A 72,089-nucleotide genomic window follows, 5' to 3' on the forward strand; every position below is an offset into this window, starting at 1 on the left:
TTTGTGATACACTGTATGTGGATGTGGGCATTTCATGATCAGAAAACATAAGTCAGCAGACACTGTGTAAACTTCATGGACACGCTCTTCCTTTGTAAATTTTGCATATTTTCATAAATAAAGATCACATGCAAAACGAAAGGCAAGTACTTTGTTTGCTTTATCTGTTATGATTGCATACAGTTATTATGCAGCGTGTTGCATCAACATCTGTGACTGTCAAGGCAAGTGACCTTAGTTGCCACTTTGTGTTATTTCTATTTATGTACACGAGCATTTTATGCATTTTACGTGTGCTTGCATAAATCAAGTTATGTGTCAGCGCTGTTTCTTCAGTATGTCATTGTACACCTTGGCTTTCCTTTGAGAGCTTTGCAGTTTATCTTGTATTGCTTGTGAGGATCATAACACAAGTAATGCGTTTGTTTTCTCCACGGAGCAGTGATGAGTCATTACTGCTGTTTTATTCTGTGTTTTTTTTGCTTTTAGTTGTAAATGGCAAAGAGGTGGGTATACAACTTTATTATGGTGACGTTAGAACCCCTTGCCCTTTGGCCGCTTGCATCACAGGTTTATTGGTTCCAGAACAGCAAGATTATGGAGCCAGAACGACACCAATTTTTCTGGCCATATCTTACAATTGAAAATGTAATTCATGTGTAGTTCTGTGCAGATATAAGGATCATCTCAGGAATATATGTTGTTTAAATGTTGACATAATGATAGCCATATATATGATAATTGCTATGTAGTGATGCATTCAACTGCCTGGATAATAAATCTGCAGCTATACACACTCCTCATCCAAGCATGGAAGTGCATTTAAAGGCAAACAAGTGTGAATATTGTAGTCATGCAGAACAATAGTGTTGCAGTATTTGGACAGCTACACAGAAAAAACACTTTCTGCTAACCCCTCTCTCTCACACACACACGCTTTTTTACTCTGCATACAAACCCAAGCCCAGGGAAAGGATAGAGTATGCAAATAGAAAACTGTTTTAGCATGAGAACCAAGCCCAGAGACAAAATCAAGGCCAAGGGAGAGGGTTTGGGAGCGAGTGAGGGGGTGAGAGAAGTTGATAGACAGTGATGGGGTCCCATTTTTAAAACAACAAAAAGAAGCATCTGAATTAAAGCAGCATTGAGTGTGAAAACAAGATCTCTCTTCCTTTTTAACTCAGGAATGTTGGTGTCAGTAAAAGCCACATAATTTAAACAGCACTTAACCAACATTTAACTATAGCACTGTGTGTACTCGTTAGCAGCCAATGGAAAGAGAAAAGAATGTGAAATATGCACTACCGTACTCACACAGCATTTGGCAGCGATCTGTTTGGGAAATCATGAGAAAACCTCACTATATGGTCACAGACATTTAGCATGGGAAAGTCACCCTGAGGTCATTTTGGGGTTTGTGCCCCCAACTCAAGCTGCTTCCCATATTGTCTGGTGTACTTTACACTGTATTACAACCAGCTGTTTCACTGTGATATCTTGATGGTGCCATGGTGTTATTTGCTTTTCATTTGACCCCCAGGTCTTTACTTTAAAGCTTATGTGCCACAGTGGCTAGCAGTTTTATGGAGTAGTGAAGCTAGAAGTATAGAAGCTATGTAAATAGTACCTTGTATTTTCTTATATTAAAAAGCAATTGTGATTTAGTGTGTGACATAATAAATTATAATAAATGCTCTTTTGGTTAAATGAATGTGCAAAAAATCTAAAATACACTCCAAAAGCTTGTGAAAATAGCTATTTTAGCTTCACTATCTAACAGGTTCATGTTCAAGTGTCCACATGTTTACACCATATAGAGAGTATTTACCAGAAGTTCTGAGAAAGGAATGGAGTGGTGTCAACTTCATGTTATTGCCCACTGTATATAACCTAGCCATTGGGTTGCATGTATCAGTGCACTTTTATTGTCGGTCCCAGGCTTGGGTAAATGGGGAGGGTTGTGTCAGAAAGGGCATCTGGCAAAAAAAACTATACCAATCAAATATGTGGATCAAATGTCCGATTTATATACAGTATTGGTCAAGCCCTGGGTTAACAAGGTCTGCCTCCAGTACTGTTGGTCAAATCAGCCCCAACCCCAAATCAAAAAAAGTTGGGACAGTATGGAAAATGCAAATAAAATATAAATGCAGTGTTCCTTACATTTACTTTGACTTTTATTTGACTGCAGACAGTTTGACCCAAGATATTTCATGTTTTGTCTGCTCAACTTCATTTCATTTGTTAATAAACATCCATCCCTGCATTTCAGGTCTGCAACACATTCCAAAAAAAGGGACGGGGGCAATTTAGGGCTAGTAATGAGGTGAAAAAACTAAATAATGATGTGATTCTAAACAAGTGATGTCAACAGGTGATTGTAATCATGGTTTGGTACAAAAGCAGCATCCAGGAAAGGTTGAGTCTTTGATGAGCAAAGATGATCAGTGGATCTCCAGTTTGTCAACAAATGCGTGAGAAAATTATTGAAATGTTTAAAAACAATGTGCCTCAAAGAAAGATTGGAAGGGATTCGCATATTTCTTCCTCTACAGTGCATAATATCATTAAACCATTCAAGACATCAGGAGGAATTTCAGTGCGTAAAGGCCAAGAGCGCAAGCTAAAGCTGAATGCCTGTGATCTTCGATCCCTCAGACGGCACTGCATCAAGAACCGCCACTCAACAATAGCTGATATGACCACATGGTCAAGGGATTACTTTGGCAAACCTTTGTCAAGCACTACAATACAGAGTTACATGCACAAATGCCACTTAAAACTTTACTGTGCAAAAAAGAAGCCTTATGTTAACCATGTCCAGAGCTGGTGTCGACTTCTCTGGGCTCGGGGGCATCTAGGATGGACCATCACCCAGTGAAAATGTGTATTGTGGTCAGATGAATCAGCATTCCAGGTCTTTTTTGGAAAAAATTTACGCCGTGTGCTCCAGACCAAAGACGAAAATACCGTCCAGACAAGCAGCAAGTCCAAAAGCCAGGGTCTGTCATGGTATAGGGCTGTGTCAGTGCCCTTGGCAAAGGTCATTTACACTTCTGTGATGGCAGCATTAATGCAGAAAAGTACACTGAGAATGAAATATCTCAGGTTAATCCTGTCTGCAATGAAATAAAAGTCAAAGTAAATGTAAGAAACTCTGTGTTTTTTATAATGTGCATTTGAATGGCATCAGTGTATGTACCACACAGTGGGTTGTGAGATGGAAAAGAAGGAAGATTCTGGAGTGAGTTAGATGTGATGGAGAGGGTACCCAAAGAAGAGATAGTTGTGATTGGAGCTGACTTGATTAGGCATGTTGGTAAAGAAAATAGAGGGGATGAGGAAGTGTGCACACAGGTGAGCTATATCCTATGCAGGAAACACAATCTGAAAGAGGTTAGAGACTGTAAAGTGGTGTCACTGGATCACTATCTCTGTCACCCAACCTTTTCTCTCTTTCATTTTCTTACCTTCTCAGTACACTCTCTTTATTTGTCAGCACATTCCCATCTACATCCCTATCATTCTAATCTGTTGTATATCCTTCCCAGCTCTGTTCCTCTGTCTGGCAAATTGGTAGAAGTCCTTTCCACCTACCTTAGTGTCCAACTTCTTATACATCTTGCCATCCATTCTTTAGCCTTTGCCACTTCTCTCTTTGTCTTACAGTGCATCTTCTTGCACTGACTTCTGGAGTGCAATCCTGTTTTTTTTTCCACCAACCTTTCTTATTACACATTCCACCTTTCAATTATTCCAATTACTTTCCAATTATTCCTTTCAATAATTTCCTTCGGGATAAATAAAGTATCTATCTATCTATCTATCTATCTATCTATCTATCTATCTATCTATCTATCTATCTATCTATCTATCTATCTATCTATCTATCTATCTATCTATCTATCTATCTATCTATCTATCTATCTATCTATCTATCTATCTATCTATCTATCTATTTATTGTCCAGATGTCCTAGCTGATTCCTTTACATTTGTGGTTGTTGCCCAGTTGTCTAGCTTTCCTTCACCACCACCCAGCACCTTTTCTCTGAATTTCATCTGATGCTTGGTTCTGCTCTCACACTTTCCCTTTTCTTTAGATCCCAACTCCCAAGACATCATAAAGACCACCGTCTGATGCTCTATAACTACAGTCTCCCTTGCCACCACCTTACAGTCTCTAATGTCTTTTAGATTGCATCTCCTGCACAGGATATCGTCCACCTGTGTGCACCTTCCCCCACTCTTAGATATCACCCTGTGTTCTTTTCCTGTCTTCTTCTCAAAATGTGTCTTCATTACAGCAATTTCCATCATTTTGGCAAAATACACCGTCTCTGCTAACACCTCCTCCTCCCCTCTAATCCCTTCACCATCATGCCCATTAAAGTCCAAGCTTCAATCAATCACAACCCTCTCTTGTTTGGGTACAAAGACATTCATCAACACTCAATACATTTCCAGCTTCACACTGATCACTCTATAGACACTATTTTCACCTCAGCTACATGTTTGATGTACTCTTCTTTTAAGATTACCCCTAACCAATTTCTCCTCCCATCTGCATCATGGTTTAAACCCACCTTCAATTATCCTAGCCTTGCCACTTTCCACTCTCTCTCTTCACCAGTCATAATGCCCACGTTCAACATTCCTACTCTCACCTCAATGTTCTTACTTTTCTGCGTCTTTCAGACCTTGTTAACCCAGGCCTCGACCAATCCAGTATATAAATATGTCTTTTGATTTGGCATAATTTTTACGCCGGCTGCCTTTCCTGACACAACCCTCCTTATTTACCCAGGCTTTCGACCAGCACTAAGAGTCCGCTGATACGTGCATCCCCAATACCTAGGTTGCTGAGCTGCAGCAACTACAGATGCATAAAGCTGATCAGCCACAGCATGAAGATCTGGGAAAGAGTAGTGGAAGCTAGGTGAGGATTTGTGAGCAGCAGTAAGGTTTCATGCCAGCAAAGTGCATCACAGATAAGATGTTTGCTTTGAGAATGTTGACAGAGAAGTATAGGGGAAGTCAGAAGGAGGTGCATTGTGTGTTTGTACATCTAGAGGAAACTTATTATAGAGTGCCATGAGAGGAGCTGTGGTATTGTATGATGAAGTTGGGGGGTGGCAGAGAAGTATGTGACAGTGTGACAGTGGTAAGATTGTGTGAATTACAGATGTGTTTAAAGTGGAAGTGGGACTGCATTAAGGGTCAGCTTTGAGTCTTCTTTGCAATGGTCATGAACAGAATCACTTGGAAAAAAAATCCTAACAAGCTGAATTATGAGGATTTTAGGGAAATATTAATAGTTTTCTAATAAATTAATAGCTTAACATAATATTAGTTCTATTGCACTACTTTTTATGTTGTTACTGCATGTGTAAGTGTTTGGAAATGTATTGAAGTAGTTTTTAATGCTTTTTTAAATTAATGGCATGATTAATTATTATTAATTGGCCGATGCAAATTACTCACAAGTGCTGGATGGAAAGCAGTGTGGGTCCTGGTGATGTGGATTGCTTCCTTTCACCTGTCTGTAGAGGGTTTAGTATATGTTCTCTTTGTCCACACAGGCTTCCTTCATTCTTTCCTTCAATTTCCTGCCAAACAAAACATGAATTGGTCTACATTGCCTCAAACTGACAAGTTAGTAAAAAAGAGAATATGTAAGTGTAATGAATTGACTATCTGTCCAGGGTGTATTTCTGCTCTGTGCCCACTGTTTTTGGGTGGCACCAAACCTACTGTAACCCTGATCAGGAAAAACAGAAATAGAATAGACAAAAAAAGGTAACAACAGGTTGCTATTATACAGCAAACACACTCTATTAGTTTAGCTGTTATGAATAGCTTAATGATTAGATTCTCAGCTCTTGTATGCCCTTATGAAACATGACACAAAGATTTTAATTTTGTACCTCCTGCCAGTCTTTGTGCTGTAAATTACACAGTCATAATGCGGGTAATCTGCTGCAGGACACGCCAGATGTGTAAAATGAGACCGGGGTCAGTGCATCCGCCGTCATCCATAAATTATACTTGCCTTGAAGTGGCAGGTTTAATCACAGCTAGCCTAACGCTACAGAGTAACCTCACTGTGTGACCTTTGCATGATTAAAATGCACACAAATCCTGTTGCCGTTCTTATGCATTGATCCAGTCTGGCACTTTTCCCCTATGTACCCACCTTGCACTCCACCTCACATATGAAGTCGGTCGGAGCGCTGAGGAGAGTGGATCACGATGACAGGTTCAGTGCTACTTTTTATTAGTTTGTATTTCTTTGACCCAGATTGGCACAGAATGTGATAGCAGTGTTGGTGAGTCTTCACGACCTCAGTTCATCACCACACTTGTCAACAAAGTGACAAAGTGTTTTTGTTTACAGACTGCCTGTTCACAGCTGGGTGAAAAAAATAGCACTGGACACACGTCTGTGTGATAGAAGGTGTGCTTGGACAAAAGTTAAACAGTATATTGGATTGTAGCTTGTAGACACCTATTTTAACTAGGATTTGGCTATTACACCTTCTGATTGCCTGTTGTTGCTTTTTTGTCTCCCTGGACTTTAGATAATTAAATATAAGATAATATTTCCCAAGAAGAACAAAATTATTAACAAAATTATCAATTACACTTGAAATAATATTTAAAAAAATTGCCCCTTAATATAATAACTGGTTGAGCCACCTTCAGCAGCAACAACAACTAAAATTAAAACTAAATTAATATTAGGCCTTTAAAAACAGTTAACAGAAAATATTTATACCTAATTATAGATACATTGTTATCTATAAAAATGTAGAGATTTCTAGTTTTTTTCTAGGTTTTTTGTTCCTTCCTTGGGTTCACTTCTCTCTCTTCATAGACTGCACATTATTTACTTAGTGTAAATTCTATTACTTTAGTGTTATGTTCTAGACATTTCAAAAGTGTGGATATTTTTGAGGAGACAAGACTCTGAGTTTGTGTGCTTTTGTATGCCTATATGGTCCTTGACATTTACAACCCCAATGTTATCTCATATAAATAACTGGAACACTTGGCTTTTGGTGAAAATCTCCTTTTAAAGTACAAAGTGAAAAATATCCAGATACCTTTTACAACTGTTTGTATGTGATTATGTTAGACTGAATGTATTTGTTTATTATATTGACTTGGATAAAAATTAGAGCATATTTAATAGGTAATTAATTTAATACTACTACTAATAATAATAATACAGTGGTACCTTGAAACTCAACGTTATTTGGTTCTGGGAGTGGCGTTGAGTTTAAAAGGCGTTGAGTTTTAAGGTATTTTTTCCCATAAAGATGTATGGGAAACCTGTTAATGCGTTCCATGGTCCCATGGACTTGCATATATTTTAGCGTAAAATTATGGGGTTGTTTTTGACACTTATACATGGAAAATAACACTGTTAAAATACAATGTTAATTTTTTTTAAAAACAAACTGAACATGTTGAGTTTAAAGGTACACATTTCTCAATGAAGGGCGTTGAGTTTCAAAGATTTTCAGTTTAGGGGACGTTGAGTTACAAGGTACCACTATAATACAATAATACAAATTGTAACATTTATTATATTTGTAAAGCTGATCTTTTTAATATTATTTTAATAAAAGCTGTAAACATTGTACAAACACTCCTAAAACTACAGCTGACAAATTTCGTAATAATATTCCCAAAGCATTACTCTCGAATAGCTCTTCTCTCAAAAGTCTCTAAAATTGAAGCTGCGCTATTAGCCTCAATATCAATCCTAGCTTTGGCAACTTAAAAATTGCTAAGTGCTGTTTATGAAACATTAAACATAAAAATGCTGGAGAAGACCTCATGTCATCTTTTGTGTTTTATGAGCCAATCCTTTGACCCTAGGACCAACAGTGGGAGGAAACAAAAACTAAAGTTAATACACCATCATTCACTGGCACTTTTGGGTAATCTAGGCTAGAGATAGCAGGGCAGATGAGAATGTGTTGGTAAGTCCTGTTTCTTTTCAGACATTCTTCATGACATGTTTATTTCAAACTGGCTTTAGAGTGACCCCGTTTTCAAGAGGTAATGTGATAAATCAGCTTTTTTGTACTGAACCATTATTTGTGACTCTCCAATAGTACAATTAGTGCCCTTTAACATACCATAAGGTTTTAGTCTTAATAGTATTAGTAGTAGTAGTGTATTTGCTGAATGTTCTAAAGTGAGTGCTTAAATGTGAGTTGTTGATACATTTAAGACAAAAACTAATCTCTTTTTTTTACTTCTTTTTTTTTATTTAAAAATTTACTTAGGCCAACTTAGGCCAACAAGCTAGGCTTTAGCTGATAAATATTCTCGGCTGGGGGTTTTGAATAATATTCAGGCTTGACCTAGCTGTCAAGTTGGGACAGACAAGACAAAATTCTAAATCTTCTGAAATGGTCTGTTAAAAATGCATTTTAATTATTTTTGGTTTGTAAATGTCTACTTTCCCTTTTTTTAAAGTCTCTGTGCACACAGTGATATAGCCTGCTTTATTATCTGCTTTATATCTATCCTCTAATCCTTATTCCTAAACCAAACACTAACATCTACAGCTGCCATTTAACTCTAGTCTTAGCCCCAATATCCTAGCTTAGGCTTCAGTTTGTAACCATAGTGCTGAATAATGATAATAATAAATAAATAATAATATTATTATTACTATTATTAGTATTGTTATTATTATATAGCAGCAGTAGTTCTAAAGGATTGACACATAGGCTTGACACATATGGAAACTGCATGCAGTAGTCTGTACTCCTCAGGTTGGAACCCTGGCCCACCAAATTTAGAGCAGCAAGCAAGACTTTACGCTGTTCCTCTTCTTGTACTTGAGTTATTATGGGAGCTTTAATTCCATCCCCAAAATACCTTTATGAGACCCTATTATGGATAACCCGTATTTCATTTATGATAAGGGTTCAACCCCATCCCCAAAATACCTTCATGAGACCCTATATTCTTATGGATAACCCGTATGTAAATTATAATAAAGATTCAACCCCATCCCCAAAATACCTTCATGAGACCCTATATTCTTATGGATAACCCGTATGTAAATTATAATAAAGATTCAACCCCATCCCCAAAATACCTTCATGAGACCCTATATTCTTATGGATAACCCGTATGTAAATTATAATAAAGATTCAACCCCATCCCCAAAATACCTTCATGAGACCCTATATTCTCATGAATAAATCCGTATTTAAATTATGATAAGGGTTTAACCCCATCCCCAAAATACCTTTGTGAGACCCTATATTCCCAAAGTTTACCTTTAAGTTTAACTCTAACCTCTACTTGTAGCCCATATACCAAACATTAGTTAGCCCTTATGGTGCTCTTAAACCACTTCCCTTTCTTAAATTCCCTATCTCAAGTTTTCAAGTCTTAGCCCTAAACAACAACAGCTACAACAGCAAAACCCTCACCTCAACCAAAACTTAACATCTAAATCAAATCCTCACCACTTACAATGATGCCTGACTTAAGCCTTAGAGCTCAATCTAAAACCTTACCCATTACCATAGCTCTCCACCTGTTTTATGTAACAATTCAGTTTTAAACCTCAGCCCCCACTAATTTGTACCTTTCTCCAAACACACACTCTTGTTATAAAGCCCCTCATCCTTTTGTCATGCCATTTACTTTTAGCACAAATTATTATGAATTTTGTAGGAACGGATTCTGGAATGTAATGGTTCGAAAAGGCTGTTAGCAGGTAGACAGTTCATTCAAGTATATTGGAAGGTTGGAGATGCGGTAATAACTTGTATTCAATGGATATAGACCTGCTTTTTTGAATATGGGCAAAGAAGTGATACATTGACAAGAATTGGCAGCAATACAAGCTTTAGTTAAGATTGTTGGATGGGGATTAAGAGAATAGGATGCATTTTTAGAAGTAGTTATGATGTCTGCAATGATTGAAGGATCAACAGCATTGAAAGATATTTGAAAGAGGATAAAAGGGAGACAGACTGGAGCTTGTAGAATGAATAGACAGAGAGGAAAGGGAGGAGATTCTGGAAGAATTACAAAAATTGTGTATTCTTGCAATTTGCGATTCAAAGAAATGCAAAATTGAATTGCAGTGAACGAGAGATAGCCACAGCAGTTTCAGGATGTTTAAATAATTTGGTGAATGTTGAACAAAGATAATTCAGGCACTGTTTATGATGCCAGAGAGGTAGGCTGACATAGCTGTATGCAAGGCATCTCTGTAAGCTGGTGTTGTTTATAAGCCTTCTCGTGATCTGAGACCTTCGATTTCCCAACCAGCTACCTGGTGCGGAGTTCACTGGCATACCATGCCTTTCTCTCAGTATACCACTGAACTTAACACCATGAAGCAAACCGGCATAGTGGCCTGGTCTTCAGGAGAAGAGGAAGCGGAACCAACAGAAAAAGGAGTAGAAATGAACTGGCCAAGAACAAGAGGCTCAACAGACTTATCTTACAAAAGAAAATGGATCTTTTAGAGGAGTGGTGAGGCGGCGCCATAGGAGCTGTGAACAGGATAAGCTTGTGATAGAATAAAGGGAGCAGTAATGAATGAAGATTAAAGACAGATATGGAGGAAGAGCAGACTAAATCAAGGGTGTGATTTTGGTCACTGGTAAAAAAATCTACAGGTTCTATGAGATGAAACAGTCCAGAGCAAGGTAAAATCATTTGCAAACTTGCAGTCTTGAGGATATACATGAGTATTGAAGGCACCAACTAGCAACAAGTGAGGAGAGATTGAACAAACAAGTGTACATACTTTCGATAGGTCAAAAGGGCCAGTGGGCCAGTGATAGCTCAGTGGTTAAGGTACTGGACTAGTAAACAGAAGGTTGCCGGTTCAAGCACCGCCACCACCAAGTTGCCACTGTTGGGTCCCTGAGCAAGGCCCTTAACCCTCAATTGCTCATCGTGTTTTGCTCATTGTGTAAGTTGCTTTGGATAAAAGCATCTGCTAAATGCTGAAAATGTAAATGTAAAAGGGAATGCAGTGACATGTTTTAGCGAACAATAGAGTATTACTTCAGTTACGGAGTTGAGCATTTTCAAAGCAAGATATTTTAAAGAGGAAGCAGCCATAAGATTAAAATTATTAAAAATCACAGCCAGACCTCCTGCTCAGCCTGAAAAACAGGGCTTGCAAATGTATTTGAAGTTAGTGTAATTTGCTTGGTTTAAAACAAACAAAAAAAAGTCACCAGCTTGTTGCTGGGTTTCGGTTAAGAAAAGCATGTCAGTCGTGTTATCCAGTATAAACTCCTGCAGCACAGGTGATTTATTAGAAAGAGAGTGGACATTCAATAGTGCAAAATAGGTGCCAGGAGAAAAAGGAGACAGTGAGTGCAGGTTGAATGAGCATATGTTAGTGCTCATTAGAGTCCAGAATGAGCATATATTAGTGCCCTTTTGAGTTGTGGAGAGATTGGTTACAGTGTTGTCTCAAGCCCCAGTGGACATAATGACATTGGGACGATATACCTAATTTACTGACAGTTATTGCAACTGCTTTAGGAAGCCAATTACAGTTATCAAATTTATGTAGCTTACTAGGAGTATAACACAAAAATCATGGACTACCCACGGACCAGTACGGAGAATGTTAAAGACAGGAAGAAAGACAGCTTACAGCAATGCCAAGGTGGTTAACAACTACATTATTAAGTAGGAGAGGGTCATACACAGGATTAACCAACAGAAGTATTAAAAAGTCATCATCATGCAGAGCCGTGAACACAGCCGCACACAGCCATTATGCAGAGAAGAGTTGCAATGGTAAATGCAGCCACACACCGCCGGAGACTAAAACAGTGTTACAGCAAAGGAAGTAGCTTTAAAATGCAGAGCAGAGTAGTACACAGCCACACACAGCCAAAATGCAGAGCAGAGTAGTAGCGGTGAACACAGTCACACACAGCTATCATGCAGAGCAGAGTTGTAGCTGTGAACACAGCCACATACAGCCAAGATGCAGAGCAGAGTAGTAGTGGTGAACACAGCCACATACAGCCAAGATGCAGAGCAAAGTAGTAGTGGTAAACACAGCCACATACAGCTAAGAGGCAGAGTAGTAGCGGCAAACACAGCCACACACAGCTATCATGCAGAGCAGAGTTGTAGCTGTGAACACAGCCACATACAGCCAAGATGCAGAGCAGAGTAGTAGCAGTGAACACAGCCAAGATGCAGAGCGGAGTAGTAGTAGTAGTAGTGGTGAACGTTTGAGTTAGTGGTGAACACAGTCAAGATTTAGCTACATTTGGGTTAGTGATGAACACAGCCAAGTTGCAGAGCAGAGTATGAGTGGTGAACACAGCCACATACAGCTAAGATGCAGAGCAGAGTAGTACTGGTGAACACAGCCACACACAGCTAAGATGCAGAGCAGAGTAGTAGCGGTGAACACAGCAACACACAACCAAGATCCAGAGCAGAGTAGTAGCAGTGAATACAGCCACACACAGCCAAGATGCAGAGCAGAGTAAAAGTGCTGAACACAGCCAAACACAGCCAAGATCCAGAGCAGAGTAGTAGCGGTGAACACAGCCACACAACCAAGATGCAGAGCAGAGTAGTAGCAGTGAACACAGCCAAACACAGACAAGATGCAGAGCAGAATAGAAGCAGTGAACATAGCCACACACAGCCAAGATGCAGAGCAGAATAGAAGCGGTAAACATAGCTGAAGATGAAAACATGACAACAATATAACAGCAGAGAATACAACCACATACAGCCAAAATGCAAAAAGTAGCATGGGTGAACGCCACTCAATAAAATAGTATAAAGTGGTGAAAGTAGCACCAAAAAATCCCACTGCTACTCTTTCCCCATAACTGACATCAGACAAACAGTTACAACATTCATGACCCATCGTGTGTTGATATTAATAAATCTTTGTTGGTGTACACTGTGCTATAGTTATCTAAGAAAAAAAATTATATTTTTGTGATATTCCAAGCTCCATTTGCTCCGGGGCATCACAAATCAGGGATTAATTGAAAAACTGCCCAAGCAAATGGTGTTAAGTGCAAGTGTGAAGACAAGTCTGAAATATCAACCTTTTTTTCCTCCGAAAACTGAAATAAATCAATGTCTGCTGTTAAAGGTATTAAAGCAGGTTTCTAAATCACTGCCTGTGTTGGTAAAACATTGATTTGACAGATATAGAGAATACCAGAGGGAAGGTTAATGGAATGACTGCAGAGAAAGTCAAAAATTATTACGTGTCATCCAAACAGATTTAAAAGAGTAAAAAAAAGGTATAAAATATTTCAAAATCTGAATACAAATGATTAAGATTCTCCCTCATTCTCTGCTGGTCAATATGGGCTAAGATACAGGCTCGAGTTGTCATGGTGATTAATGCAGCTGCGTTTGCAGTGAGGATTTCAGAAAGCATTTCAATTCTGTGCACAAACTAATAGAAGCTCATTCTCTCGGCAGGTGCTGATGGTACACTTTCAGGAGATCGGAGGTCCTGCTGTCTTTGAAGAGACCCATATCTGCATAAATGTATGAATGAAACCCTTTTAGTCATAGTGATAAACCGAGATTTGCATCAGATACAGGATGATCTAAATTCTCCAGATGTTTAATCTCATATAATTTAATAAAATAAAGAAAATCCAGAAATGCATAAATTCTCCTTTCTGGAACTATACTACATCAACATCAATTCTCAAAAAGATTATCTTATTAATAGGTGCATTAATGATTTTGGTGAAGAGTGCTGTCTAACATTGTCAGTCCATAATCTTCCATTAGTGTTCGACTGGACTGAGATCTGGTGCAGTGACCATGGATGTGGTGGTGGAGGAAGGGTTAACATGCTGTGTAGACATACAGAACTTTAAGTTCTTACTCATTCAATTTTAAATGATCTGAGATGTCAAGCTGCTGTCATCCTCCCTCTCACATTTGATCACTTAGGTTTGTTGTCATTGTCGGTAGGTGCACAATGATTTGTCATCACAACTCTCTGGCTTGTGGTATATTATGGATATTTTGGTTCTCCTCCAGCTAAGCGGTTATAGGTAGTATGCTTAAAGTTTAAAGCTATACTACCCACAACTGCCTTTGGTTTATAGATTACTGTGTACTTAACAGATCTTATTGCATCTTCTGGTCAAGATCGTTCTGCTGGTGCCTGCTTCAACTTTCATACCTGTACTACAGTAATGATCAGACCACAACCATAGTTGCTGCCATAGTCATGTGTCTTAACCCTGTTGACTTAAGAAAGCAGGACAGCTGCAAGTATGGACTTAACTATTTTATAATGGTGAACCCTTGGATTTACACATATGATGTTGTTAATTTGATGTAATTGCCATCTGCATTTACATTTATGACATTTGAACAATTTACAATTATGGCACTTAGCAGATGCTTTGATCCAAAGCGACTTACAACTGTGACATTATATAATCTAAGCAATTTAATGTCTTGTTTAAGGGCCAAAAGTGGCAACCAGGTAGTGGTGGAGCTTGAACCAATTACTAGTCCAATACCTTAGGCACTAGGCTACTACTGCCCATCTTGGCACCCCAAATTACTGCTCATCTTGGCACCGCAAATCATTTCATAATTATGATCAGACAACTGGTTGAAGTATCTCTGAAACATGCTCACAGGCTGTTGTGGCATGTACCCTACACTGTCCAAGGAGGAAAGCCATGAACACATTTTTGGGTGATGCTAGAGAACATAAAGGCTATGTAGCCAGTAACAGAATGGCTATTGTAGTTTAAATTGTAAATACATTAAATATTAGTGATGGAAGGCTGGTCACAACACACAGTGCATTGAACCCTTCTGTATATGGGGCTGCATAGTTGCAATCCAAGTGTCCACGCTTAATTCTGTCCACCATCAAAAACACCTACAATAAGCACACTGGCATCAGAACTGGACATCAGAACAATAGAAGAAGATTAGCTGTATTGCTGTGTACATGTGTATCGTTTACCCACAGAAGACATGGCACCAGAATGTTGAAGTTAAAGGACCTGCTGGTAATTTACCACAGGACTCCTGCAGATGTCTCTGTCTCCAGAGCTGATAGCATATTAGGTGAGCATATATTGGTTCTAATGTTTTGGCTCATCAGTGTACTCTACATTTATCTGCAAGCATGTGCACTAATGTTATGTTTCTTTACTTTGTAGTACTTTAAATTTGTATTTGTCTTTATTTGTACATCAATAATTAAATAAATAAAAGCATGACTCACTTAGCCAGCCTCATATCTGTGCAGGTTTGGCAGGACAATAATTGGTGTATAAAGCTTGGTGTTAGCCAATTACACAATGGTAAAATTGTTGTGTAACTAACAATCACTATTGCTGACCCACGCTCAATGTGGCGATTGATGTGTCTCGATGGATAACATTCATTTACACTAATTCATGGCATTAGGCAAATACTTGTATCCAAAGCAACTTACAATTGTGATGAATACAAACCAAGCAATTGAGTTTTAAGCACCTTGTTTTGGGGCATAACACTGGTAACTTAGTGGTGGTGGGGCTTGAACAAGGACCCTAACCACTAAGGTACCACTGGCCTAAATATTGTTTGGTTAATGATTAATTATCTACTAATGGTGATCATTCATTTCTTTTATTCAGATAAACTTTAAAGGCTGTCGGATTTTGTAATGAGTCTGAACAAGCGGAATGTACACTAAACAGCAAAACTCAGTGAGTCACGGTAACGATCTTAAGATTTGCTTTAATCACAGTTTACATTGTGCCACTGTCTGTCTACAGATGACTCATACAGCATTAATGGAATGAGCTCATGTACCTTTCTGTTAACATTAGGGGACAATAGCATGTTTTATTGCGCACTAAATCCTTCCCGAACACATGAAACAGTCACACACCCACTGGCATTTTAAGCTGGGCTAATTCATTTTATCAGTCATCATGATTTACTATGTGGAATATTGTTTCACTATGATTTCCTTAATGAATGTGGGTCCAGGGATTCCACAGAAATCATTTGTGCAAGTAAGGAACACACCCTGACCTAGGGTGCCAGTGCATTGCAAAGAATTATACACAAATGAACCAAAACATTAGGACCCTCGCCCAAAATGTGCACAGCAATGCACATTTCATCACGATCAGAGATATATTAAATGTTGGGTAGTTAGTTGTAGTTCATGTGTTGAATGCAGCAAATATGATCAGCATAAAGACCTATAACACTTTGATAAGGACCAAATCACTATGGCCAAATGACTCTGTAAATAAGTAAAAGGACCTGCTGGTAATGTCCTCGTACCAGACACCACAAGACTTCAGCTGTCTTGTGGAGTCCATGTCTATGCTTTGTTTGTTTGTTTATTAGGATTTTAACGTCATGTTTTACAATTTGGTTACATTCATGACAGGAAACGGTAGTTACTCATTACACAAGATTCATCGGTTCACAAGGTTATATCAAACACTGCATGTCTTTGGACTGTGGAAGGAAACTGGAGTACCCGGCATAAACCCACGCAGACATGGGGAGAACATGAAAACTCCACACAGAAAGGACTCGGACCACCCCACCTGGGGACCAAACCCAGGACCTTCTTGCCCATGTCTGTGCAGATCAAAGCTGTTTCGATGACACATTAGGTGGGTGGTTCTAAAAATTTGGCATATTGGTGCATACATATTTTACCCCCTTACACCAATCCACTCCTATTTAAATGAATAGAATCCACCTAATAAACCTTAAGCTGTGCAAAGAACCAAGAGATAAGCCGCAAACACCTAGGTACAACCTGCTTACCCATCACTTCTTTACCCATCCACTTATTAAACTTTCCAGCCCCTAAAGCCCCTGCTGTGAACCATAACATTCAGATGTTCTGCTGACCTGAACCTGAGAGCTATGCCAGATTATTTGTTGGCTCTCAACCATAGCTCGGGGATGTAAACCCATTTTTATTAGAACATTACTTTGAAAAACTTGCCACCCTGCAGCCCTGCAGGGTCATCAGTCAGCTAAACCAACAAAAGATGTCACCGTGCAATTATAATCGAGGAATTTAAGTCAGCCCTGAGGTCACTATGGCTTGATCTCTGGTCTCCAGCAATCACGTGATTAGGTCGACCTAAACAATGTGCCAAAAGCGAGGCCAGAAGGACACAGTGGCCATCAAAGTGTGCTTTTTTTAATGAAAGACTACCAAGTCATCTCTTTAATTCTGGTGTTTGCTGCAGCTCGAGGCAAAGTGGCTCTCTGCGGGCTCTGTCTCCATGTTCAAACGAGCCATTAAAGCCTTTTTGGTTTGTTGTGATGGAAATTAATCTGTGTTGAAAGGAAGAGGGCAGTGCTTCTGCTTGCATTTTTCAGCCCAGAAGTGTCTAATCACCCAAGACTCTTTCTGCCAAATGCTCTGAGCTTTTTTTCCCTGTGCTTTTATTATTTTTCTTTTTTCAGCATTCATTAGCACTAATTGCAGCCTGCTAATTGGGTAAAGCATCCACTCTGAAAACTATATAGCCCTTTTAAAAATATTTGTTTTACATAAATGGAAAAGATACAGTGGAAAACATTCAGGATCATGATTAATAAGATAACGATGTGGGATTGGTGTCACTCAGAAACAAAAGGTACAAAGCAGGATTACAAACTGGTCATTGTTGTGTATCACCCAGAACCTGTTTAATTTCCTGGCCAGGTGGCCAGGGTTCCTTCTGTATGGAGTTTGCATGTTCCCCTGTGTCCACATTGGCTTTCTCCGGGTGCTTCTGTTTCCTCCCACAAGTCATTTTTGGGGTGTTTTATGCCGTTCTCAAACCACTGACAAGAATAAAGCGGTGGTAAAACAGAATCTGAATGAGTGAATGAATACACGCCCAAATCTTCATCTACTGACACCAGGAGAAAATTTTAAACGGCCAATCCACCTTCTGTGTGAGTTTCTTCTGTGTGTGTTTGTGCATGCGCGTGCGTGGGGGGGAGGATTTGCAAGGATTGAACCCTGTTTCTAAGTATGCATATCACTCTGCCAGTGTGTCTTTCCAATTGTGCATCAGAAACTAACCTTTCCTTTGACAGAATTATGACTCTTGTTGATACGCCATATGGCCGAAAGTATATGTACATCTGTACACTCTTATTGTACATCCTATTGCAAAAGCATGATCATTAACATGTGTTCCATCCTCTTGTGACAGCCTCTATTATTCCAGCATTTTGAAGTGTGTCTCTGTGAATTTAGGCCTAATCAGTCAAAAGAGCATTGTGAGTTCAGACAATGCAGTATGTGACCAGAACTCCTGCCTTGCAATCAATGTTCCAATCTGTGTTTCAAGTGGGGTTGAGGTGAGGTGCATACCTGACCTCTGACCTTTACACCAAGTCTTTCAATCCATGTCTTTCACATTGTCGTATATATACGTATATACACTGATCAACCATAACAGTGTAATGACATGGTGGTGGTGTGTTAGTTTGTGTTGTGCTGGTGTAAGTGGATCAGATACAGCAGTGCTGCTGGAGTATTTAAATACCTTGTCCACTCACTGTCCACTCACACTCCTTTAGACACTAGACATTAGACACATTAGACACTCCTACCTAGTTGGTCCACCTTGTAGATGTAAAGTCAGAGTGACAGTGAGGTGTTTAAAAACTACAGCAGCGCTGCTGTGTCTTATCTACTCATAACAGCACAACACACACTAACACACCACCACCATGTCATTGTCACTGCAGTGCTGAGAATGACCCACCACCCAAATAATACCTACTCTGTGGTGGTCCTGGGAGAGTCCTGACCAGTCCTGTGAAGAACAGCATGAAATGGGGCTAACAAAGAATGTAGAGAAACAGATGGACTACAAAGTGCATCTATATGGTAAGTGGAGCTGATAAAATGGACAGTGAGTGTAGAAACAAAGATTTTGTGGTTTTAACATTATGGTTGATCGGTGTATGTATAAACACATTTAGAATGTGCCTCAAAAACTCTTCAAAAAAAGGACAGTGGAGTGTGTTTCAGCACCTTTCCTATTAATTGCACTTTCTAACCTTTTGGAAACTGAGAACACTAATTGTTGCAGTTTTTCAAGTGGTGTTTTTGTCTATTCTTGCTTGATACAAGACATCAGTTGCTCAACAGTCAGTTGTCATGGTCATCTGACTCTTCTTTTCATGCTGCACCATACAATGTCAATAAGAGACACATCTGTACTGCAGGCAGGCCAGTCAAGCACATGCAGTATGTGTCTATGGTAGTAACACATACAGAATGAAGCCTGGCATCATCTTGCTAAAACAATCATAAACTTTCCAGGATAAAATTCCAGTATATGCCTCTGCCCCATGCCATGACAGATATTTGTTTTTGCACCTTTTACTGTATAATATATTATAATAAGAGAAAGAGAGAAAGAGAAAGAGAGAGAGAAAGAGAGAGAGAAAGAGAGAGAGATGTGCAGTAGACGTTTTTGTACCCTGCCCAGCTTTTAATCACTAGGTGTATTTTTCAAATGTTAGTACTGATGGGTGGTTGTGTCTTCAGGGGCTGATTGCTGCAGTATATTAATGTCAATGCTTTGCAAGTTCCAAAAGTAAAGGTCTTGTTTTCTTTACTAAAACATTAACTTTTCTTAATCTTCAATACCTTAAACGCACAGTACATTTTCTCAATCTCTCCTCTCTGCCCATCACCCTTTGGCAAAGACCGGATTTGATGCTGTGACATTGACTTTAATTTTGACATATTTTGTGCTGCGGCTCACCTTTGGACTTATCAAGTGAAGTACATGGCCCCAAATATGATGAGACTTGGCAAACTGCTTGCTTCAGCCAGCATTCAAAGGTCAAAGCCGCTTTGTGGATGATGCAGTGAGAGCTGCCTATATCCCACACTAAACTCTGAATTACGATGAGGTGGAAAGTCCTGGTGACCTATTATTATTAATGTATCTTGTGTGCGTTAGGTTAAGAGCTATGGCATTTATCTGCAAAAGAGTAATCCTGGATTTTAAGGGATTCCCAAGATAAATATATGAAAGTGTGGGAGTTAAACTAAGAATATGCAGTAAGACATGAAAAGCTGTTTCTGTTCCTCTGGGTTTTATTACTTTTGCTTCTGTTTTCAGGAGTACTCTACATTATTTTCCTTCTAGCCCTCTTATTTATTTGTATCACTATTTGTAATAATCACTTGAGATTTAGAGACATGGGTGGAGTCATGTCTCTACATCAAAATTATACACCACTTCAGCACAGTTCATCAGCAAGCGTAGGATTATCTTATGTTTAATGATTCATTTGGGCCTTCTTGACCTTTAAGGAATGTATTAGGTATCTATGCAACTATCTGGTGCTGCATAACATCTTATCCCTATCTCTCAGATGGAGGACTAAAAGATGAAAGCTGAGTTATTTTCCCATTTCAGCATGAACAGTGGTAGCACAGTTCCAGGAAACACCTTAAGTTAATCAGAACGTTTAAATTGTGTGGACAGAAATAAAGAGATCATTCATTCTTTGGCTGTTTTACCACTGCTTCATTCTGGTCAATGTCACGGTGGGTCTGATTCATTGAGCAAAAGACAGAAAACACCCCAGACAGATTCATCACCAGTCCATCACTGGGCAAATTTTAGTAGCTCTAACTGGTCTGAATGGATGTCGTTGGACTTGTGGAAAGAAACCAGAGCACCCGATGCAAACCCACACAGACACAGTGGGAACATACACACAGAAAGAACACTGGCCGCCCGGCCGAATCAAACTCAGGCCCCTTTTGCTGTGAGGTAACAGCGGTACCCACTAGGCTGCCATAAAAGAGTCATCTCATGTAAAAGAGATTAAATTAAGCAGCTTACATTTTACTTTTACACTGCTGAAAAAATAGGAAGTGAATGCCTAGCACAGCATTGTTATGGGCCTGTCGGACCTCCACATACAGACATGATTGTCTGGGGGGATATGACCCTATGAAAGTGGGGATAAAAAAAAAAAAAAAAGCCTTTTTTTTACTTTCATTGTAATTTTTGGAGAACACAAATCTTGGAAGATATATAAGGCAGGAGAATTGCACTGAGAAAATGACGGAAAAGAATTGCCCTGTAAGAGAATCAGTAAGGGTGTGATACTTTGTGATAAATCTGTCTGGCACAATCTGGGTGTTTTCAGGTGGCGAAGAGCCCACCTTAACTCAGGATAAAGCGGGATAAACTACTAAAAATAAAAAAAAAGATTTTGTGAAGGCAAATTTGAAGCACGTAAGTTACACTAATCTTCACCCTGTATTACATTATACAGTGGTACCTTGAAACTCGACGTCAATTGGTTCTGGGACTGGCGTCAAGTTTCAAGGCTTTTTTCCACATAAGGATGTATGGAAAACCTGTTAATGTGTTCCATGGTCCTGTAAAACTGCATATATTTTTATTTTATGTAAAATAATAGGGTTGTTTTGACACTTATACGCTGAAAATAACACAAATATAATATAAAAAACACTGAAATACAATTAAAATAGTTACAAATCAATATAAAAATACAATAGAACCTGCACTTTACCTTTACTTCTTTATTGTTTCCTTATGCTTCTTAATCGTGGAGATGTTTGATCTTGAAATACTGTATTCTGTTCAGTAAGGGAGCATTCACATGAGAAGTGACAAAATACTGTAGCTTTTGCGCTGGCTGTGCCGTTATTTCCTATGGAGTGTGACGGTGCACAAAGCTTAACGTGACTTATTGTACTAAAACAACGAGCGAGGAATTTCATTAGTGGAGAGAACTTATGAGCAGTAATAATTAAGAGAGGTTTAGTGTTTCTATGTCATTATTTTAATACATTAAGCTACATTAAGGTTTTTTTTATTAATAAGTGTTTTAGACTCTTACAATTTTTTCAGCACCCTGAGCTATAACACAAGTTTAAAAGTGAAACAGTAGGAAAATCCAGCTAAACACATATACATAGAGATGCTTTTAGACTGGATTTGATGGTTATTCGACACAAATGCAGATTCGCCTCATAGTTGCACTTCAATGACGTTTTACTGCTCAAGCCAAGTGCTAAACAAAGTGGCTGTTCATTGTTAATTTCTCCACAAAGTGCGTCGAGTTTCAAAGCCACTGTATAACTGAATTTAGAAAGTGAGGATGAGTGAATGAAAATGTGATTGAATGAGTTTGACTAATTCTTCTTCCAGGGCATCTTGTAGTGACAATGTATAGAATCTACAAACTATGTGTTGAGGTGTGTGAGGTGATAGATACCAAGAGTAAACCTACACAGACATTGAGAGATCCTGGCAAAACTAAATAAGTGTATGGATCAAACCTTGCTTGCTAAAAGTGTTTCAAGCCTGCAACACATTCCAAAAACTGGGGCAATTAGGGCTAGTAATGAGGTTAAAAAATAAATAAAAATAAATTGTAATCATGATTTGGTACAAATGCAGTAATATGTTGTAAGAGATTTGCATATTTCTCCCTCTACAGTGCATAATATCATTAAACGATTCAAGGAATCTGGAGGAATTTCAGTGCATAAAGGGCAAGAGCACAAGCCTAAGCTGGACACCCTTGATCTCCGATGCCTCAGACAGCACTGCATCAAGAACCAGCATTCATCAATAGCTTATATAACCATATGGGCAAGGGGTGTTTTTCATATTTTTCTGATTTAAGGTTGTATATGATACTTAGACATCAGTTTATAAAAAATAATAGACACAAATGGTTCCTTGAATAAACACAAGCAGGGAGATTACTACAATGTTTTAGTAGCTAATGCGCTGACTAATTATAATAGTGCTTAGACTCCATGAAAAACACATTTTGCATGCATTGCTCATTTCATGTAGCCTATATTTTGATAATTATCTCCAAAAGCCCTTTTGATGCATGTGCAATGGGAAACATTATCTTATTTGTATCAAATAATCATCTAACAGCCATGTAAATACATGATGCTAATTAAGTGCCTAGGGCAGGCGCCGATGCTGATGGGTAATTTGGGTGGCTTTGATCGCGACTGGTCTAAGTGTTGGCTGCAGGGAGAACCACAAACTGGGAGGCTGAACCGTTTTCGAGCATTTTGGGTACAAGCCAAACCATGTAAACACATTCCAGCACTAAGCTCTGGTAAGGCTTAGTTAGGTCAGGTTTCCTCTTTTAGATGCTGGATTCTCAAAGGGTGCAATTTGCCATCTTTTTCAGTGAAGAGGGAAAGCAAAACGCGTCTGTTTTGACAGGGCGGTGGAAAACCTCATCCACATTCAACACACACACGATGCAGCAGGTAAACCTGAAGGTTGGAACTGAACTAAAGTGAACTGAGGTATGTAGGGCATTTTAAATAGGACAGACTATGCAGAGCTTCACAGTCTTTTTAAAAGAAATGCTCTATCAGGAACTCACAAGTCTGATACTAAATAGGTGTCTGGGCTGATATTGGCCCAAAGGGCAGTCAGAATAAGATTGAATTTTACATATTTTTCAGTCCAGTCACCTGTGATTGTGAGGTCACAGACAAGACTTAAGTCATGCATGTGAACATCTACTGTGTTAATGCCAGAATGCTTTGCATAGCTAGCTTAAAGACAGAACCCTCAGTTATCAAAATGTCAGTATATGATCAATATCAGATGTTGGTGGAGAATAAAAGATCTATTGTTAATGCTGTATGAACGATTAAAATTTGGGCAGAGGTAGCTCAGGGGTTAAGGTACCGGACTAGTGATTAGAAAGTTGCTGGTTCAAGCCTCATCACCACCAAGTAACATTTGCATTTTTGGCATTTAGCAGATGCTTTTATCCAAAGCAACTGACAGTTGTGACAGTATACAGTCTAAGCAATTGAGGGTCTTGCTCAAGGGCCCAACAGTAGCAACCTGGCGATGGTGGGGCTTTCTGATTACTAGTCCAGTACCTTAACCACTAAGCTACAACTGCCATTGATGGGCCCCTAAATATGAATGTAAAATTAAACAATTTGTTTACCTATAGGATCAGGGGTTGCCATTAGCCATAACATCACAGCTGATAAAAGTGGGTGCTTTTCATCCTCACTTCCAGGCCCAGTGTGTTCCATTTTTTTTCCATTTGTTATCTGTTTCCTACAGGAATTATGGTCTACAAATGTGCAAAAGTTAAATTGGCCACTTTAAATTGCCCCAAGTATAAGTGAATAAGGTCTTTGTTGCCCTGCAATAGACTGGCACCCTGTCCTGATAAGGATAAAATCCTTAAAATCAGTAAAGATTACAAACCTGCTTTGTAAAATGCAGTAAAATTGTGTGATTTGTGAATTATTTTGAACCTATATTTAATGGACAAAAGTAGAATGATTGATGATTTTCAGTGTTTTCACTGATCAATTTGATTGTATTGTGTAAATAGGAGCACATTTAGAATTTTAATCCCTGCAATACATTCCAAAAACTCTAACAAAAGCGTGTTTACCCCTGTGTTTCATCACCTTTCCTATTAATTTGACTTTTTTGTGATTTGGGAACTGGGTGCACTAATTATTGCAGAGACTTCAGCTGCTCAACAGTCGTCGTCATCTGATTCTCCTCTTCATTCTGCACCATACATTTTCAATAGGAGACTAATCTGGCAGTTGTAGCCTAGTACTTAAGTTACTGGACTAGTAATCAAAAAGGTCACTGGTTCAAGCCCCACCACTGCCAGGTTGCCACTGTTGGGCCCTTGAGGAAGGCCCTTAACCCTCAATTGCTTAGACTGTATACTGTCACAATACTGTAAGTTGCTTTGGATAAAAGCGTCTGCTAAATGCCGTAAATGCAAATCAGGCCATTCAAGAGTCACTTTTGATATCTATCTATCTATCTGTCTGTCTGTCTGTCTGTCTGTCTGTCTGTCTGTCTGTCTGTCTGTCTGTCTGTCTGTCTGTCTATATATCTGTGTCTGTCTGTCTATCGATCGATCAATACACATATATCTATCTATCTATCTATCTATCTATCTATCTATCTATCTATCTATCTATCTATCTAACTAACTATCTATCTATCTAACTATCTGTTTGTCTGTCTATATATTTGTCTTTCTGTCTGTCTGTCTATATGTCTGTCTGTACATCTGTCTGTCTATCGATTGATCGATACACATCTATCTGTCTGTCTGTCCGTCTATCTGTCTGGCTGTCCATCGATTAATCGATACACATCTATCTGTCTGTCTATATATCTGTCTGTCTGTTGATCGATTGATCGATACACATCCATCCATCCATCCATCCATCCATCCATCCATCCATCCATCTGCCACTCTGGTTGATTTTAATTTTCACACACTGCAGCCCATGATTGTTTTCAGTGTGAAGAATATTTATAGTTCAAATGTCACATTAACATTAGTTTAATGACAGACAAAAAGAAGAAAATTAAATAATACATTTAACTGAAGAAATAAATGATTGGGAATATTGAAATATTTTTATGTAGTTGTGTTCCAGTTTGTTAATCTTTTTGATGGATTTTAAAGCTTCCCTTCATTAATCATATTGATTCCTGCTGTTAAATAATTATTGACGCAATGCTTTCAGTTCTTCAGCACTGTATGATGCCTTCTGAGTTTTTTTTTTTTTTTTTTTTAAATAAAACGACACTAAAATCTTTTTTTTTCACTCATGATTACACTCAAACATGGTAATGTTCTGTCAGGCGCATTGATTTAGATTAAATTGATCTTCTCTGGAGACATCCAGATATGAGGAATAAAACAAGTTTCAGACAGTCAAAACCAACAATCTTCCATTACCATTATAATAATATAATATATATAACTATTTATTCTAAGGAATATAATTCTGGGTAATCTTGTTTATTTTGTTTATTTATTTAATTTTTGCTATCTAATCTACTGACATGTATGATGTGAGTGTCTGAACTGTTGACAGAAATGACACTAATTATGCACAACCTGCATGACAACATTCACCTCGGTTAGGTGTCGACTTGTATTCAAAACACTGAATCGGGAAAATGAAACAGATGCATTCTCTAATTTGTGATTCACCTTTAAATTGTTGGGTTTATGAATTGTTCAAAATACGGAATAATAGATGCTATTACAGCAAACATGCATGTAAACACATGACACTGTCTTAAAGCAGCTTTGCATAGAGAGAATTTTTGTGGATGTCCATACTGGGACAAAAGTCAGATTGTTAGCTTCAATATTTGTAGTGCATCAATTAAACAATGTGGGGCGTATTAAAAGGTAAAAAGCAGAGCAAAACGATGTGCTCTGATTTTACCATTGCATCAGTGTTATTTGAACACTACATGTACACTTTGTTATTGATTACACTGGTTTGGAAACAGTTAATGTATTATAATGTGTATACCCTTTGGTTACTGTAGAGTTTATAGTATTAAGTTTAGTGTATAGTCATTATAATTAAGACATCCCTTATTACAAACTATCAACGAGACTAAGTACTCAATGCTGTATTATTAATCTTGTATTGAACTTAAAGAAAATAAAATTGGTGCATTTAACTAACAGTGCAACTCTAAATCCTAAGCATTAAAACTAGGATGTTTCGATTTGACACTATGCAAAAATGTTGGATTATTGCCTAAACATTGGTGTATTATCCTAAACATAAACAATAAAACAGTATTACATTTTTAGCATTTAGCAGATGCTTTTATCCAAAGCTACTTACATTATACAGTCTAAGCAATTGAGGGTTAAGGGTCTTGCTCAAGGGCCCAACAGTGGCAACCTGGCAGTGGTGGGGTTTGAACCAGCAACCCTCTGCTTACTAGTATATATATATATATATATATATATATATATATATATATATATATATATCTTGTGTCAGCTATTACACAGCAGCCTTGATATTGGTGTTGAGAACAGGTGCAGGTGCAAGTACAAATATTAAAATTAAAGGAAGCAAAACAAGAAGCAAATGAGGTCTGATAAGAATTTCTTATTATTCCAATAAAAAATACATTCATACAGAAATAGAACAATTTTGCAAAACAATTTCAAATAAAATTTATATAAAGGAGAAACAAATAAGAATCTTAGAAAACGCTTTTTGTATTTCATTTGTAACTTTTCTCTTTTCAATTTTTGTACAAATACTTCTGAAATAAACAACAGGGGGAAGGCGTGAGAGGAAAGTGATAGAAAGCGTTGGTTATAGTTACAAGCAAAATGGAACACTTGATTAAGGCTCGATTACCACTTAAATGCTGCTGGCCACCCTTTCTGTAAGAGTAAGATAAGTCTGTTTGCTCACTCTCTAAAGGCTTTTCTTTCAGCATTTGGAATATAGAGCACACAGACCCTTTTGCAGCAATCTGATCACTGATTAACAATTAAAACAAATGAAATATCAGCAAGTTCATGATAAATAGCGAATGTATTTCTTTGTCTTTTATAGGTTCAACAGATAACTGAACCTTGGCAGATAGAAAAGACTTTGCACAGGAGCCCGCACAAAATGCTTACATTCAGACTCCAGACTGTAAGTAGAGCTGTTCTGTAAAGGCTTTGATCCAGGTCTGTAAATTTACATTGTCCGGTCTGAAAAGAGGCTATTTATGTTGATCTTTCTGGATGCCTGTTTCGTGTTTCTGTAATACTGTTGCCAGGCTAAAACAACGGTGACCAGACAGGTCAATAGCGAACTGTCGGAGTCAGCAGTCTCTGGCAGAATGTGTGCCAGGAAAGCCTTTAGTAATTCATTACACCAATGCACTACAAGGCAAAGCCTGTCCTGCTCCAGCTTGTTAATTACAATAAATCATTACATTTTGGACTTGTTTGCAGGGAATACGGGTTCAGGCTTATACCAGTGTTTTTTTTTTCAAATATATTGACAAGTCATGTCAAGCAAGGAAACTGTGCAATTTTTCCATTTTGCCTTCAGCCTCGTTGCACAATGTGCTCTTGCAGCTTGGCAGAAGTAAAAATCAATTTCAAACAAAACTACATATTTAGACCCAGATCGCTGGCTGAACTCTGCAGTAATCATTTCCATTTTATGTTTGTTCATTTATATTATCTGTAGGTGTGATGAACAAGCATTCAAAATGTGCAGTTGCATCACATTCCTTGATTTCATATAGTAGAAATGCAAATATGATTTTAAGTGAACCTTCGTGGGAATAAATAGATTTGAATGGTATATAAAATATGGTCTAAAGAATGTGTAACTGCAGTTTGCAGTTGCTTTCGGTTTCGGTTTGTCTTTCACATCGCAGAAATACATGCATGCTGTTTATAGGAATAGTTATTTTAATTAACCCTTAAGGAAGGATGACAGATTTGAACCACAAACAGGACAATATGTTCAGACTTCATTGTCTGGTTAAGGCTTCAATACCTCTTCAAAATGACATTATGTGGAGTCATGATCAGTCATATTAGACTTCTAAACATTGCAAAAATCAGTGCATAATGTTTAAGATTGTAATCGATTCCTGGTAGGAATAAAAATGATGCCAATATTATATAAAACAGTATGTTTAAGGTATCCGGTCATGATTCTTATTTTATGTAAGTAAATTCGCATTGAACTCCCTAAGAAAGGTGCCTAATATTTAAGACATATGCTAATTCTAATACATTTTAAAGGAAATAGAAAGATTCCGTTTAGATACAAAATGAAGAGACATGTAACAAATGTGCAGCTGCATTTTTTTAAATCTGTTGATTTAAAGTCCATACTAAATACAAAGTAATAAAGTATTTTAAGTGCTTTTAATAGTAAACCTTGCAGAGTTTTCCTCAATTTAGGTTTCTGATATGGAATAACATGACAATATTTGGTTGGATGGTTAGAGTGGCCATTTTTGTAAAGAAAAAGGTGCATTTGTACAGGAAATTGAGCCTCAATAAAGCGATTTCACTCACTCATACAAGAAGACATTGTGACCCCACAACCAGATCAATCTATTCCACAGGACAAGGTCACTTGCATAAGGCACCATTAAGGTCAACAGTGCATTAATAACAGGTAAAAATGGAAAGACTGGGCAAGAAATGACAAGACAGAGAGAATCAAGGTTCTCACCAATGACAAGAAACTAAAGAAAAGAAAACGTAAAAAGAAGATGAATGCTAAGCTAAGCAATAGTGGTTACTCCTCACGTAAAAAGTGTCAATGGAGGGGGTAAGGATAAGAATTATCAATCCATTTATGTACAATATTGTATCATTTAACCATTCGTATTTAGCTGCACTTTATTGGAATCTATTAGCAGTCCTGATAAAGAACAGGAGAAAAAACAGAAGAGTACAAACCCTAATACCATGCAACACCTGTCTATAGTGAAGTTATAGTTTTTGTGTTTTATTTCTAAGCACACAGCTTATACAATGGACAAGAAAAGAGCTTTTTTCGTAGCCTGTCCATAAAAACAAGCCACCGAACACATTGCACATTTAGTAGCTGCACCAAACACCAAAAAAAGCCACTCTCATTCACTCTGCAGATCCTCCGAGGGAGGCGGGGTGGTGTTGGAGTGGATTCCCATCATCCCTTTTAGGGCACGGAGCCTGGGGGAGCTGGGCGAGTCCCTGCTTCCACACTGATACTGCACAGACACGCTTTTCTTCTCACAGTCTCGCACAGAAACAAAAAAACGGAACTCCATTTACCACACCATTCATTCAGTCACACTGGCATAACGGTAACCCCCCCTCCCTTAATTTTCCCCTCACACACCATACACTCATCCTCTGCCAGCTCATATTCACTCCAGACAGGCTTTTTTTATATGTACCAGTGTATTGGTTGTCCAGAAGTAGTCCCAAAACATCATGCACCATACATCACACCCCTCATGAGTCATTCATTCAAGTTCTTTCATTTTTTTTTTTTTTGCAGTAAGTTTTTTTGTTTGTTTGTTTGTTGTTTTTTTTCTACTTTTTTTTTTTTTTTTTTTGTTCAAAGTCCTTCATACTTTGCATCTCGCCCGTGATTTTGTCCCTTTCCGTTATTTTCCACAACCTCTCAGTAGGCCTTTCTCCCCGAGGATCCCGGAGGCACAGGGTACAGTGCAAAATGGCATGCTTTGGCTGGACACACACTCCTCCCCCAGACAAGAGGAAGGGCGACCAGAAGGCTGGTCACGATACAAGAGCAAATCCACACCGGCCACGACTCGCTCAGAGGTGTCTCTTCATGTGCAGTGCCAGGTGGTCTGACCTGGAGAAACACCTGAGGGATAAAAAAGAGGAATAGGTTAGCATAAAAATCCAGATGTGCCTTAAATCACTGTAGAAAGAGAATACATTCGTACATCCTTACACACTTTGCCTAGTACACAGATGCGCCACATGCATCAATATAATGTGATGTATCCTGTTAAGCTTAACACTACTGAGGCTATAATATTATTGGTTATTCCCACTTTTGAGTCTGTGTTAAGTCACCTGCAATGTTATTTAAATTTTCTGTTACTGTAACAAGTATTTTCTATTTTTCTGTTTCAATAGTATGCAAATTGGAGACGTGTTTGGTAGAATTGTAGTATTGCGAGCAGTTTTCAGAATAATGATGTTGGTTTAGGTATGCATTGTTCCAGAAACAAGCTAATTTGACGCTCAATGCACATTAAAGGAGTATTGAAGTACTGCTGAAGGTGTCACTGGGTGACGATTAATACAAAAATCTTAATCGTGCTACATCAAACAAAATAATGAATACGTTCTATGATCTATACTTTAATATCACCATACTGTATAACATAGTCAATAGGAGGATGTCTACCTGTGTAAAATTGGCTACTCGAATGATCTCATCCTCTTGATATGATCTCACCCTTTCTTTTTTTAATGGACTACATTAAATAACGGTTGTAGCATGTGAGGTGAAAAGTGGTGCTGATTCTAAGGGTCTTTATCTAAAGAAGGTTCCACTGGCCGCTCAGGTGGCGCAGCGGTAAAAAGAAACGCGCTGCAACCAGGGCTGGATTCTGAGAAGCGTGGTATCGAATCCAGCCTTGCTTTACCGGTTCGAAGCTGAGAGGCTATATGAGCCGGTTGCTCATGTGGGGGGTGGGACAAAGAACCGGATGTGGGTCTCTCTCTGTCAGTTCTCTGCCGGCTGATTGGAGGCGCTTACACAGAGATGGGAGAGGGTGCCCTTGGGGTGTGTCTCTCCGCATGCCACGCTAGGTGGCGCCAAACTCATCAATGTGTGGGTGGCAAAGATGCATCTGGCTGCTGCTCGTGTTTCGGAGGGGATACGGGTTAGCTTCAATCACCTCCGTCAGGGCAGGGTTCGGCATAGACAGAGGAAAAAAAAAAAAAAAAAAAAAAAAAAAAAAAAAAAAAAAAGGTTCCACTGTAATTCCAGTAGTTTGTTTTTAAAAGGTTGGAGAATCAGATCAATACTCTCCTCGATTTCCGAGCTTTATAGCTTCCAAAGGATCTGGTACTAAACAAAGAATTTGAGCAGATTTTTTTTACATAGAAATGCTGCTCAAATATAAAAGACAAGGATGACATGCAGCGCTTTTGAAATACCCAGCACGTTTGCTCATAAAACCCTGAGAATATCAATATTCAGGAAACACAACGCTGTTGTCATTGCTCTTTGAAGCACTTAATCCGATTAGGCAATTAAGTGATGAAATCCAAGCATAATGTGACGACTGCCATCGATGAACAGATAAAAGAATCAATGGGGAATAAAAAACACAAAATCTATTGTATTTCGCCTTGGCACACATCAAAGCACAGGCGCCTCTGGAAAAGCGTAATTGTTGCTATAACTGTCACTATTTCACTATTGCAAAATGCAAAAAAGAGAGATATAGAAAGAAAAATCAGGAGCATACCTGTCACAGTGACTGCATTTGAATGGCTTTGCACCAGTGTGCTTCCTGAAGTGCCGGGTTAGCTCATCGCTGCGTGCAAAGCGCCAATCGCAGCCTTCCCACGAACACCTGTACGGCTTCTCACCTGCAAAATAATACAGATACTGCACTGTTAGGAGGGCTGCTGGGAATGCTGAAACATGCAAAGTAAAGGAAAATATACCATGCTATTATTAGACTTAAAGTTGCAGTATGCGAGTTGGAATTTGAGAACCTAGCTGGTAGAAATGTGTAATTATAAGGAAATCCCAAAATTCAGTAAGGAATAAGTCACACCTAAACCTAAGCAATTAATCATATTCATAATGAGTCTGTGTTTCTGTAGCTTGTTATACCAACCAGGCATGAGCTTCATTATGTTTCATTAGTTAGTTTTGGTCTTTAAATGAATGGTCATTTAAATCAGACACAGGTCCTGCTAGGTTGGTATAAAAACCTGGGTCTACATCTTCCTTTTTTGAATAAGTACAACAAACCTAAATTAGGAGTTAGGACTTATATGCAATTTTGTAAAGCTTTAATAAAATGAATAAAATACTTCACGTGTTTAAACAGGAATTTAAAAAACCCACAAACAACAACCAAAAAAAAGCCTTTTGAGTTTGAGTTTCAACCAGCGGCCTTTTTAAGAAAGAAAAAAACAGTCAGTCTGGCTCTTTCCCATGACGAAACCGATAGTGTTTTGGTAGAACAGGTTCTTTTCATCCCTCAGGCCCCCTCCCCCTCCACCACCCTTCCCTCCCTCCCTCCAGAGGGCATAGCCACATTCCAAACAGATTAGGTCACCGTTTAGCCATGCAGTCATGCAAAGCAAATATGCAGAGAGAGAAAGAGTCAGTGCTCTTGCTGCAGCTGGGGGACAAGCTGGGTGTACTCCTAAAGCTTGTAGTTGCACAATTACTCGACTGGAACCAATAAATCTGTTTTGAATGAGCAGTTTCAATCTGATCTGTATCAAGATTTCTGTCCAGCTCACTTTGGAAGTGTTAGACAAAACAATGAGGCGCAAATATGAAACTCCTGACGAATCAACAGTTCCAGTTGGCAGGTTTTGATGGTTAGGATTATGTAACACCAAAAGTAGGGGTATTTCCAAAGGTAAAAAGCTGCGGGAAGTGTAGATTTACACATGAATGCAAAGAAAGAATGCAATACATCATAAGCAAGTTGGTAATAACATGTTCTTTGGATTGTCAAATCTAATTAGAGACAATGGCAAGCTAGAGTGCACAAGAAGGTCTTGATTTATGCTTTTAATTCTATTTCCACATTTTTCCCTTTTCTCCCAATCTAATTGCATCCAATTACGCAGCTGTGTTTTTCCTCCACTGGTGCAGACCCCTATCCTGACTGAGCAAGGTCATAACTAACACACATCCCTGCCAACATGGTGCAGTTGCATCCTTAGTTTCAGCAGTAATGAGGAATCTTTTCGATCATCCTTCCTGACAAACATGTCTGTGTAGGCGCCCAGCAGGATCTTAGTTCTGCACCACCTAACACTCCATTATGCACAGGTTTGACTTGTCATTGATGCAAACAATGTCATTGCCAATGACCCTTATTGTGAAGGATAAAAAAAAAAACCTTCACGTTTTCTTACCTGTGTGAGTTCGCTGATGTGCCTTTAGGTGAGAACTCTTTGTGTAAACTTTGCGACACCCATTGAATTGGCACCGGTGCACCCTCCTCTTGCCATCCGGAGATGCGTCTCCACCAGCTGTAGATGACTTATCCAAGATCTTGGCCAGGCCACCGTGCCTAACCTTGCCAGGCATGAGCAGTTCAGTGTGTACAGACCCCCAGGGCTGAGGAACACCTGGCTCCAGAAGAGCCTCCGGAGATGAAGGCGGCGTGGCGATGATGGACGAGCCCAAGTGTCCCGAGCCGAGTGGGTTCAAGCCAAAGCTGTGAGTAGGCGAGAGCTCCTCCGAGCTATCCGAGGCCTCGCTGCTGGCATCAGAGTTCACGCTGCGCGTCTCCGACATGGGGCCGTCCTGAGCGTCCTCCTCCTTGACGCGAGCCAGATCAGAGTGGGAGATGGATTCATTCTTGTTCCCTTCTCCGCATGCCAGGATAAGCTTACTCCACAGGTCCTCCTGAGAGTCGAACTTAAGATCCGACGAGACATATGGCTCGCTTTGCAGGTAGCGCTCTAACTCCAGACATGTCTGTTGTGGAAGAGAAAGTGCTGATCAGAAAAACGTACTGATTTTATCATCCAATAAACATTATTTACACGGCCACATCAAACTGAGGTTAAACTGCACAAATTAGGACTGATTATTTTTTTTAATATATATCTAAAATAGAAAGAAGTAGAATTCAGTAGAGTTTGGTCAGTATCTGATTTTGTTAAACCTACTAAATCTTGTAAAAATTATTTATTCAACCTACATGCTACTTGATTAAGGATTTTTAAGCAAACTTCACATGTAAAGTAAATTAGCTTTGGTTAAAAACAAATTTCAGTAGGAAAAAAACACAGTTATTCTTCAAAGCAGATTTTACTCAGATATATCATACCACAAGTTCAATTTTGGCTCTCAAGGCTTAAGACTTGCCCAAATTTAGCTTTTGGTAAGTGTGTATAGTCAAGCCTCATTCTGAAAGACTAACATTTACTCTGGGTAACGCAGAATGAGTGAGTCATACGCTGGTTTTGGAGTCCTTTTAAGGAAGCCGTAGCATTTCCTCTCTGCTTCTACATTCAAACCTAGAGCTTCCTCATTCAAGCTGGCTGACACGCAAGGGACATCCTCCACTTTACAGTCTATTGTTGCACTACAATTAGTGTCTTAAAGTCACAACTAGTAGTTACACACCTACAATTTAACTTGATCTTACTTACCTTATATATTATGAACAAAACATAGAGAAGCATGTATCCGCTTTGGTAATAAAATAATTTCATTTTCCAGAGTGCACATTTTCAGTCTGGACCCAACTAATTGACTGTACTGTCTATAAAAGCATGCTATATCTTGACACATCTTAAACTACATTTTAGGCCTGGCATGACGCCACTGCTTTGCTAGCAGGATCGATTTCACTCATGTGCATACAGGCTGCGGCCCAACAAACCCCATACTTCCTCTTTATACAGTTAGTAGTATGGTAACTATGACAATCTGTTATGATAACATACAAATTGGGGTTGCATTTTGGCAGGATAACTTAGCAAGTGTACCCACTGTGCATATAGGATATCATATTAAAAGGTGATAAATGTGCATAACTTGGCTTGTTTTTTTCATAAGATAGAGATTATTTGTAGTGTTATGTTGTGTGGTTCGCATCACGTCACAATGTGTGTCCTTATTAATAAATAAAAATAAATAAATAAATAAATAAAAATAAATAATGGGTTCGGCATACAAAAATGACTTTTGATAAATTATGAATTTTAAAAATGAGTTTAAAAGACCGTAATGATTTTTAGGGCTGGTTGTAAGTCTGATAAAGGTTGGGAAACCATGTTGTTTAGCTTTAAACTATAACTGAATCTACATGAGAATCCATGCTTTAAACTTGCATAACCACCATTATTAAGGACAAAAAGATATTATTGGGCCTGATTGTCAATAATCAATATTATTATATATTAAAATATTAATTTCAAAATGAATTAATTTGCAAAGTTAATTTTACTATAGAAAAACAGAACGTGAAATTCAATATGCCAGTGTGGTATAGCTCCACTAGTTGGCTTGTCTGGCATTCCACATTTGACAGCTTGTACATAGCTGCTGGTCCTTAATAAGATACAACAGCATACACTTTAATATATTAGTATTTAGACTAAACTGTTTACCAATTGCATGTCATGCAAACACATGACAATAATAAAAATAAGAAATATGCATTGAATTATTTGTATCCACTGCTGAGTTTCAGTTGTAAAACCACTGAAACATTGGTTTTCACAAGCAGCCAATCACAGAGCCGCATAGGCTGTTTGAATTACTTACAAGGTAACCTAAGGACAGTTTTCCCCATAGCAAATGCATTTCAGTGCAGCACTGGAAAGCACCCTAGATCTGATAGCTTGCATTGTGAAGATGTTTCTAGATCAGATCCAACTTTTACAGATTTAACGTCCAAACTAGAGCTGTATAATCAGCAGTGGTGTGTGTATACAATAACATATTTTATTCAGGTATTAATTATGCACTCATACTACTAACAGCAGCTACAGCTTTCTTATACTAATTTGCAAATGCATACGTTCTAAATTCAAAAGCTTGGAAAATCCGGTTTCTTAGTGGTTGTTGGTTTGGATGTCTATTTAAAGAACCAAATACAATATGTAAAAATATTAAGGTGCCCCAAAGGGTTCTTTGCATCTAAATGGGGTGTATTGAAACTAATGTTCCTTGTTGGTTTCAAAGTAAAATTCAATTTAGCACACATGCACACAAAATGTTTGCCCCTCTGAACTGAGACAGAGGTAAAATGAGGACAACCCCCTTAATTAACAATATTGAAGATTCATAGACAGATAATAGTAGATAGATAGATAGATAGATAGATAGATAGATAGATAGATAGATAGATAGATAGATAGATAGATAGATAGATAGGTCTTGAATATATTAAGAGATCTTGTAACTCAAGTTTGCTTGACCTCTATGTCACATCTGGCAGGTCACATGTGCTTTTGATTCATGATTTCATCTTGGGCTACAAATTACTAGCTGTATTGTTATACTCACATTTTCAGCAGACTATGAAATGCATGCAACTAACTATATATTTTCCATTCAATATAATAATAATAATATGAAATCAAACAAAAATCCATTTGCATTGCAATTACAAAATGATGGAACATTATTTAAGCAGAGAAACAACTTAATGGAAGGAGCCTTCTCAATGGTTATTTCTGGATTTCTGTTTGAAAAACTCTAAATACGAAGACGATTCATTTTTTCCTTTATAAAATAATTTAACAGACATTAATATGGCTTATTATTCTATACTTCTGCTGATGGTAAACTGGTCCTCACATTCTTATATCAGTCTGTCACCTATAACCCTTTTTAAAGCCATTTTGAGGTGAACATAACAGATTTTAGCAGTAATACAAATCCGAACAACTATTAGGAGAAAATTGAGAAACTCTGTTACCTATGCTTTTCTTTAAAAAAAACACAAAAAAAACAACAACAAAAAACACATCATTAGGTGCAACTAACCCTTTAAAGCAGAACAGACCCTGTTACTATCCAGATTACTATTGCGAATCCCTTGAGGAAACATACAACCTTGATTGGTGACAGATTGAGCCAAAAGTTGTAATGCAGAAGTGTTTCTGCAAATAACCAGTAGTTATCTGGAGTAGTAGAGTCTTGTCAGTCCAAGGAACCACTAAAGAACCCTACAGCATACAGATAGAGATACACACTGACTGGCGACTGATGCATTTTCCATAAAGTGTACCTTATGTAGAGATCTGTACAGATCAAGTAAAGCTTCTCTCTCTCTCTCTTCTTTTTAAAGGTGCTATAACTAACTTTCAAGATCATGTTAATTACAAACAGAAGATGGGGGAATATGCAGCAGTGTTGCTGTGCATTAATTACTGCGATGATTGCAAGTGGCAACTCAACACGCACTGAAAAGTCTTTAATGGCAGTGTATTATTAAGAAATCTGCGCACATATGATCCGGTTCTTGACTTTTAAAAAATATTTAACGTTTTTTGTGTGTTTGCACATTTGACCATGAACAACAGCACGTTTAAATCCTAAATAATTCAATTTCTATGAATAAAAGTCAGGTATTGCTGCTTTAACTGGAATAATTCAATGCATTTAGACGTACCTGTTGCCAGTATTCCTCCAATGAAGGTAAAGCTGAGAAATAGCCCGTATCATGCACGATCTGTAGCTCCTGGAAAATACTGCACATGGGTAGAACATCCATCGCAAATCCCGGTTAAAGATCAAACCTCAGAATAAACACTCGGGCAGTTCTCCTTTAGATCTAAGCGATCTTACGCCAGAGTGCTCCGTCGCTGAGTCTGATCCAGGCAAACACAGACAGATCAGATTTGTGTGTGTATGTGTATCACATGGAGCGCTGAGAGCTGATGTGTCTCAGTGCAGAGCTCCTCTCTCTGTCAAACTTCCCTTATTCAAACCTGACTGCCTGTCCCCCAAACCACGCCCACTCCACTGACAGCCTGGCGTGTTTCAACACAGAACCACCAATCAGTTGGCAGCAGCTTGCTCCGGCTCATATGAGCTCACCTTCAACCAACCCGCTGGCTTTTCTATATTCTGATTGGCTGACTCGTCTGGGGGAGGGGAGGTTCGTAATGATTGGTTGGCTATTTTTACACCTACTATATAAGTAGAGAGCGCCATGCTTCTGCTTTTCCAGTTGACGCTTTGCAGAGTTACCACAAGGAGCGTAGTCCGTCTTCAGTTTCCTTTAGCTTGTAAACATGTAGTTATACTGTTTAATTAATATTATCAGCTTTTGAAAACGTTAAGCATTATAACAGTTTTTGTATAGATGTAAAATAGTTTACATTATTATTATCAAATAGGTGAAACTGGAAAACATCAGAATTTCTTAATAAATGCCCCTTAAATGTATGCCAGTTATGTGTACAGTGTTTACTGCACATACCCCTTATTATATTTTCTTATACAATTTATTTATGACAGTTTATATATAAGTTTATGTCAGTTTGATCCCCATTAGGGAATTTTTAATTTAAGAGAGAGAGAGAAGGGGGGTTGGGGGCATCATGGCCCTCTTCACCCTCTATATATATATATATATATATATCCTATAATAAAACTTTCAAGCAGTTCTAATTTTATCTTATCTACTCATAATTTGAGGGCAGTTGTAGCCTAGCTGTTAAGGTACTGGACTAGTAACCAAAAGGTTGCCGGTTTAAGCCCCACCACTGCCAGGTTGCCACTGTTGGGTCCTTGAGCAAGACCCTTAACCCTTAATTGCTCAGACTGTATGTATACTGTCACAATACTGTAAGTCGCTTTGGATAAAAGCGTCTGCTAAATGCCGTGAATGTAAATTTGACAATCAAACAAATGACACAAGCAAATACTAATCTAAGAAAATAAATAAACTATTCATACCTGCCTATTCAGGTTATTTTGGAATGTGAACTGTTAAATTAGAGAATTCTGTTTGTCTCCCTATCAGAATTTTGCTGTCTCTCATGTTGCTGGAAAGAGTGTTGGTGATTGGTGGCTATAAATTTACAGAGGGCCAAGCAATAGTAATTCAACGAGAGACCAATTTCAAATGACAGTAAAATTAACCAATCATATCTTCCCTCTAAATGGGTGGGCCTTGTTATCGTTTCGACGGCTGTGACAGCTGATTTTATTCTGGCCGCTGCTGACACTATTTGTGTGAAGGTTTATTTGGGAAAATGGCCATTATGCAGAATTACTGGTCATATTTCTGCTGCTAATGTGTCTGTCACTAATGGCTGCTTGGCTGTGTTTGAGCTGTCGTGATATGAAGGCTTATTATGAAATTTTGTTGGTTTTGTGTGGTAGGAGGGCATGACTATCATGCGTTTCGAACCCCGGCCTGTTGTTTTCATTCCCCTCTGAAGTGCACTTGGAGCTTGTGTGAGGATGCTATTATATGTCAGGAGGATTTGCATTTTGCTCGAGAAATTCTCTGTGTTGTTTTTGCTTTCTGCTTGTTATTTTTCTAAGGCTTAACTATGTTCTAAATTTTTGTTTCTTAACTTTTGTATATTGTATGTATAGTGAAAATGTTATACCTAACTTCTGGTAGACCTCTGGTAATATTCACTATGGACAGGGACATGAGATTAAAGAGGAGCAATTAATTTCTCATTTGTAAGATAATATTTAAAATATATGCAAATAATTATGACTGTTTAAGTACTGCAAATAAGTGGTGGTCTCATAAGACCTTTTTGTGGGCCTAGAGATCCTCTTCCCAACTTGTCCTGATCTTCCAAAGCAGTGTTTCCATTGAGATTAGTCATATTCATGTAAGCCTTATACATTTATAGATTTTTACACAAAAGAATAAACACACCAGATGAAACATGTAATCTTGTTAGTTTAAGTCAGCAGAGTTAAGTTCCATTAAGGAAGCCAAAGGCTGCCACATAGGCTTCTTCTGACTCAAGTGTGATGACTAAAACTGTGGTCAGCATTAAGAATTTGCACACAGCGGAAACTTGGTTTGCTTTTCACCAAAATAAAATCTTATTGGCTCTCTACTTCTTAAGCAAATGCACTGTAAGCTTTCTTCTCAATTTAGTATTTTTAGTCAATTTAGTCACTCGAGCCAGGTCAAATGTTCACTGTTTGTTGCACATTCGTACATTGCCCACCTGTAAGGACAGGTCTTAGCATTTATAGTCTATCTAGATGTGTAATTTATGACACTTACCTGGGTGCGGGTGTCATGTGATTCATCATTCACAAACGCTAATTGGCTAATGACAGTTAGAAGGAAAATTATATAGTTGATGATCCTGAAAAAATACTGTAATCCTTTTAGGATGAGCTTTGCTAGTTAATTGGGTAAACATGCTTTTTGTCACAATAATAAATTAACAGCTATGACTAACAGCATACACGTTCCCCTTCTGGGAAAGTGAAAATGTTAGGGATTATATCAGGAAACCTGAAATAATGGCTAAAATTGTGTCTTTTATAATCCATCATCTTTGATAGGAACTGGGTTTATATTTCTGTAATTAATTAAAATTGCTTTGCACCCAGCTGATTTTGTTTTTGCTGAATACGTTTAAAATAATTAATGGCAGATTACCTATTGGGCATAATATATGCCTATACCTGTCAGAATTGTTTTATCAGCCTGGAACACTAAAATAACTTAAATTAGTTAACTTACTCTGTGTCTTGTACAATGAAATTAAAGGAAGTCATTTTTACATCCTGTTTTTAAAACCTTTCTTTGGCTGATAGCTGAACAGAAAGTAGTGTATCCTTCTTTGCTTAGTCACACAATGCTTTCATCTGTAATAGTTTCTATTTCAAAATGCAAATGCAAGCAATTCTACAATTATTGTGTCATTTTAACAGTTTCTTTTTATATATTCTTTTTATAAGGTCTTAAACTATTAGAAAACTGGAATTTCTCAGCTTGGAGCTTCATTCACTGCCTGTTTTGCCACCACTTTATTCGGTGAACAGTTGAAACGTGTGTTGTGGTTTGTTTTTAGGGGAAAAAAAGATGCAAACAGGTATACTGAGATTTTAGAGAGACACATGCTGCCTTTCAGATGACATCTTTTTCCAGGAAGTCCATGAATATTATTTCACCAAGACAATGCCAGGCCCCATTCTGTAAACACTAGAACAGTGTGACTAGATACAGAATGTGCTTGACTGGCCTGCCTACAGTCTAGGGGTCTGTTTGAAAACCTAGTGAGCTGCCTTGCTGTCTTACTGCCTACATAGGCAGCTGCCTAAGTAGAGAGGATTCTAATAAGTCATCGACTTATGAGTCAGGTTATTCAAACGCACTACTTAGACAGCGATTACAGCGATTACATCAGTTTTCGCTTACTAAGCTAACTTGGTTAGCCTCATGCCATTTAAACCAATAGGATGAGGTGGCACAACACGCTAGCATGTCAACTAACATCTCCCTCCATGTACCGAAAACAGTAATAAATGACACTTGTGCACGTTTATACATTTAAAAATCAATTATAATTTATTTACGCTTGAAAATAACTCTGCTCCGCATCCGTCCGCCATATTTGTAAATTTTTTGTGAGAAAAGTTGTGCTGCACTGAATGCTGGGATTGCCTTCACTGCTGAGGAAGCATTGGATGCTCCCTCATTATTCAGTCAAAATACCATTCAAATTTAAGGTGCCTTAAATTTAAGAATTTGATCAGGCTTCTTCTCGGGAGCGTGCGTAGTATGACGTAAAATGCTGTCTATGTAGAGAGCTCACTAGGTTTTCAAACGCACCCTAGATCTGTCTCCTAATGAAAATGTATAGTGCAGCATGAAGAGAAGAATCAGATAATAGTGACCACGGACAGTTGAGCAGCTAAAGTCTCATATCAAGCAATAATGGAGGAAAATTCCACTTGCAACTGCAACAGTTAGTGTCTTCAGTTCCCAAACCATTTAAAAGTCTTATTAATAGGAAAGGGGATAAAACACGAGTAAACACATCTCCGTCCCAGCTTTTTTGGAGTGTGTTGCAGAAGTCAAATTCCAAATGTGCTTATATTTACAAAATACAGTAAAGTTGATCAGTAAAAACATTGGAAATCTTTTCTTATAAAGATTTAACCAAATGAGCAAATCACAGATTCTTCTTTTTATAGTGTTTTTTTAGGAGATGGGCTTTGTCCTGGGTTCGATCCCCAGGTGGGGCAGCCTGGGTCCTTTCTGTGTGGAGTTTGCATGTTCTCCACGTGTCCACGTTGGTTTACTCCAGGTGCTCCGGTTTCCTCCCACAGTCCAAAGACATGCAAGTGAGGTGAATTGGAGATACTAAATTGTCCATGACTGTGTTTGATATAACCTTGTGAACTGATAAACCTTGTGTAATGAGCAACTACCGTTCCTGTCATGAATGTAACCAAAGTGTAAAACATGACGTTAAAGTCCTAATAAACAAACAAACAAACAAGGAGATGGGGTTGATAGATCAAATTTTTAGTTTTTGTTTTTAAATTCCTGTGTAATTTCTATAGATTTTTCTTGAGAATTTTATTCCTATCAGAAGTCGATGAGAAACCACTTATTACTACACATCTTATTAAAATGAATGTTTTTAAATCTATAGAAATTTTGAAGTGGCTAATGATCAAGTGTTCCCATATTTTTGGCAATGTATTGTATATTTAGATGAACTTCATTTACACTTCAGCCTATTACACTGAGTTAAACAGAGAAGTGACAAACACCATTTTCAGAACAGAAGGGCATTGTCTGCTGTTGCTGTCGAGCTGGTCGCTATGCCCTGGAGAACTGATTCTCTTTTGTGAATCTCAGCTGAGGGCATATTTGTGGGTTACAGCATCTGATTCAGTCATATGGTGATGTCTTTGGAGCTCCACAGCCTTCAAAGCCATTAAATTGCTTTTTTTTCAAGCTGCATGTCTCTGTGGAAGTGCTGCAACTGTTCCAAATGGTGTCGAAGGTCAGACATGCCAGACAATTTCCCTGTCCTGCCTGGAACTGAAACTGAAAAGGCATCATTGAGGACAGACCCTCAATCTTGCATGTCCCTTTTAACCGGTCAAGAATTCATTTTTCTTTTTTTGTATTTCATTTTATACTGGTGGAAACAGAACACAAATCTGGGGACAGGGAACTGACCCTCGTAATAGACTGCTTTATGTTTTGCTGTTCTGGACTGGTGAAGTATTTATGCTGTCAGTTGTAGAAATTGGACAGAATTTTAGCAGGCACGGGACATAACCTCTCAAATAAATGTCCATTCTAGGGAATGAAACACACTTGGATGTAGATGGATGAATGGATGAATGAATGGATGGATGGGTGCTTGTATTTTATTCAGCGCCAGTGGGAATGTGGGTGCTATGGTAAAAAACATCAGTGACAATATGTACTTACATTAAATACACCTACTCATACATACCACACATATTAACACAGTGCAAAAGATATGATGCAAAAAAGAATGACAACGTGCAAAACACAACATATAACGATATAATAATGTTAACATTTTACACATTTGTGATGTGTGTGTGGGTGGCTTAGCACTTCTTAGTGCATCGTAGTGGAATCAGTCTGTTACCGAACGTGCTTCTGGATATAGCACCATGAAAAGGATGAGCAGAACTGTTCAGAGTGTCCACTCATTTTGCCAACACAATTTTTCAGTTCCCACACAGTCCAGGTCAGTCCTGTGATAGAACTGGCACTTTTGAGTTTATTAAGGCACTCAGCATCACCTGCTCTCCTTCTCCCTCAACAAACCATCACATAGAAGAAGACACTGGCCACAATGGACTGGTAAACCATTCCGAGCAGGTTGTCGCTTACAATGAAGTACATAAGTCTGTCCAGCCGAGTCTGCCATTCAGGTGAAGCCCTAGGCATATCAACCTCTTCTCCAAAAATGGACACTGGTCTAACGAGCTCCCTGGTACACCAGAAATCAACCAACATCTACTCCTTTGTCTTGTAAAGGTGATTCTTACTCCACCGCAAAAATAAGTTCTCCGTCAGCGATCTGTGCTCTGAGTCATGCCCATTGCAGATGCCCCCCACAATCGCGGAGTCATGAGAGAACTTCTGCAGGCAGCATGAGTAAGTGTTGTATTGGTCCACTGCATAAAGAGTAAAGAGAAAAGGGGACAGTACAGTTCCACGGGGGGCAACAGTGCTAAATGATTCTCACTGTGGCTCCAGATGCATCCAGGTGTGAAAAGGATGTGTTAAGCATGTAAATCACACCGAATGTGTCTGGTATCCGAACTGTAGTGAATGCTTGTGGCCCTTAGCCAAGGGTTGTATTTGTTTATCCAACTATCAGCATCAACACCTTAATACCCTCAAGTTTCATGCACTGTTTTCAGTTAGTTTATCTTATAAGTTCCCTCTAAAGGCTGTGGTGGATCTTGGTCCTACAATTAATCCTGGAATACTTGGACCAAGTGAGCAATTAGTATAGTTTCTTGCACACATTAATATTTGAAGGCACAAAGGCAAATTATATTATTTCAGGGCCAAAAGTTTTGACTATATAGTGTATGTTGCTATATGTGCCATTGGTATTCACTAATTAATTACATATACCTCATGCTATATATTAGGCTGTAAAACAATGAATCATTTTTAAAGCCGGGTGCAAGATTACTGAACACACAAGTTGAAGTCAAAGGAAACACCCTTGAACCCAAAACCCCATATTATCTGATTCACTTGATGAAACATTGAACCCGATGAATCACAACTGCCCGAATGTAAGCACTCCCCTTAATCCAACTTAATATGTACACTTTATTCACATTAATCATTATAACAACAGTTTTAAAACAAAACAAACAAACTACAGCAGACATAGTACACAGAAAGCATATAATCTATTTAGCTCAAGATAGAGTTTCCACAAAAGGAGCCAAATACTGCCACACCTTCTCTGACTCAAGTATGGTCAAACTGTGGTCATTTAAGGTTAGCAATAGGAATAAGTGCAATTACATGTCTTTAAACAGCCACTTCTTGCTTTTTTAACCAAAACTGTATTTAACATTTACAAAACAAATACATAGCAACACAAAATACTAATAAAAATCTGTATTTAGCATTTACAAAATATATAAATACTTATCTAAACATGAGATAACAAAAAATGTTCAAACAGTTCTGAACAGTTATAACAGTATTACAACACTGACACATGACAATACATATTTCTACAATAAAATGCATTATGGGGTTATTATGGGGTTAATATACTATACACCGATCAGCCATAATATTATGACCACCTGGTCTGTAACAATGCTTAGGTAGGTGGTACGTGTCAAAGTAACATCCACATGGATGACAGGACCCAAGGTTTCCAAGCAGAACATTGGCCAAAGCATCACGCACTCGGCCATCCACGTGATGTAAAAGAAAAAGTGATTCATTAGACCAGGCCACCTTCTTCCATTGCTCCAATGCTCACATGCCCATTGTTGGAGATTTCATCGGTGGACAGGGGTCAGCATGGGCACCCTGACTGGTCTGCGGCTATGCAGCCCCATACACAACAAACTGCAATGCACTGTGTATTCTGACACCTTTCTATCAGAACCAGCATTAACTTCTTCAGCAGTTTGATCTACAGTAGCTCGTCTGTTGGATCGGACCATACAGGCCAGCCTTCGCTTCCCACGTGCATCGGTGAGCCTTGGCTGCCCATGACCCTGTCACCGGTTTACCACTGTTCCTTCTTTGGACCACTTTTGATAGATACTGACCACTGCAGACTGGGAACACACCACAAGAGCTGCAGTTTTGGAGATGCTCTGACCCAGTCGTCTAGCCATCACAATTTGGCCCTTGTCAAACTCGCTCAAATCCTTACGCTTGACCATTTGTCCTGCTTCTAACACATCAACTCTGAGGATAAAATGTTCACTTGCTGCCTAATATATCCCACCCACTAACAGGAGCCGTGAAGAAATGAAGAAATAATCAGTGTTATTCACTTCACCTGTCAGTGGTCATAATGTTGTGTGGATATGCCAAATATGCCAAATATGTGTGGATATCAAGTCAAGTCAAATTTATTTGTATAGCGCTTTTTACAATAGAAATTTTCTCAAAGCAACTTCACTGAGAAAACCATGGATGGAAAAACATGGATTGACAAGTCTTGGTATGGAAGAAATTTAGTGGCCTGCACAGAACACTGACATCAGCACTGTTGAACACCTTTGGAAAGAGTGTGGCTTAGGTTGCAAGGCGAAATTTGTTGTCCAACATTAGTACCTGACCTTACAAATACTCTTTTTACTAAATGGGCACAGATTCACAAAAGTCTTTCCAGAAGATTGGAATCCTTCCCAGCTGCAGCTGTGGACAACCTCAATAAATCCAGGGTTTTGTAACAGGTTTTACAACAAACTCATGGTAATACAGTTGAGCCAGAAAGTAATCAGACCTCATGAGTTTTTATTGCACACTTCGTGTTGTGGATTTGATTTTAAATGAATATATTTGCTGTTTCACCTACCATTCCCCTCTGTTATTTTACCCATAACTACAAAGTAAAACATATTTTGAGGGTGTTTTTTTATTTATTTGTTTATCTTTACCTTTTACTGTGGCACTCCAAACTGCGGTGAGATAGATCAGTTGGAGTTTACCTGTGGCATTCTGAATTGATTAGACACAGTTAAAAAAGACACACACCTTTCCAAACTATTTTCTGTAAGGGCCCACAATTTACAATGGAGCACAGGACAAAGCTTGAAAACGCAGTGTACAGAACTTGTTTTACATCCTTGCCCTGATCTACACCGTCCTTGTTTAATCACAGACAGGTTCAGGGACTCTATGGATTGTTCTTGAGTGTTTCCAGAACCATAGTGATGTCAGTCATTTTGAAATAGAAGAAGCTTGGCACAAACTTAAACCTTCCTAAAGTTGGCAGTCCAGCCAAATCAGGCATCCATGCAAGAAGGACATTGGTCATGGTTGTAATAAACAACTCATCAGACTAAAAGTGCTCCAAACGTCCTGTGCAGAGATTGGGGAATTTGTTGGATGAACAAACATCTCTGCAGCATTACATAAATTAAGTCTTTATAACAGAGTAGCCACACGTTGAGTAAAAAGCATATGGCAGCCCTCTTGGAGTTTGTTAAACGGCATGTAAAGCACTCTGGTGACTTGAAAAAGATTCTCTGATCTGATGAGATGAAAATTAAACTCTTTGGGCAGAACAGCAATCACAGTGAGCAGAGTTATAAATGTAAAATTGATCACTTTAGGGGTATTCATTTATTCAGCTGGCTCATTATTAATACTTTAAAATGTAGTAATGGTTCATAAATCATTTATATGCTCTATAATCTTAGTTATCTAATTGAAATTGAGGCCTCTAAGTTTTAAGTCAGCAACTGAACCAAACCTTAAAAATTTTCTCTTATGGCTTATGAATGACATTTTGAGTCTCAGTGTAGACACTTTTCAAATAAAATGTTAACTATTACTATATTTTCTCATATCGCTCACCCAAGCTTCAGGAATATAAACTGGAAAAAAAAAAAAGCCAATGGTGACAAGTAATTCTGTTCTTCTAAATAGGATCTAAACAATTTATGGACTGTTTCAAAATGTTCACACAATTTTCCAGCTTACCTAGATGCATTTTATGTCATATGGTGTTAAAAGGTATAGCAACACCAGAATTTATATTTTGCCAGAACCGATAATAATATCCTTCAAACTTTTTATAAGAGCATTTTCAGTTTTAGAGTGACACAAAAAGTGTCCTCCTGACTTATACTGTAGGTATTGTTTCTAACTTCACTACTTACCTTCATTTCATTCCCCATACTTGGTGCTAAACTAATGGCTTATCGGAGGAGACACTTCTCCAAGGAAGCATCTGAAGTGCTAAGCCATAGGCGTCTTTATCTCTCTCACCCACAGCCCAAACTTTATCATCATTATGCATCCCTCTTCACACAGTAGCCACAGGAAAGAGCAATTATTTGCCGGGCCCATTTTAATGCATCACTGTCAGAGCAATCAGTAAGTTGTTGTACGCTTTTTTCCTTCTTTTCCCCTACTTAAGTGATGGGATGGCATGAAAGCCCATTTATCCTGCAAGTACTCATCCAGTGATGTGTGCCCAAACAATTACAGGCTGTTCTTGTGCAGGAAGAGGTTTTCTATATGTCTGTGCGTGGGTCAGCGGATGAGCAGGAACCGGCTCCTATTTGCAAATATACTAATTAGCCTTAAAACTGCTCAGACACAGAGCAGGCCAAGCTTTGCCAATTGGATTTCCCAGTGTGAGGAAACGCACACAGATAGCTGCGTTTAATTGAATTTGGAAGAGTGCCGAAAATAGAAACAAGTTAATTATTCCCTCATTGTCCCTGAAGTAACAATGATATAATCATTGCATTCAAATAATAATAATAACAATTATTAATTAATTAACTACTACTACTTCTTCTACCAATAATAATAATAATAAACATTTCTTTGCCATGATTGTCATGATGTAATATATAATACCAGTACAGTGATAACAGACAACTGCATGGCTTATTGCACCCAATGACCTTTTATTTTCTGTTGGCAAATTACTACAATGCTGATTATATTTCACCAAATAATCTGTAAACAATTCATGTTGCTGGGCACATTTGATAAAGATGCATGGCTTTTTATGGACGTCTTGGGCCATTGCTCAGCCTAAAACAAAATGAAAATAAATGAATTGATTGGAAATCAATGAAGTGACATCAATCTTTCCCACTAAAAGAGAAGGAGAGCAAAGGGGGGGAGGTAATCAATATTCATCCTAATGCAACATATCATAAATAAGGATCATTTCAGCCATGCCTTTGAGCTTTGCATAGTCAATGATGCTCTGTCGGTTTGTAGTGAACATAAGCTCAAATAAAGTAGCTTGCAGCTAGGCTAATGTTACTAACAGAAGGCATAGCTAACCACCAGATTGTTTAGAGTCATGTCAATAATTTCAAAAAACACTTGCGTTATGGAGTTGCTGCTTCTTCTTTTTTGTTACTAGACTTTGCTCTAGGAACATTAATGTAAAAAGGAACTAGATAGATAAAGTGCAACTTGCATTTTCAATGTAATTAAAACCTGTTGATTGGAACAGAAATCAGTCAGGTTTCTCAGCACGAAACTTATCTTGTATGTGATTATACTATAAAAGCACACATGAAAATCCTCCAATTTACACAAAACGAGGGTAAAAGCACACAGTTTTCTAGAATGAGATAAGTCTTTTGTTGTATCTAAGATGTCAAGGGGGAATTGAGGGAACCTAAATCAATGATCAAAAACAATCCCACACCAGTTCTCTTCCCCCACACTTGATGTCTGGTAGTCATGGGGGTGATGGATGCTTTTTTGAATGAACACTCTATGGGACTCTATTGTTCTGGAGTCCAGTGATCGTGAGCTTTACACCCATCTAGCTCAGACTTGGCATTGTACATTGTGAACCTACTGTAGGCGTTCATGATATCGTTGTCACTGAATACAATATCTATTCATTGTATGGGTTTAAGCATTTGACAATTGTAATCCCATGTGAACTATTTATTAATTTATTCATTCTCTTTTTAGTAAGCACTTACATTTACATTTACATTTCATGAAATTATTTACATGATCAGGGATCATACTTGTTTTCAGTGCCACCCAGAAACAGAAAAAATGCAGCATGGGAATAAACCATGGACAGGGTGCCAATTAATCATAGGGAATAACACACGGACCCATTTACACATAAAGACAGTTTAAAGTAGCCGGTCCACCTACTGCATGTTTTTGGGACATTGACCCAGAGAGAATGTGCCATAGTTCTCACAGTCAGTGACCAAAAGTGAGGTTAACATTATTCTGAGGGCTCCATGACCCTGGATCACTGCTTTAATAAACTCCAACACTCCCATTCAAGTTGGCAAGATCTAGACTGAAAATGGTGCCATTGTGGTGTCGTGTCTAAGCTCTTCATTAAAACCTATTGTACTGCCAGTGTTTGTCTATGCAGTTTTTAAAAGGCTCTATGCTTGATTTTTTTTGCACCTTTAAGCAATGGCTGATGCTAAATATACCAGAACCAATAATGACAAAGGACGTCCACATACTTTTGGTTGTGCTATGTAGTGATGTTAAGATGTTGAAATGCGCTCTGTGTGTTTGTGTGTATAATGAAGGGTCATTTGCAAATATGAGCTGCTGGTAGTAGATCTTAAATGTAGTGGAAAATGTAGAGGACAGTTGAATAGTCATCGTTTCATGCAGTGCGGCTTGTTTAGCAGCACACTGCTGTTTTCCCACTGTGATCTGATGAGCTTCAGGCCACTGCTTTTTATTTTGGGATCAGGAATTTAAAGCATTTTATTATTTTCAGAGGGTCTCTGTGGGAACTGACCTCTCTTTTTTCTTAAATTAGGGGGAGGTGTTTTTTAAATTATGGTGTAAACAGAAACACATGCAAATGTGTTGCAAATGTGTTGCTTTTATTTTCGGGGTGGACACTTGGTATCGGATAACCTGGACACTAAATGACATAGTTGCTAAGAATTAAGACAAATGACTTCACAAGAGTGTATAATAACAAAGGTTAAATTTGTCTCATTTTCCCAATAATGTTGTCAAGTTGGATTGATGCCCTGTCCAGGAGGCATTACTACATCGTGCCTTGTGATTCCAGGGAAGCTGGACCTGATCCTAAATGGTAAAACATGAAATTAAATGAAATAAAATAATATAAAAAAATTCAATGATGCCGCTCAGGTGGTGCGGTGGTAAAAACACACGCTGGAACCAGTACATCAAATTTTAGCTCTGCCTGCCAGCTAGGCTGAGCGGCCACGTGAACAACGATTGACCTGTTGTTCAGATATGGGTGGGATTAAGCCGGATAGGGTCTCTCTCTCATAACTAATGAAATTACTCTGCTGGCTGATTGATGGCACCTGCACAGAGATGAGAAAAGAGTGCTGTCAGGGTGTGTCTCTCCGTACACAGTGCTGAGCTGCACTGCACTCGTCAAAGTGTAGGTGATAAGATGCATATGGCACGCTGCCCACGTGTTGGAGGAGGCATGGGTTAGCTTTGTTCTCCTCAATCAGAGAAGGGATCGGCATTGGTGAAGAGGAAACATGACGCAATCGGGCATTTGGACGCGCTAAACCGGGAGAAAAGGGGGAGAAAAATGCATTTTATACATATATATATATATATATAAAATTTAATGATTAGGGAAATTACATTAGGGAAAGTCCTTTTCTGTTCCAACATTGATATGCCCCTGTGCACAAAGCAGATCCTATTAAGGCATGGCTGAACAAATTTGGTGGGGCCCCCACAAAGCCCTATCTCGACCCCATTCAGCATCTTTTGAAAGAAATTAAAACGTCACTAGCGAGCCAGGCCTTCTTGTCAAACTTTAGTGTCTGACCTGACAAATGCCCTTCTAACAGAATGGACACAAAATCCCACTGACACACTTTAATTTGTTCTGAAAAGCCTAGAGGAGTGGACACTTTTATAACTGAATGGGTAAATTATTAAAGCCCATGTTTTTGGAATGGGCTGTCCAACAAGCTAACAGTGAGAAGTCCACATTACTCTGGCCATCTAGTGTGGGTCAGACCGAGTAATCTTTTACAACTTTATTTCATTTATTAATAAACATCCATTCCTGCATTTTAGGCCTGCAACACATTCCAAAAAAAGTTGGGACAGTAAAGCATTTACCACTTTGTAATGTTGCCATTCCTTTTCACCACACTTAAAAGACGTTTTGGCACCGAGGATACCAAGTGATTTAGTGTTTCAGCTTTTATTTTGTCCCATTCTTCCTGCAAACACGTCTTAAGATGTGCAACAGTACAGGGTCGTTGTTTTATTTTAAAATTCTCCACACATTCTCTGACTGCAGGCAGGCCAGTCCAGTACCTGTACCCTTTTCTTCTGCAGCCATGCCTTTGTAATGTGTGCAGCATGTGGTTTTGCATTGTCTTGTTGAAAAATGCATGGACATCCCTGGAAAAGATGACGTCTTAAAGGCAGCATATGTTGCCAAGAGCACTGACACAACCCCATACCATGACAGACCCTGGCTTTTGGACTTGCTGATAACAGTCTTAATGGTCCTTTTCGTCTTTGGTCCAGAGCAAATGGTGTCCAATTTTTCAAAAGATGACCTGGAATGCTGATTCATCTGACCACAGTACACGTTTCCACTGTGTGATGGTCCATCCTAGATGCCTCTGAGCCCAGAGAAGTCGACGCAGTTTCTGGACATGGTTAACATAAGGCTTCTTTTTTGCACAGTAAAGTTTTAAGTGGCATTTGTGCATGTAATTCTGTATTGTAGTGCTTGACAAAGGTTTGCCAAAGTAATCCCTTGCACATGTGGTTATATCAGCTGTTGTTGAGTGGCTGCAATCCAATAAAATTTAAAGTAAATGTAAGCAACACAGCGGTTTTTTTTTATTTGCATTTTCCATACTGTCCCAACTTTTTTTGATTTGGGGTTGTAACTGCAGATACATGCTGGGTGACCTGGTCACCAACAGAACCAGGTGAAGTCTAGCTCTGAATGGTTATGTTGAACCATCTTATAAGCATCACTACAAAGTCTTGCAGAGTCAAATGCTCAGTTCAAGTGGTAGGTATGTTCTAAGAAGTCTAAGTGATAGTTTTGATGTAATGTAATTTCAAATGTAAAACCTCTTTTTTGGTACACAGATTTGACATTGACATTAAAAGCACTACAATGGAAATGTACCAGCAACTTAATGTTGTGTCAGTTTCTAGAGTTTCAGCACTACTGTTCTTAAAAAAAACGTTCCTCAGTATAAAGACGACTACTGTGTAGGCTTTCTTTTAAAGATATCTGCTAAAGTAACTTCAAATGTCAAATGACATTTGATTTACAGTGTCTGAATGTTGTTCTCAGTACAGAAATAACTTCAAACAGTCTTTATAGCCAAATATGCAGTTCACATTAACTGTGGATGGTCTGCATGAACGAAGAAACTTTTTTTGCCCTCGGGCACTGTCTAAACCAGAGCCGGGCTTTACAAGGCCGGGTTATGCAATTTCTCTCTCTGCCTATCTCTGGGATTCTTTTATCAGAAAGGTTGACCTGTAGGAAAGCAGGTCAAAGCCCAGAAGCTTCTGGTTGTGTCTATGCAGTGGACTGTTTCCCCTGTGGTGCTGCTCTGATTTTCTCCACCCACGAATCCACCATCTACCGTCATTCTAGACTGTCATAGGTCTTACCTTCCCTCCAACACGCTACGGGTTTGCTCGCTAATAAATAGAGTGAAAACGTAGACACGGAATGAAAGAAAGAACACACGGTGCTCTGCATGATGCGTTAGCTTTAACAAAAATATCGTTTTAGTCACGGCACTTTCCTCAGCTGTAAGTGGAAAAGTGATGGTTATGAATATAATTTAAAGGCAATTTGATTTTCTAACCTCTTTAATTTATTTTACAAAGGAAATAGTGTGTTAATCTGTTATGTGTCAACACAATTGCTCTTCTAAAAATAAATTCTCATTTAAGAAAACAAATACGTTGTTACTTTTAACTGGTTCGGTTTCCGTGAATGGAAAAACTAATGCTACATAATTGCAAAATTGACTTGGTTAAATAATTTGTGTAGCAACTACTTTTCTTGGATTAGCAAATGATTTATGCAGTGACAAGAAATATAATGTAGTTAAGACCTTGTAAACAAAACCAAACAATCCATAACAAAACACATTGGAAGGATTCATGTAAACAGTCGTCATATCCAATCTCGCGGCTTCTGCCTCATTAGCCTGAAACCTTTATTAGCCTATTATCTGGCTCTGTTAATCTAGCACAATGACACATTCATCTTATCTCAGTAATGTACTGCTACTGTGCACTCGCTCATTTTTGGAGGGGGGAAACTGCTAAATTAATAATTTGGTCACCATAGCAACAAGTTTCCATGAAGTGAAACTGAATTGGTGGTAATAACAGGAGGCAGAATTAGAAATAGATTTCAGAGGTGTTATATGGTGTTAAACCAGGAACAGCGTAGCTAGTAATTTAAGCAATCACAATAAGATGTTTAAATGAGATTGACACAGCAAGAAAAAATCATTAGGGCTGAGATTTGTATGGGAACCTCCAGGGTAATGACTTCTTCAAAAGACAGATGTTTCGAATAATTAGGTGATTGGAGGTGTGAGATGTAAAGGTGCCCTGATTTATTTAAAAATGACACAGTCTTTTTCAATGCCTGTTCAAAATTAATTGTTTCTGAAAAATAATTAAATCAGTGCAAGAAAAGAAGGGACAGCATGGTGGAGCAGCTGGTAGAGTGGGTGCCTGTGTCCATGTGGGTTTACGCAGGGTATTCTAGTTTGTTGAACTGGATTGGCTACTCTTATTGCCCATGAGTCTAAGTGAATTTGTTGGAATGTAATGAACTAGCTCACTTTTTAGTATTTTCAGTTAAGCCAACATGAGTATATTCAGAATAAAGTGGCTTGTAAAAATAAAATTTAAAAACATCAGTACTTATTAATGAATAAAAAAACAGTTATAAATATTATTACTGTTCCTAAGAGAGGATATGTTGCAATGATCATACCAAAAGCACAATGTGAAAAAACACAAAATTAATTTAAAAAATAATAATAATAATAATAACAACAATAATAATAATAAAAATAATAATATTAATAATAACAATAATAATAATAACAACAATAATAACAATAATAATAATAACAACAACAATAATAATAATAATAATAAAAATAATAATATTAATAATAACAATAATAATAATAACAACAACAATAATAACAATAATAACAATAATAATAATGATAATAATGATAATAACAATAATAATAATAATAATAGTAATAATAATAATAACGATAATAATAATAACAATAATAATAATAACAATATAAAAATAATAATAATAATGATAGTAATAAAATAGTTGAAAAAAAGTTGACCTTTTTATGAAAGAAAAAAACAAAAACAAACATCTATGTTTGTAACCACATTTTGGATAATAGTCCATCATAAACGATAGAAACTTGGATTATAAAGAATTTGATTTATCTGTTGAAGTCTCTGTCAGTTTTTGTAGTATGCAATATGTAATTATCACCTAATTAACTAGTCACTTAGATTTACCATAAGATTAAAATAGAATTTTCATTTGCACGCTATGATTCTGTTCTACACACAGCACTGAACAAAACGTAATATGCTGTCAAAGCTGCCCTGACATGCCGAGACATCGGCTCCACAAGACATCTGAATAAGGCCAGGGGTATTGAGTATTAGGACATTACCAGCAGATCCTTCAACATCTATACATTGCAGAATGGATTGCCCTACAATGCATCCTGGTTCCATCTCATTTGCAGGTAAATGAAGCACATGTGCCCTGCTATCAACTTAAAGAAAGTCATCTGTCTCCCACTGCTCCACTGTCCAGTTCTGATGCCTGCTGGCCTATTGTTGGTGTTTTTGACAGTAAACAATTGCATGATCATAATTTGCATTTTAAGTCAAAGTTGTCCTTCTGTTGGTCCACACCAGATGCCATAGCCCTCATGTCCTCTGGCATAAATGGGTCTGTCTGAAAACATAATGAGATGCCTTGCTGCCTACTGCCTATCTGGGCAGCTGCCTAAGTAGGGAGTAGCCTATTAAGACATTGAACTTTTAAGGCATGTTATCTAGATGCACTACTTAGACAGCGATTACAGCGATTACATCATCACAGTTTTTGCTTACTAAGCTAACACTGTTAGCCTTAGGCCATTCAAGCACCAGCTAGCACAACCCGCTAGCATGCCAGCTAACATCTCCCTCCGTGTACCGAAAACTTTGTCACTGACAAGCCCAAATTTGCAAACAAATTACACTTGTACACTTTTATACAAATTTCAAATCAATGAGAATTTCTTTACATTTGAAAAGAACTCCATTTGTTGCTCTGGCCACACAGCCACTTTGAGTACCCACTGACAGTGATCTGAGAACAAACAAGCCACAAACAGATGACAGGTAGTTGTGTGGCCGGGACTCTGTCTGAAAACGTATTGAGCTTTCTATATAGATGGTATTTTATGTCATCTTAAACGCGCACCTGAGAAGAAGGTTGTCTAAATTCTTAGATGAGTACAGAAAGAGGTGCTCAGACACAGCCACTTTGAGTACCCACTGACAGTGGTCTGAGAACAAACAAGCCACAAACAGATGACAGGTAGTTGTGTGGCTTTAACCCAGTAGTCTGGTCATAATGATTTGGCTCTGCTGCATTCTACATGTTTAATATGACTAACTAGCATCAGCCCAACACTTAACATATCCCTAACCATAAGATGCACAATAGTTATGAAATAGGTAATAAAATGTACATTTTTGGCTCATCAGTGTATGTGTTAAACCAGGCCAAAGGTTATAAGCAACTTATGCAGAAATCCAGGTATTTTCAAAGACCTCATAAACTCTTTATTTACAACTGTGTATTTTTGTCTTTAAAAGTACCATAGCAACAGTATAAACCACAAGAAAGCTACAGGAAGTACATCATACCCAGTGCAAGCCCTACTGATGTGTCATGAGGTTTGCTAATAGGGGAACTTCCTGCTTCATACTTGATTGAAAAGATACCTAGAATGTTGGTTCAATGTTTCATGTCACTGAGTCACCGCAGTAATGTTCACTGAGCCGTATTCAGTCTGGTTTCTGTATAGGTGTCAGAGTAAAGGGTGGTCTGTTTCTATGTCCACTAGTTCACTTAAAAAAAATTTACACTCAAGCATGTACGATTTGTGTTTGGCTTAGTAAGGCAATAATAAACATGCTTACACGAGCCTAACACGGGCTGTCACAAACACATCATGTTTTGCTACATTGTCTCCAACGACTTGTGCATTATTAACTTAACACATGTCTGCACCTTCACAGATTCCCATACTGTCGAGCGACAAAGGGAAACACCTCAAAGATTAAAGTAAACAAATGTGCAAGTGCTTCCAGACATACAGTCTTATATAATTAAGCACTTACCGTTCACACATGCTCCGTGTTATGGATTAAAATGCTCAGTAAGCCTATATGACCTTGGTTTTGGATCAATGTGGCAAGATATGATATTGTGCTTCAAATTGTTGTCTTGTTGCATAACCCAGTTGTGTTTGGCTTCTGATCACCAACTGATCACCAGACAGACTTCTTAGGGATTCAATAATGGTCTCAGGGCCCTCGAGCAGTAAAAAGTTTTACTTTCAACTTATCATTCTGCAGAACATTAGACAAGACTTTATGTTCCTGTTGTTTATCAGTGGTTTTCCCTGAAACATTTTAACTCATTAACGCGAGGCCTGTTGTTTGTAAGAATGTCATTTTTTTACTTTTCATGTACTCCTTTAGGAACTTTTGTGAGATTTACCAGTGTTTTTTTCATTGGAAGACATCTCAATATCTGGAGTTCCTTAAATGATTCTTAAAATGGCTTTATTTATTTATTTATTAGGATTTTAACGTCATGTTTTACACACTTTGCTTACTTTCATGACAGAAAAGGTAGGTACTGGTTACACAAGATTCATCAATTCACAAGTTTTATGTCAAACACAGTCATGGACAATTTTGTATTTCCAGTTCACCTCACTTGCATGTCTTTGGACTGTGGGAGGAAACCAGAGGTACTGGAGGAAACCCACGCAGACACGGGGAGAACATGCAAACTCCACACAGAAAGGACCCGGACCGCCCCACCTGGGAATCAAACCCAGGACCTTCTTGCTGTAAGGCGACAGTGCCGCCCCAAAATGGCTCTATAACCATATTCTAGCTGACACGTTTTAATATTGTTCTTTCATATGTTTTCCATATTTTATGTATCACAGAATAGTTTGGTAAAGATTAAGAAGAAAGGGACGTTAAGATTCAACAGTGTTGGCAGTAATCATGTTTAAGTCTTTATAACTACAGTATAGTATATACTGTAGACTATATCATTCAAATCAAAATTGGTTAATCAATTTATGCCAAGTTGACACTACATGACTTTCCAAGTCGTCAGATCACGCTACAGTTCACGCCACACAACTGGATCTCTTATAATCGAGCGTCTTTTAAGTTGGTGTGGTTTTCACACTAAACGACTGATTGGCGATAGGGGATTACACACTACACGACCTATCACCGGGTGGAAGTCTGGTCTCCCAAACTACGTTTTGTCACGAGAACACATGTGAGAAGTGACAAGAGATTTAGTAATACCATATCCAAAAATGCACGTCAACAATAAGCAAGCGATCAAAGTTGTTTGTGCGCTGATGTGCAGCGTAAAAGCAAGTAGAAAAAAAAAAAGAATCAGAGTGGATTGGGCAACACGACCAGCAGGGATTGTTCTATTCTGTAGTGAGTTGGATGTAAATAAATACTTTTTGCAATGCAGCGTTGGTATTATGGTTTGGCATGGACGATAAGATCACAAAATACTGTAAAGCTTGTGTGTGTGCCAAGGTATTCTGATAGAAATCATATTTTGCCCCGTCCCACGTTTTTGCACTCTTTCCCCAGGTTTCCCCCATATCTTGTGTTCTCATTGGCTGTAATTCAACATAGCACTAACTGCCACTCGCAACCTGCTCGCAACACCTTTCACACTACACGATGCTGAGTCAGCGACTGGTCCAGATATTGAACATGCTACATGTTTTTCTTCAGTTGCTGATCGGTAAGCCGCTCTGATCGAGTCGTTGAGCAGTTCACACATAGCGATCGAGAGCCGAGTTTTGAGCCCCGAGCAAACCCCGAGTTGCTTCCAAGCTGCCACATCTAGCGGAGACCAGTCGACAAGCGAAAATCTGGGCAAAAATTGTGTAGTGTGAACTAGGCATAAGGTAACATGGGGTGAAATAATTTATGTATCATCAAACTATACATGTTGTTTACTTAGGATGTCTTAGATTTAGGTTTGATTTTGCAAAACTAAAAAAAATAAAAAGTGTTTGGGTGACATAGTGGTTAGTACTCTTAACTGACCCCCACTGAGATCCAGGTTCGAATTTCAGATTTGCTATCGGCTGGCCAGACGTGCACACAGACATGATTGGCATGTCTAAGAATGGGGGGTGTCAGATGCCCTGTGATTGTGATGGATTGGTGCCCTATCAGAGGTATTCCTGCCCTGTGTCCAGTGTTTACTAGTGAAACCAGACCTACTGCAACCCTTACCAGGATATTGAAAATAAATATGAATAAATAAAAGCAAGAAATCAGGTAGGTAGAACATACTATTATATCATAAACACAGTGAAGCTGTACTGGTGCCCCTTGGTGACCCAAATTAAATACATAAGTATGTTTGTATCTACACAACTCTATGTACTAATAAATATTGTGACAACAGGCTCCTTCCTTTTTCAGCATACCTGTGTCCTGTTCACATAGCAAGGGATTCTTGTTTAATATCAGTGCCTGACCTCACAAATGTTCTCCAGACAATCTCTAAATCTTATTACTCTGTCTCATATACCGTAAAAGCCGGGACTTTGCACTATGACGTCATATCTTTTAGCGTTGTGTCACTGGTTTTCCAGTAATGGTCTAGGTACATTTGTGTCGTCTCTCTCAAATGATAAATCAACCCACAAACTTTTGTCTTCTGTGTTTCTATGATCTCATTTTCCCATGACTCCTGTATTGTAATGCTTCACTTAGGCCAAGCCCTGTATGTACACACAGCTAGAGGTGTACACACCAGCTGCAGGTTCAGGTGTGATCACTGAGTCACTCTTGTCTGATCACTCCTGTCTGAGGTCTAGACAAGACTTAGACCTTATCCACCGGATTAGTTTAGCTTTTACATCAGTTATTTTTATTTATTTATTTCTATTTTTAACACTATGCTGGAAATAACAAGCATGCTACCTAAACCAAAAACGTTAGAGCCATTTGTGCCAAGGCTTTTGATGTGGTGTGTACTGGCACAATTAGCCAAGCAACAAAACCACATCAAAGACCCAAGTTGCTTAATCCTAATCAGGGCTGTAGTGGTTCTAGTGTCATTTGGAAACAATGGGTGCCTGGACAGGACATTAAAACATTGCGGGCCAAAACACATTCACACAAATTCACACCAGATGGCTATTAGGTGCATCTAATCGAAACTATGCAAAAACTAAACTTTTTTGACAGACAGTAACCAGAGATGAGGTTTTAACCCATATTCCCAGAACGCTGTACCAGATTTGCCACTGTGTCTGCAACCTGAGATTCAACTGCGACTGTAAAGACTTTGGACTCATTTCTGTCATGGCAGTCAGAACAAAGTTCACTGTTCTAATACTCTTCATATATATATTCATGAATAACAACATATTCAACAGTAATATACAATTTTTGTTGTTTATGTTCAAATCTTATTTGTAAATGTAAAAGTACCTGATACCTGACATTACATGCATAGTCAACAAGCACTTAGTGCAGATGCCTCTGTCTCTGGTAGTGTCCTAAACATCATCTTATTTAATCTGCAGTGCACTAAAGCACTCATGTTTTCTTTTCTGTGTAGTGTGTATTGACTGGTAATAGTTTATTCTGTTTGTGTATACAGCACACAATCATTAATACTCAGATGTGTTTAATTACTAAATGATAAGTAATTACAATTCAGTAGCTATATAGTTTACTGATTTACTGTGAAACATCATGAGTGAACATTTCATTGTCATGTTTTACCATTGCTTTATCCTGGTCAGTGTTGCGGTGCGTCCAGCTACCATAAATTCACAAGGTGCAATGCAGAAACACACCCTGGATAGGAAGCCCTCCCCCATCCCCTTAAACTTATCCATACATGTTGATATACATTTAAATCAGCCTGTTCACATCAGGTCACCGTGTCACAGAATTTGTGTATGGAATTCATACAGATTTGATATGGTTTTAATGTTTATGCTCTCATTTAAATGCATCAACTTTACCTGCAATTTAAATGTAGCTCATATTTTAGTGGTGTTTATTGAATGTCATTTAAATAGCTGTATTAGTTTGGGCAGGGCATGAGTATTGATGTCTGTGCTGGAACAGAAACTTGTTTATAACAGCAGTGTTTTGGCAGTATATGGCGCTAGTTAAATACAGCACACTCACTATGTCAATACGGCCAAACCAGAACCATGCACCATTAAACAATAGTACAAGCCAATACATGGCTCAGTGATGCTCATAAAGAATCATCTCAGCAACAAACCACCAGATGTGGTGGATTATACCATACTTAAAAGTTTCCTAACAATTCTAATAAAGGGCTTTTAAATATGTTCTGCACGTCTTCAATCAAAAGGATTAATAGATTTGATTAGGTGGCTGGTGGTTAATGGCTATTTTATGGGGCACATAGTGATGCAAGTATAGTTAGGTAGATGTGGGAGTCAAAACCTGTAAAAAAGTGAAGATTTTGTGCATAAAACTGTTCATGCTTGTGTGTGTGTGTGTGCAAATACAAAAAAGATTTATTTATTGATTAATTCAAATTAAGTCTAAAATGTATTTTGAAACTTCAGTATTCATTTATTCATGTTTAACCAATTGCCTTATCTTGGTCAGGGTTGTAGTGGGTTTGTCATCACCTGGTGTTGCTATGGGTTACTGATTGCAGAATAGACTGATTACATTTTAAAGATTATTCAAATTTTATTACTATCCATTCAGAGCTTTGCACGATTCTTGTGTTCTAAATAGCTGTTTAAAAGCTTAAATTCATTTCATATAAATATAGATTTTATTTTCATGTTTTCCATCACTGCATTCTATCTTTCCAGGATCACTGGGTGCAATGCCAATCGTTTTAATGTAGTTTCACCACTATGCTAGATAAATGGATGGATGGATGGATGGATGGATGGATGGATGGATGGATGGATGGATGGATGGATGGATGGATGGATGGATGGATGGATGGATGGATAGATAGATAGATAGATAGATAGATAGATAGATAGATAGATAGATAGATAGATAGATAGATAGATAGATAGATAGATAGATAGATAGATAAATAGGTTGGTAGGTAGGTACATAGATAGGTAGATAGGAACATAACACAAGACCTTAACTGTGACACCTTAGAAGAATGCCTAGAAGAAGAACACCTTTATTTGTCATATATACATGAACAGGTGTACAGTACGATGAAATTATTTTTCTGTGTATCCCAGCTTTTTTTAGAATCTGGGGTCAGAGCGCAGTAAGGCGCCCTTGGAGCAGACAGGTTAAGGGCCTTGTACAAGGGCCAAACAGTGGCTGCGGTAACAATCTTTAGATTGAAAGCCCAAAGCTTTACCCACTAGGACACCACTGTTCCTAGACAATAAAAGACCTTTGGACTACTTTTGGGCTAGATTAAAAACAGAAGTGGTTTTAATTAACCTCAAATAATCATTTCTTGCTGGTTTTAAAATTACTTCACCCTTCAATTTAACTTCAGTTCCTACCTTTATTTGATGCTGAAACACATCAGACACATACAAATTGCTCCTTCCATAATAAATCAGAAAAATGTAAAATTTTGTTTGTATTATTTCTTTTTAGTAGCTTGTTGGTGCAGCTGGTGAAGAGGGTGCCATGCAGCAACACGGGTCCTTGAGATCTTCAGGGGCCTTTGTTACTGTCTCTATAAAACTTGCTATTGTGTATTTTTTCCGACTCCAAATAGATTTTCTCTAGATGTCCGTTCCTCCTACATGACTCCAAAGAAAATTGCCCATGTGCATAAGTCAGTGGGTGTCTTTGCTTTCCTCATTGTGACTCTGATCAGTATTAAGTGTTTAGTAAGTATGAATAAATAAAAATTGTAGACACAGGTACGTTTTAATGAAATTGAAGAGCCTGAGGAGTTACACTGCCATCTGCTCTATTTATTATGAAAACTCACTTGGTGCTGCAGTGAAATGTGGTCTGCTCCATTCTGCAAACATGTATCATATCACCAGTTGCAAAAGCTATTTAACTGGGAGTTATTTTGACACAGTGGTACTTCACGTCTCTTTAAGAAAATAAGAAATAAAAGGCTTAATCAATAGTTTGACTAATATATTCTGAATAAGTTATTTCTTGTAGTATTTTTAATTAGAATTTTCACTCTTATATTATATTGTGTAAGTGTGTGTGTGTGTGTGTGTGTGTGTGTGTGTGTGTGTGTGCACATGCGCACCTTGGCTCAGCTGAGAATGACTCACTGGGATCTTGTGACCTGGCCTGAAGTAGCGAAAGCTCTCTGTCTCACATTCTTCAGGAAATGAATGATGCAGTAGAGAGAAGAAAGAGAGCAAGCAAATAGATAACTCTTCCTAAAATCCCCTTCTGTATTGCCATCAATATGTCTTATACAGGCTGGAGTGGATAAGAAAATCCTATGTTTACTTAAAGACGAAGAGTCATTTAAGTAGAAATATTGTTAAACCATTTATTAAAAATGATAAAGTAAAATGAATCTGTGAGATCATGGGGTGGTTCCGGATCAATGGTTCCGGAGGTTTGAATCCTAGACTGGGCTCACAAATACAGAAGGCTCATGGCGGAACGTAAGTCTAGCCATTGGGGGGACACATATCACTCTTAGTGTTGGTCCCAAGCCCGGATAAATTGGAGCGTTGTGTCAGGACGGCCATTTGGCATAAACTGTGGCCTTCTGTGAACCGAATCAATGTGGATGAATGATTCTCTGTGGTGACCCTTAATGTGAGCAGCCAAAAAGAATAATTGACAAAGTAAACTGGACTTGAGCAAATCTAGCATCATGGTAAGGGAAAAAAAAGAAGAAGGAAGATCTACAGTTTCACATCCTTCTCTGCAATTGCAAAAGTTGCTTTTAATAATTTACTTTAATTGTGGGTAGTTTTTACTTATAAGCCAAATTCATTCTGGCACCTTGTCCATGAATCTTTTATTAATTTAGTAGAAATCCCTGCTTTTGTTTGCTTTTCATTAGAGCAACAAATCAAGCTGCAAGTGAAAGCTTCTTAATGAACTTTCATTCCGAGCAATAGCATTGCTGCTTTACTGTGTTGCCTTTATTTGCATTGTAAGTCATTCATTCATCTTTAGAAACTGCTTTATCCTGTTCAGGGTCTCAGTAGGTCTGGAATTATCCCAGGAACACTAGATGCAAAGTGGAAAAATACACCCTGACAAGTGGCAGTCCTTGAAGGGCCTCATTCACTCTCACCTAAAGCAAATTTAGAGTAGCAATTTTGTGTAATGGCATGGTTTGTGAAATAAAAGTAGATTAAAGTATTTTGAGGAAACAGAAAGAGAGGATTAATGTGAAGCACCAGCACTGTTTGTTATTTTTATTTGTTCCAATTGACATGATTGGAATTTTATTCGAGTAAGGCTTGTGGTCTGCAGCCTATTCCTGAAACCATAAGTACAGTTTGGACAACCCAACGGACAAGGTGCTATTCTATTGCGGGTCATCACACCCTCACTCGTACGTACTTTCTCACAACTATGGGCAATTAAGAATGGCCAGTTTACCTAATAGCATTTTTGTGAGGTAAGAGAAACTATATCCTGGCTTGAGGTAGCCTGCAACCTTAAGGAACACTGGGTGCAGTTGGGAACACACACTGGATAGCACACCAGACTCAATACAAAACTGGCATACAAAGATATAGTACAAACCCCATGAAGATGATAACGAGATGTTGAACATGCATCCCTAAAGCTATACACCGATAAGCCATAACATTAAAACCACCTCCTTGTTTCTACACTCACTGTCCATTTTATCAGCTCCACTTACCATATAGAAGCACTTTGTAGTTCTACAATTACTGACGGTAGTCCATCTGTTTCTCTGCATGCTTTGTTAGCCCCCTTTTATGCTGTTCTCCAACGGTCAGGACTCTCCCAGGACCACTACAGAGTAGGTATTATTTGGGTTGTGGGTCATTCTCAGCACTGCAGTGACACCGACATGGTGGTGGTGTGTTAGTGTGTGTTGTGCTGGTATGAGTGGATAAGACACAGCAATGCTTTTAGAGTTTTTAAACACCTCACTGTCACTGCTGGATTGAGAATAGTCCACCAACCAAAAATATCCAGCCAACAGCGCCCTGTGGGCAGTGTCCTTTGACCACTGATGAAGGTCTAGAAGATGACCAACTCAAACAGCAGCAATAGATGAATGATCGTCTCTGACTTTACATCTATAAGGTGGACCAACTAGATAGGAGTGTTTGATAGAGTGAACAGTGAGTGCACATGGTATTTAAAAACTCCAGCAGCGCTGCTGTGTCTGATCCACTCATACCAGCACAACACACACTAACTGCTGAGAATGATCCACCACCCAAATAATACCAGCTCTGTGGTGGTCCTGGGAGAGTCCTGACCATTGAAGAACAGCATGAAAGGGGGCTTAAAAAGTATGTAGACAAACAGATGGACTACAGTCAGTAATTGTAGAGCTACAAAGTGCTTCTATATGGTAAGTGGAGCTGATAAAATGGACAGTGAGTGTAGGAACAAGGAGGTGGTTTTAATGTTATGGCTGATCAGTGTATAGCTCAAATACTCAATTCCACTTAAAATTAGGCCAGGATTAGTCAATTAAGCTAATGGCATTATTTTGTCTAGTGAGAGAGAATCAGAGTAAGGAGTAAACCCAAAAACACAAGTAGAGGAACCCAAGGAACAAACCCTGCTTGATCTGTACTGCACCAACACTACCTGCAGTGCCACAGTGGAGCCCTAAATTCAATTCAAGATTATTATTTCTCAGGGTTAGAGAAGGATTTTGTGCAGCAGTAATGCATTTATAGACTACTCATAAGGATGACATTTTTCTGAATGATACTTGACACGATATCATTGAAATAATACAAGATGACCAAAACCAACCACTAAACAGAGCAAACATGATTGTTCATCAGACCTGCTCTCATTTTGCAGACAGTTAATTCCTTGACAAGCACATTAGCCGAAGCAGACTCTTCCCTGGCAGACAGCGGGTAGCTGGAGACGATCACCTGCACCCACGGGAGCGGACGGAACATCGTCACTTCCTGTCACACTGGCCTCAAGGAAGCAGAGTACGTCCACGTCTGTGCTGCCGCTCACCTCAACAGTCTGGCTGTTAATGGATCCCGACTCCCCAGACTAACCCGGGGGGAAAAACACACACAGAGCAAACAGTGCACTCGGTTTCACACAAGGTCTGGTGGTTGGGCTGGAAAACAACAACAGGCATGACAAGATCACAAATCATGGCTGACAGCAAGTTACCCAGGTGGCTTTTAATTGTGATCACACCCCACCCTTAAATCTCTGTGGTGAAATGACTTTAGGGTTACTGGCAGTATTCACTTGCTGTTGAAGTTAAATGTCACAGCTTTTTGTATGCAGACCCTAGACATTCTGAAGTAAAAAATAAACCTTTTGGCGATGTCCCAGGTTTCTCTAAAAAATATCATATCAACAAGTAGGCCATATGTTTGATTAATATATTCTTACCTTGACATTCTCTCATACGTCTTATAGTACAAGTGTGACCTTTTAGCGGTTGTCTTACAATTCTAAATCTGTCTTCCACATGCAACTGTCACAAATCTTCTACTGAGCCTGTAGGCTGTACTTTGCTCTAGCAGCAGCCTTCCTCACTGGGTGCATTCCCATACAAACATTTTAGGGCTAGTAATGAGGTGAAAAAACTAAATAATAACTAAATAATAATGTAATGCAAACAGGTGATGTCAACAGGTGATTGTAATCATGGTTTGGTACTAAAGCAGCATCCAGGAAAGGCTTTTATGAGCAAAGATGACCAGAGGATCTCCAGTTTGTCAACAATTGCGTGAGAAAATGATTGAAATGTTTAAAAACAATGTACCTCAAAGAAAGATTTGAAGGGATTTGCATATTTCTCCCTCTACAGTGCATAATATCAATAAACAATTCAAGGAATCGGGAGGAATTTCAGTGCGTAAAGGCCAAGGGTGCAAGCTTAACACCCGTGATTTTCTATTCCCCAGATGGCACTGCATCAAGAACCGCCACTCAACAATAGCTGATATAACCACATGGGTGAGGGATTACTTTGGCAAACCTTTGTCAAGCACCACAATACGGAGTTACATGCACAAATGCCACTTAAAACTTTACTGTGCAAAAAAGAAGCCTTATGTTAACCATGTCCAGAAGCAGCGTCGACTTCTCTGGGCTCGGGGGCATCTAGGATGGACCATCACACAGTGGAAATGTGTATTGTGGTCAGATGAATCAGCATTGCAGGTCTTTTTTTGGAAAAAATGGACACCGTGTGCTCCGGACCAAAGACGAAAAGGACCATCCAGACTGTTATCAGCAACAAGTCCAAAATCCAGGGTCTGTCATGGTATGCCCTTGGCAAAGGTCATTTACACTTCTGTGATTGTAGCATTAATGCAGAAAAGTTCATTGAGATCTTAGAGCAACATATGCTGCCTTCAAAACGTCATCTTTTCCAGGGGCCAATAGAGAATGTGTGGAGAATTTTGAAAGGAAAAATGCGACAATGACAACCCCATACAGTTGCACATCTTAAGACGTGTTTGAAGGAAGAATGGGACAAAATAAAACCTGAAACACCAAATCGATTGGTATCCTCGGTGCCAAAACGTCTTTTAAGTGTGGTGAAAAGGAATGACAACATTACAAAGTGGTAAATGCTTTACTGTCCCAACTTTTTTTGGAATGTGTTGCAGGTCTGAAATGCAGGGATGGATGTTTATTAATAATTGAAATGAAGTTGACCAGACAAAACATGAAATATCTCATGTCCATACTATCTGCAATGAAGTAAGAAACTCTGTGTTTTTTTTATTATTTGCATTTCCATACTGTGCCAACTTTCTGATTTGGGGTTGTATTTTATTTGTTGTTTTTATTGTTTAGCGCCAAACGCTGAACGGAAGGGAATAAGATTTTTCTTTACATTTTCACATACATTCAGGTTTTGCCAACATGTTATGCCTGACACTGTTTTTGGCCGCTGGCTCACACACAGCACTATAATTATTCCAGACCTGTTGGACTAGATTGTGGTCAGGAACCAAACACCAGCAGATTCAGCAACCATTTCTTTATTGACATAACTGTGTACAAGCAAACTTTGCTTTTAAATTGACAAAGGGTATTTCCCATATTAAAACCCCAAAGTTGGAAGAAAACAATTCTCATTGTTGACTTATCATTGTATCCTGTTGCAAATAGTTGCACGATCAGTCTTGATCTTAAACAGGATTATTACTATTATCTTTTTTTTCACCTTTAACCTACAGTCCGCTCCATAATTATTGGCACAAAAAAACTTGAGTCCCCATTCAGACAAGTTTGTCACAGTTCCAGCTGAATGAAAATTTTATTTATTTCCTTAACTGTACCTATAGGCATTTCCAGGCAAATAGCTATTTTATAGTCATTCTCTTACTTATGAAGGTCAGCTGTATTTTAAATGAGTGGTGTCTTGCCCAAGTTAAAGAATCACTACACAAATTTCACCTCTGTGGCAAGACATGAATTACTGCTTACATTTTCATAGACACTTAAAACAAAGTGTAAATATAACACAAAAATCAATTACATTTTGTTTCTGAGTATTTCTAGGAGTACCAATTATTGTGTTGCATGTAGTTTTGTTATTATTAATATTTTTTATGATTTAGTTTTTTCCTCATTTTGTTCATTACTCATCTTTATCAGAGGTGCCAGTAATTATGGAGGGGATTGTATATTTACTCTGTATGCTCCCAGCTGCAATCAGAATATCGTTGCAAATATACAACAATCAGCCATAACATTAAAACCACCTCCTTGTTTCTACACTCACTGTCCGTTTTATCAGCTCCACTTACCATATAGAAGCACTTTGTAGCTCTACAATTACTGACTGTAGTCCATCTGTTTCTCTGCATGCTTTGTTAACGCCCTTTCATGCTGTTCTTCAATGGTCAGGACTCTCCCAGGACCACTACAGAGTAGGTATTATTTGGGTGTTGGATCATTCTCAGCACTGCAGTGACAATGACATGGTGGTGGTGTGTTAGTGTGTGTTGTGCTGATATGAGTAAATAAAACACAGCAGTGCTGATGGAGTTTTTAAATCTCACTGTCACTGCTGGACTGAGAATAGTCCACTTACCAAAAAAATATCCAGCCAACAGCGCCCCGTGGGCAGCGTCCTTTGGCCACTGATAAAGGTTTAGAAGATGACCAACTTAAACAGCAGCAATAGATGTGCGATCGTCTCTGACTTTACATCTACAAGGTATATAGTGTAGAAACAAAAAGGTGGTTTTAATGTTATGGCTGATCAGTGTATGTTATTAATACTGTATTTAATTTAATTAATACTCGCACTTAAGACATGACAGAGACAGATTTATACTTAATGGATGATTTTGATCCAATGATTTTTTTGCGGTAGGCATGTGATTTTTTTGGCTGTATGCCAAGTTGCATACAATGGACTACATGTTGGTAGTGCACTAATTAGACACATTATTTAGTTGGCCATGGTGTAGCTCAGGGAATATACTAATCACTGCAATTTCCTCCAGGGTGATAAGTCTGTTTTATGCATTTATATTAACTGAAATAGTTTTAGAATAAAATGCCCAAACAAGCTCATAGTCAGGTGTCCATATGCCATGAGCCATATAGTGTGCATGGCTTTAACTACTCCACTAAGGTAGTAGCAACTCTGGAATTCTGGGAACACTGGGTATTAAAAATGACAGTGCTGCAAGGTTGAAGTAAATCAGACCAGGGCCACTTATGACTCAGGTGTGACAGGTCTGTAGGGACTTAATTAGCAGTCCACTATGAGCCGTGGGCTCACAGACCTAGGAATTTCTGAATAGAGGTGTGATATGTGGATCAGGACATATTAGAGAGCCAGGAGGAAGGGGGTACTTTGGTCTGTGTTTGGCTCATTTAGTCATGCTATCAGCCACTGACAGCATTCATGTTAACACTGGGACAGATCTTGGACAGCAGCTGAAGTATTCCTGGCATTGCTGACCCGATAAATCCCAGGCATTTAACAATGTCCCAGCTCATCTGAACAAGAGGCAGGTCACATTTCTTTGCCTGGCACAAAAGGGCACTATGTGCGAGTATTTAGAGCCACCCACAATGGTGTGACAACTATTTGCACCCGCACAGAGGCAGCCAGTCGCTTGGCTTGCCATTCACACAGTTGTGCAATGGAATGGTAGTAATTACATACCACAGCTTTGCCAAGAGCATTTCTTCACCCCTATTTCTCCTGCTATTTTATTTTATTCGTTTATTTATTAACAGGGCTGTAAAAGTAATTGCACTTATTATGAATGCATTTTTCATTAAAGAATTGTCACACTAAATTATTTCAAATTATTAAACAAAACATGAAATAAAACAAATAATAGTTAATTAACACACATGCACACACACATTAGTATATATAACTGTGTATAATCCATTTAAGAAACAAAGTTATTCAACACCCATTTCCCCTGATAAAACAGTGGAAGAAGATTAACACTGCTGCACCTGATACACTCATAGCAGTACAACACCCACTACTATGTCATTACCATTTTAGTATCATTGCGGTGGTGAGAATGGTCTGCCACCCAAATATCATCTAATCAGCGGGTGCATTATGCCGGTCCATTTCAGTTGATAAGTGGTGTTATTTTGTCCTATTCTTCCTGCAAACGTGTCTTAAGGTGTGCAAGAGTACAGGGTTGTCTTTGTCGCATTTTCCTTTCAAAATTCTATATTTTGAACAAATAGTCTCTACTGAGGACAGCACAGGAGTGCAGGCAGTATAGTAGGTCAGTCTAGTACCCGTACCCTCTTCTTCTACAAAAAATCTTCTTAAAATAATTGTTTGTTGCTCCAAAATCTGAATGTACCTTTATTCATTAATGCTGCCATCACATAAGTGTAAATGACCATTTTCAATGGCACTCACACAACCCCATACCATGACAGACTCTGGCCTTTGGACTTGTTGCTTGATTTTTTTTGTCTTTGATCTGGAGCACTTTCAAAAATAGATCTGAAATACTGATTTGGTTGACCACAATACAGGTTTCCAGTGTGATGGTCCATCCCAGATGCCTCTGAACCCAAAGAACTTGACGCTGTGTCTTGACGTAGTTAGCATAAGGCTTCTTTATTGCACAGTAAAGTTTTAAGTCGCATTTATGAATGTAACTCTGTATTGCAGTGCTTGACAATGTATGTAATTTCATACCCATGTGGTTAATACAGCTGTTGATGAATGACGGTAAACAGGGGTGTTCAGCTTAAGCTTGCGCCATTGCCCCTCACACACTGTTTTTCTCCAGATTCCTTGAATCATTTAATGATATTATGCACTATAGAGGGAGAAATATGCAAATCCCTTCCAATCTTTCTAAATAATTCAATAATTTTCTCACATATTTGTTGACATCCTCTGGCCATCTTTGCTCCTCAAAGCCTGGATACTGCTTTTGTACTAAGTCATGATTACAATCACCTGTTAGCATAACCTGTTCAAGTTTACATGACTATTTATTTTATTTTTCATACTGTCCCACTATAAAAACACAAAAATTTATCAGAATGGCCTTTTTTAAGCTAACCTATAAATAAAATAAGCTACATGTATTTACATTGCTTAAAAGTAGTCATTCTAAGCTTCAAATGGTACCTTGTTTATGGAGAACATTACAGGGGGAGCGATGGGGGTGGTCGTATACATACAGTATATACATTTATATACTGTATATAGCCATTAGCAACCATTAAAGACTCATAAAAACAACAATATATGAAAACAACTTCTTGCCTATGCAGTCATCATGATTTGAAGTGCAGTTTCTGCAATTATGCTCCATGTGGTGCCTGCAGCACA

General features: G+C 38.4%; 1 protein-coding gene across 1 annotated transcript; it reads right to left on the reverse strand.

Annotated features, from left to right (window-relative positions):
• Positions 1 to 28,754: 28,754 nt before the first annotated feature.
• klf6a (Kruppel like factor 6a) lies at positions 28,755 to 38,046 on the reverse strand. The gene is made up of 4 exons (XM_062991151.1): positions 37,724 to 38,046; positions 33,501 to 34,068; positions 31,859 to 31,982; positions 28,755 to 30,234 (listed from the first exon to the last, which is right to left on the reverse strand). Exons 1-4 carry the CDS (start codon positions 37,823 to 37,825, stop codon positions 30,183 to 30,185), a joined length of 846 nt encoding a protein of 281 aa, XP_062847221.1. The 5' UTR covers positions 37,826 to 38,046; the 3' UTR covers positions 28,755 to 30,182.
• Between the last annotated feature and the right edge of the window lie 34,043 nt (positions 38,047 to 72,089).

This window comes from Trichomycterus rosablanca, chromosome 3 (genome assembly GCF_030014385.1).
Source record: "Trichomycterus rosablanca isolate fTriRos1 chromosome 3, fTriRos1.hap1, whole genome shotgun sequence".
Taxonomy (NCBI): domain Eukaryota; kingdom Metazoa; phylum Chordata; class Actinopteri; order Siluriformes; family Trichomycteridae; genus Trichomycterus; species Trichomycterus rosablanca.

What these genes read in the sequence shown, in the direction of transcription:
- klf6a (XM_062991151.1), bottom strand. Translation starts at nt 37,825, where the DNA reads ATGGATGTTCTACCCATGTGCAGTATTTTCCAGGAGCTACAGATCGTG. An exon ending in ACATCAGCGAACTCACACAG is followed by an intron (nt 31,983 to 33,500) that starts GTAAGAAAACGT and finishes ATTATTTTGCAG; the next exon opens with GTGAGAAGCCGTACAGGTGT. An exon ending in AAATGCAGTCACTGTGACAG is followed by an intron (nt 30,235 to 31,858) that starts GTATGCTCCTGA and finishes TTTATCCCTCAG; the next exon opens with GTGTTTCTCCAGGTCAGACC.